Below are 71,402 nucleotides of genomic sequence, written 5' to 3'. Positions count from 1 at the left end.
CAGTCTACATTTGCAAACAGTCGAAAGCAATTAAATAAACATTCGCCCAACACTCTTTGTTGTCTGTAAAGAGCATCACACCTCCTAAAGGAATAAAAGGTATGTTGATAATTAAGGCATTTTTGGAGATAGGGACCATTGGCGCCTACATTAATACTACCCCACGCCATTCTCACCTTTTAATGATTCTATGTATATTGCATTCCGTACAAGATACCGTCAGTTTATCCCATGTGCCAGAACCTGTCGGCGACAAGTTTATGCGCATACACATTGGTCTATGCCAACAGATTTAAGTCACAGATTTGGGAGAGAGTAGCTTTGCCAGATCTCAAAATATTTCTGTCTGCATTCCAATCGGCAAGCTGTCAGTAATGTATGATTGGGTGCAGGACTAACTGCCAATAAGCAATCAACGCAAAACAGTCGAGTCAGAGTTCCTCTTTCTGTGGAATGGAGGCGATCTGAAACATTCCAATAGCCTGTTGCAGCTGAACCTAAACTCAATATATTATGCATAACCTTAATGAATTTGGAATTGTCTCTCCTCAGGTAGCATCACAAAGGGTTTCTGAGTCATCTTTCACCCTAGTCCTGATAGAAGCAGGACATAGGGTAATGGTGGACTGGGTTGGAGTGGGGGTTGGTTAAAACAAGCAGAGGGAACAATGGAAAGACACATCAAAGTCTTCTCACAAGTCAGCCTTGCTACAGGTGAAGATGGGGTTAAAAAGTCGATCCAGGAGAGTTTGTTCGCATCATCTCGCCTCCTGAATTCTGCCTTCCTGTAGCTCAGTGTGTGGGGCATTGGGCTAATCTCTGAGATCTGAAAGGAAGTCTTATACATTACCAGGAAAGTAACATTATCAGTCCTCCCGTCTATTTAAGAAAGGTGACTGTCATCTTTGAGAATGTTAAAGAAACAGACTTTTATATATAATTTGCTGGAGCCCTTTCATATTCATATGTATATGCAATGGAAAGAGAGGAGGACATGACTGCTCACACCACAGTAGTTGAAGGTGTCCAAAATGTGGCTGTATATGGTTCATCATATGGTATTATCAAAGTGCATTTAAATTACATGTGCAAGTGAGCGAAACATTTGCAATTTCAAATGGTTATAGCTACAGGTATTTCATATATATTGATGGTTTATTTGTATGAAATAGTACATGGAACTAGTGTAACTTAGTTCTGTATAGCTCTATAAGCAGTTTCCCCCTGTTCCCTCAGATGTTGCAGTTGTGTTTAGGTGGTCAGGCCGGTGAATGGTAGTCACACACACATGCGCACACACACGTATGCACACGCACATTCACACATGAGCAACATCCCCTGAGCACGTTCTCTGGCCATTGGGGAAATTTAGTGAGATAAAATGCAGAACAGTTATTTTTAGAAAATGAAAGGTGATGCTTCTACCATACTGTATGTTCATGTCACCCTCAGCTGATTGTCATGAGACCAAAATGAAAATCTTTGTGTTTGACAGAACATTCTGAATTAAATTGTGCGCATATTTGATAGCTGAATGTTTCCTCAAAGTAGTATTTCATAAGATATCACTGAGGGATTTTTACATATTTTATATGTATGAATATTATTAAATACAAGCATATTTAAGTCTGTAGTAATTTCAAGTATTGAATTTTTTTATTAGATATTTTTATCTGAGATATTTGCTACAAAACCTGTCACAACAAAATCAAATAAATTACAGGAGAATGATTTGATTGCATGGTTTTCTGCATGATCTAAATATAGAGAATTTCTATAGTGGTTAATCAAGTCTCAAAGCATATGGTGACTGACAGTTGGTTTAAAAAGCAGGGGCTAAAGAATAAAACCAATAAAACTTTCCACTAAACCTATAAACTATTTATTGTTGTTACAAATATAAGAATTAATGTCACACTGCAGTTTAGATACTTTGAGTATTGTAGGAAGTGGTTCAGTTTAAGTAAAATCAGTTCTCCCTTTGTGGTATTTCCCTGATTAATCTGAAATGCACACAACACCTCACTGATAATGCAGTGCAGTACAAATATATAACTGTGACATTATCATGAGTTAAAAATGTAAATGTATGACAGATGCAATGTAACTGACTGTAAAAACACAATTCCTATTTACAGTAAAAACTAAACCACCCAATGCCATGAAGCTAAACAACAACATCACTTACTAGTTCATATTGAGTGTAAGGTTGAGAGACAGAATATGCTTTCAGTACAAAGGTACAGATTCAATATGGGTGCAGGTATAGACTTATGAGGGTAGCAGACGGTGGTGAGAGGCTGTTTTGTTCTGTTCTTGATCAGTTGTTCATCCCACTCGTAAGTTGTTTATCTGCAAAATGTTTCATTCGAACAGAAGATACATTTTAAAGCTCATTTTTAAACTTCCCATTTCTGAATTGAAATCAAGTTTTTGAAAATTGTGTCAAAATATGTTTCCAAGATTACAGGCCCTTTGTTTACTTGTCTGTTTATTTATTTTCCATCAAGTAAAACCTAGACATGCAAAAAGACATATAACACACTCACACACACGTGCACACATGCACGCTGTCCTGTTTTTGTGGAAATGCAAAGGGCACACTCATTCTGTTGCTCATGACAAGTTCCTTTTAACATGACATTTTTCTCTGGGCCCCATGATCGCCCGATGAAAGACAGCCTCTGATAGGAAAAGAAAATAAGAGGTGAGAAGTCTCAAAGTGATTTAATCAGCACAGTCCAGGTGAAGAATGGTGTCAGCCATGCCCAGAAAGCCCAGTTTTGTGTGTTTTAATAAGATGCCATGGACAAAGTGACACAGCTGATTGCTACCATATCTGAGCTATTTAAATGCCGGCGCCCGTTATGATCATAGACTCAAAACAATCAAAATGAGTGGTTTGCCTCTTATCAGGCATAGCAGAAGCTAACCTGTGCGGTCTCTCTTTGCTTTGCCTGTCTTCAAACTGTTCCTGCCATCAAACATGAATGCCGTCAAACGCAATGTCAGGTCGACACGGCGTCTCCATCAGGTCAAAGAGGAATGACAGAAATATGAGTTCCAGTTCGGCAAACCGCCTTCGTCCAGTGGAGGGGGGCTGGTGGGGTGGGCCAAGAGGGGACTGTGGGGATGGTGCGGAGGAGGCACGAGCAGTACTTTTAGAAAAGGGTGGTGTTCCACCCCGCATCAGGACAGGATCTCTGCAATAACGCTGTCATCATCTATTTTACTGCTGATGACTTTAAATAGTTTTCCCCCTCATCTCGTGTGTGCATGTGTGCAGGCTCGCTGGGTGGGTGGGAGAGAGAAAAGCGTGCTTTTGAAGGAGAAGCCATAAAGTCTGGAGTTGCGGCCAGATTTCCTCTACAAGGTGAGGCGCAGTGTAGACTCATACGAGGGCGGGGGACACCCCCCCCTACACCCCCCAGCCTGGGGAGCCCACGGCTGGGTGGGAGCCAGGGAACCAGACGCCAGGCGTTGGGGCTCTCGGCGTAGGGAGAGGTCACTGGGCTTGCTTATACAATGGCATTATCTCAGTTCCAGCCACGGCTACTGCAACGCTGAGCACTTCCTGTCCTTGGCTTAGCAGCACAAACTGTCCGCCTTCCAAGTGAGTTCTGACACACTTGCGAGCAGTTGGTCGCCAGACTAGCTATATAAAAGTCTGCGGAGCTGCTTTCTTGGGAATTGCACAATGCAACCCCCGACTCCTTTGTGTTGAGTTCTGGGGCTGCTGTGTTAGTTTTAATTAGTCACGGGGAAGCCGTATATGTGTTAGCACTTCATTCAAATCCCGAGAGGCCCTGTACAGTTGAATGCCTGAACTTGGTTAAAAGCGTGGAAGGGCAAAGGTTTATCGTTAAAGGCTTTGAATTGGGAGACGATAGATACGTTTTTTGGGAGGTTGTCAGTTCCTCCATTTTTTTAAATTGTCGGATTATGTCATTGTACCACATTTTTGAAATGTGTTTTACAAATAAAGGTTGCTAAATGAAAAGGTTATATCCAATATTTACAGACGTTTCTAGGTGTCCCTAGTTTCAAAACTTAACTTATAAGTAACAGCAGTGACTTTTTCCTTTAATCCAAGAGCTATAAACCTAGGTTTACAATGGTGAATGACAATTTCTTAAGTTGCTTTGTTTGTCAAGATTTTTTATTGTGTCGATTGATGACTCTTTCTCACCTGTCAGAGGATGAGGAAAGTGAATGTTTAAACAGGTGGTTGGATATAAAAGCACAGACACCACATCCACACTTCAGTCACCTGTGCTGTAATTTCACACTTTAACTTGTAAAAAAAAAAAAAAAAAAAATCAGCCACCTGAGATATATTGTCACTTTCTAATTGAAAGAATAGAATTAATTAACAGACCAACCTGAAACATTATCAGTAAGACTGAAGAAATTTCCTGAAGGTGCATTTAAACCTTATGCTTTATCTAATGGATTTTTCTTCTTGATATCATATATATACTATATATATATGTGTGTGTGTGTGCGTGTGTGTGTGTGTGTGTTCAAAGAGAAAAATCCTTTGCAAGTAGGTTTAAAGGCCACTTTATTAGGTATACCTACTCATTTAACACAAACAGGCAGTTCCACTGCAGTAAATTATGAGGCTGTAATTCAATATATGATACATGCAGACATGGTGAAGAGGTTTAGTTGCTGTTCAACTAAACATTAGAATGGGTAAAAAAAAAAGTATGATTGTTGGGTCCAGACATGGTGGTTCCAGTATCTCAGAAGCAGCTGCCCTCCTGGGATTTCCATGCACTACCGTCTCTAGTGTTTACAGAAAATGGCGTGATGAACAACAACAACAACAACAAAACATTCAATGAGCAGCAGCTCTGTGGGCAAAATCATCTTGTTAATTTGAGATGTCAGAGGAGAATGGGCAGACAGAAAGGCCACAAATAATAGCTTTTTACAACAGTGGTGTGCACATTGTATTGAACCTTAAAACGGACAGACTACAGCAGCAAAAGACCAAGCTGGGTTCCACTACTGTCAGCTAAAAAACAAGAAGATGAGGCTGGATGAATGAAGACTGGAAAAATGTTGCCAGGTCGGATGAATGTCAATGTCTGCTGTGAAATGCAGATGCTGGGGTCAGAATTTGGCATAAACAGCTTCAATCCATGGATCCATCGTGCCTTGTCTCAGTGGTTCACCCTGCTGGGGGTGGTTTAAAAGCGTGGGGAATATTTTCTTTGCAAACATTACGTCCCTTAATACCAATTGACCATCATTGGAATGCCATAGCATAGCTAAGCATTGCCGCTAACCATGTGCATCCCTTTATGGCCGCAGTCTACTCTTTTTCAAATGGGTACAACCAGCAAGATAATATGCTTTGTCACAAAGCATGCATCATCTCATGCTGGTTTCACAAAAATGACAATGATTTTACTTTACTCCATTGGGCTGTACTGACCCCAGATAACAATCTAACAGAGCATCTTTTGGATGAGGTGGAGGTTTGCAGCCTGAATGCATTACTGAAAAAACTGCAGGAACTGGGTGATGCTATTGAGTCAGCTTGTACCAAATTCCCTAAGGAATATTTCCTGCAGCTTGTTGAACCCATCCCAGGAATTCTAGAAAGGTGTGCTTAATAAAGTGGCTAATGAGTATACGTGTGTGCGTGCGTGCGTGCGTGCGTGCGTGCGTGCGTGTGTGTGTGTACGTGTGTGCGTGTGTGTGTGCGTGTGTGTATGTATGCATGCATGTTTGCGGGGTCGACACTTTGTATCATGGCTTTAGATTGTGGTGTTTTCTGCTGTTGCTAGGCAGAGGAGATTATGGGAACAGAACTGATACAGCTACAGGCCCAAAGATTCAGTTAAACCACTTCTCTCCTCACTGCTTCTTTTTTCTTTAGCCCAACCCCGAATAGAATTGATAAAGGAGGATTATATACTTGAAGCATTTAATCGTCCCCATATTTGCGGTATTCTCACCGGTCAGTCACCAGTATCGCAGAATTTGTTTTTTATTTTGTTTTGTTTTGGTTTTTTTTTTTTGGGGGGGGGGATGTTGCAAAGTTCTGTGGATTTCTGTAAACAAGATTATGAACTGATGTTATCAATTGTTCAATGTGATACAATCTAGTCACCTTTATCCCATCATTTTGAAAATTGAAATATAGAATAATACCATACACTATGGTTTGTGATTCTAATTTCAAACGTATTCCCCACAACAATATGTGAAGTGAAAGGTTGTGTTTCTGTGGGGGTGTGGTTGCGCATTGTCCGTTGTTTCTGTCATGTTGGCTAGTGGGAGTCTGTGACCTCAGTCAGAGGAGTCTGACCTCAGTGTCATTCTGAAAGCTCCAGAGTGGGACCGAGAACATGAATCACAGCACACCACTGAAAGCTCTTCTCGTTTCTCACCCCAACCATGTCTCATCAACAGATGCGGTTCGGATTGTTTTAGGTTCTGCACTTTGCCTTTTCATCAAATAATCTTTCTCATGGCTGTTTGTATGGTACCTCTGCTGGTGGCTGTATGTATGCCCAGCCTATGCCCACTGAGGTTTGCCACTGGTCCTCCTGAATGGGATCTTAGTGTATAAATACGTTTGCGGCTTCTATGTTGGATGTTGAATGCAACTGAAAGGAAAATGCCTCAGTCCTGCCTTGCAGAGGAAGTTAAACCTGATTTTACTTCAGGCCACCTGTGCAGACTCAGTCCTTCACATAGTATAGTCAAATGTTGAAAAGTAAAAAAATGTTGTTAATAAATCACTGGCATCACTGAAACAGTGTGGAGGTACAGCCTCTTTTCCATGAGATTATACCGTAAAGCTACAGCGCCTTAAACAAAGCCTTTACGGGCTGAGTGTTTTAGTAGGGACTCCATTTCGAGGTGTGTGTGTGTGTGAACGGGCTGGGACTTCCCTGGACGGGGGCCAGTGAGAAAGCGCAAGCTGTGTGTGAGCAGGGGCAGTTAGCGGGCCGCACAGGGGCAGATGAGGGAAGCGCCACAGCGTCCTGTGAGCAGACACGGTCCCAGGAGCAGGTCTGGGAACGCTCCTCCTGCCAGGAGTACACACTCCAGCCCTGAGGAAGGGGTGCATGAGGATGTGCACCTCACACAAAGAAAACACGCTCTTCTCATTGTTCCAAGGGCAGGAATGCGCTCAGGCTAGTTGCTATTTTGTCCATTTTGTCCGCAGTTGCTAGCTGCCTTCACATACCCTGAGAGTCAAATGTCATAAAACCCACATGCTGACAGGTGGGAAGTATATTTTCTTGTGATTTGACTATTACATCCAGCTGTTTGATTAAACTGATGTCAGCAACTGAGACAAATGCTAAATATCCCTTTAGTCATGCTACCGCAAGGATTTTTGGAGACTTAGGCCGAAAGGTTGGATTTGTGAACTGCAAGAGGTCAACCAACAATAACACAGAAACACAAAGGAAAATAATCAAAATGTTTCACTTTCCTGACTGCATTCACGGTGTGGTTAGTTTAGATGCATATCTTTTTCTTATGACTATGAAATGACAACTTACTAATATGAATTTTAATGGCAAACGGTTTATGTTTCCCAACATTGGAAAAGAAAAGCTATGTATTCCTCGAGGTATCCAATAGTAGAATAAGCGAATGCTTGCAACATACATATTTTTAAGAATGGCATGGATTTTCAAATGATTCAAGAGCACCTTCACTTTTCACTTGTATCTAAAATACTTTTACACGTTGTTAGATTATCAGTAAGGGAATATGACATTTCTGTTCTATTTTAGATTACATTGAATGCTTCTGCTTTTTAACAATTACTCATAAACCAAAACATTCCAACACTCAATATCTTGACAGTGTTTATTTAACCCCGTCTTTAAAGTTTCACGGTCATTTATTTCTTTCTTTCTTTATTTATTTGCTTGCTTGCTTATTTGCTTACTTACTTACTTACTTACTTGCTTACTTAATTGTTTATGTATGTAATGATTCTAAAATGGACGTTCTAATCCTGTACTGTTGACCCAAAATAAACTTTTAGGTAAGTATGATCCACCAAGTCTGTTATTCGTTTTCACTGGAAATACAGGTGAAAAGAGTAGCATTTAAATTCAGAGGTCGCCTCATACTATTCAAAGGCATTTTGGAAAATTGCTGTTTTAATTAGTAAAGATGACGACTCCTTTAATACTGATTCCCGGGATAATGCCGAAAAAGGTCTCAGAAGCCAAACAGTGATGTAGAATTAAAGTAATGAGGGACTTTTTCATGAAGTATTTTTGTAATTAATGATCATTCTCTCATCAGTTTTCTTTTGAACAAGGCCAGCGGGAGACACCTTCCCTCATAAATCCGCTTCTATAAATAGTGCAAATCTGACCGAACGCAAAAATCTTCACAGTGAGCATATTTCACCCTTAGAAAGGAAGCCCACTGCTTCCTTATTAAAATGAACAGGGAGGTCAGGTACTGGGCAAAATCTTCCTTTTAATCTCTTCACTTTTACTGCCCTGACCTTAATACTGTTCTTAAATGACGATTGCTTTGTTTTCCTTCAAGCTAATTGTGTGACATGTTTATCATTTTTATGACTTTATCCGTGAAGACAGAGTCATGTTTGACTTCCTGTGACCCTGCAGTTGTTTTAAGACTTATCACATTATTGGGGTCAGTGCAGGGCTGTTGTCTCAAATTTGTATTGTTTTCAAAGATGCATTAAACTTTCTCCAACTGATAACATAGGGGCACCAGGCTTTGAGAGGATTTAACTTTAGCCGTTGAATGTGGGCATGCTTTTTTCCTTTTTTTAAGTGACTTTTTTTTGCATTATTATTCATTATTTTTTCCTTTTGATGGCAACGGAAGCCTTTTATCAGTTGTTTAGCCTTCATAAACCAACACTCAGATTTTAATCAACAGTGGAAATCCAACATTGACTATCTTTAATTTTGTCAAGTGACACAATCGGGTTGACTGTCAGTGGGAAAAGTGCAATAAATTGTGTTAAAACGCCAGTATTGTTCTTTTGTAGCAGCACAGAACACAGAAACAGTACCCTCTACAACTTGACCTATGTTTGACCCTGTTCTCAGGAATGGTTTCCATGCATCTACCTTGTCATATACTTGGCGGATGAATATTAGCATGGGAAATAGGAGAGAGAGAGAGAGAGAGAGGCCACTTCCAAGACTTGTTTATTCTTGCCTCAACCTTGCCAGCAAACAAATTCTAGAAAAAAAACTATTTTGGTCCTTGTCACAGTGACCCATAATTTAAAGCATGTGGAAAGTAAAAACTCAGGCAACGAAAATCAATATTCAGATTAATGTCATAATACAGGAACAGACATCACTTTAATGAACAATGTCTGAGTTATAACCACAGAGCATTAAATATTCTGTAATATTCTTAAATAAAGTATGTACTGAACTAAATCCACAAATGAGTTGGAACAGTTAGCTAATGTTTCAGTTTTCTTAAGATTGGTAGCATTAGTAGTCGTATGCTTTTCTCATGAAATGTTTCACGTGGAGATGTCAATCGTTCATGTTCAAGTTAAATGGTAAGCCGGCACACTTGTCTGTGCCCGTACATGGGTAGAGATGGATAATGAGCCTTTTGTGTGAGAGACAGTCTGGGTGGTGATTGATTTCCCGGGTGGTCAAAGAATCTGTGCTCTTTCATGTGTGGCCTTTGGCTCGGTGAGGTGCCGAAGTTGCACGGCAGAACAAAAAGCAGATACGCTGGGCGTGAACAGCACGCTACGCCGGTGGCAGCAGCCCCCGATCAATGTTGCATGACCGCTGGGCATTTCGGCCTCTTTCAGAGCAGTGGCCCAGCATCTTCAGATCAATATGGCGGGGCGTGGGGATGAAAATGAAAACTTATCTACCATAGATAAGAAATGCTTAACATTACTATGACAAACAATTATATCTTTGAGCACCAAAGGGCATTCGAAAAAAAGAAGATGGATAAAGTCAGAGTTTTAGTTATAATTTTCTGACTATAAACTATTTGGTTTTTGGTTCACTCTTTTAGTTTAATTCAATTCAACACAATTAAAGGAGGAAGCACATTGCTTCAAGGCTGAACAGTGGGCCACATCTTCACAGTGCTTTCAAATGCAATACAACAGGGGTGCTTTGAAATGGGAATATTCTTTTTTTAAGCATTCACGCCAGAAAATTCTGAAAGATATGTAATTGCAATCATGGTTCTCCCTTGATGCTGTTGCTAAAAGTTATGGACAATGTGGACTGCGATTGGTTCAAATAGTGACAGTATTTCATTTGTTTATTGAAGCATTTTATGTTTTTGGTTGTACTCCTTTGCAAAGAAAAAAAACATGCGTCAGTTCCATGTTTCATAAAGCATTACCTTTTCTCAGTTAAAATACAGACATAAATGACTTCCGCGTGAACAAAACAACTTCCCCTTTAATGGCTTCTTGCAATTATGCAGTACATTTACAGCACACTGCTCATTTCCTATCCCAGGTTCTAACAGTTCTACAGAGCAAATTATGGCCCAAATTAACTCACAGCACAATATACCTTAAGGCCCTCTGTACATCATGAATGTTACATGAATATGAATCTCTGCGCTTTCTTTTTGAAATCTATCAACCAAGTGTCTTTATTTTAATAATTTGTGCCTTATCTGTGTATTCTTGACACTGGATAAAGCAACCTGCCTTAAACTATTTATTTTATAAAATATTTACAGGTAGGCTTGCATATCTTATTAGTCTCACATAATATGTTGGGATTTCTTACTTTCGTGAATTTTAATTTCAAACCTTTCAAAAAGAGCTCCATAGAGGAGACAGGTTTCTCCTGTTTGTTAATCTGCTGTTGCTTGTTTCTCACAGCTGTAGTTTATTAGAGGAAATATGTGGTGTGTGTATGCTTCCTCCCCCTGCAGTTCCTTGTATTATACTGCCTTATAGAAACTGATATCACCTCTTACAGGAATGGCCTGCTCTGCATGGGATATTAAGTAAATGCTGGACCACACTCCTACGGTTTTATGAACTACAATGTGAGGAAATGCTGGCATACTGCTTTACGTATCATAATCGTAATAATTGTATCTGAACAAGTTTGCCACTTAAGTCAAACTTTCCTCCAGATGTTCAAGTGTGCACTTTCATTACGTATAGCACTGGGTGAAAATATATTGTATACTCAGTGACTTTGATCAAAGCTGTTGCAGTCTGGTACTGCGGTGATACAAACTCCAGAAGTGAACTCCAATGTCAAAAGCAGTTGTGTAATAAACTTCTTGCTATTCTTCAATGTACGATTGGGGCCTGCGGTTGCTTAACTAGCCCGGAGTGACTTATTCCACTTATACAACGGTTAGCAACAATGACTATATATTAGTTACTTTTAGCCTTATTGATTTTATTTTTATTGACTTAATCAGCTGTAATGGAAATATGCTTCTGGGGCCATTGAAATATTCTTCTGGGGCCATTTGGGCATATTATTTTATCATTGTTGAGTAAAACCTGTTGATAGTTCTATTAGCACCGTTGTTAGGCAAAACTCTTGTTGACAGTTTTATTTGCACTCTTGTTAAGCAAAAATCTGTGGTTGCTAATTCTATAAAAACAATTATTCTATCAGGAAAAAATAGTTCCTTCTTGTTTTTATACCATATAATTAGTACCATTTTTTTGTCATTACATTATTGAAGAAAATTGTATGAAACCCTAACTGAATCTAATTTATCTACCTAGCTCTTTCTTGATTTATTAAATGGTGTGGTCCCACAGTGTAGACATACTATCTTTCTAGGCCCTTTGAAACTGGATTACAATGCAAGCTAACTTCATGCTAGGTTCGCCCTTGCTCGTTACCAAGCCAATATTAAAATGCAGTTGGCTTTTAGATGAAAATGCTCTCACGGCATGCTTGTTATCCCGACTAGATAGCTAACTATTGAATTATATTCAAAACAGCAGTTAAACTATAAACACAATTGTTTACCAAGATATCGTTCATATTAAAATTCAGTTGGGGTTTAGGTCAAAGTGGTCTCTCAAATTATTGGCTAACATAGTATTGCAGTAATATGCAAGGCAATTAAGTTAACATACTCTCCGGAATAAATATTTGTATAAAATTTATTTGCGGTCTCTCTCTGACGTTGTTGGCGTAACACTAACTCTTTTCAGACTGTCAGTGTTCTCGGCATACATTGCCGCCCCGGAATCTGATTCAGTTTCACACCTCTTGTAACATTGTTAACACTAGGCCAGTTTTCATGTCACCATTGTTAATCTGACTGAATATACTGTATAGCTAGAATAAATTCATAATGATTAGATTTACTAGGCAACACAAGCATGTATGACAAAATATTTATTGATTTTCTTGAAGTGACAACTGTTAAATTTACAGCTGCTGCACTTCTAGCTTAAAGCAGTCCATTATCCATAGCAGCGGTCATTATACAGAAATATCTGACCACTGAATGCCTGAAGTGTCCAATCAGAAACAAGAATTCAACAAAGCTGTGTAATAATCACAGACCGTATAAAAATAATAAACGTCTTTGTTGAATGCTCGATTCTGATTGGTCACTTCACGTCGGGAGTCCTTCACTGGCAGTCAGAATTCCCCTATAGCTGGCCACCTTGACGGGGATTATCCCTTACATATATATATATATATATATATACATCCACTCTATTATAGGAACACCTTTTTTCTCTATGTGTATATATTCCAGAAATATTGTGAAAAAATAATGGTTGTGCATGGCATGGCTTCCTTCTCATTTGTCATCACTGTGATATGTTAAACTGTTAAACTACAGCATTATGTTTTTTTTTTTTTTTTACACACATTTATCAATCAGGGCCTGACAGGTAAACATGGGTCATAACTGTAGTGACCCCGGTCAGCAAAAGGGCTTCCTATTGCCTGCATAGCCAACATAATTATGAGGCAGAGACAGAAAAACATAGCCCCAGTCTTCAATATGCGGACAAAATTGCTGGTGAAAAATGTAACTTTTTTCTCTGCTGTGAGCCAAATGGCTTCATGAAATGCTGCTCATCAGGACCAAATCTGGACCTTGAACTTTGTTGTTATTGTTGACTTTGTTTGGCGAGTTCCATATTCTGGCTTTCCCCCATCCAAAACATTTCTTATCGCTTGATGCTACGGAGTGTGGAGTGTTATCAGATGGCCTTGTGCCCTTATAATAACATAGCCACTATCAGCCAGCGGCAGACCACAATCTGGCATTGCTGCCATGCAGCAACAATAAATATAACATGCAAGCAACAATCTCGAACCCAAGATGTCCCCAATCTTGGATGTCCATTATGAAACAGGGCACAGGACATGGCCATGTAATAAATCAGCCATCCAACCAGTGACAGAAATGTTACATTTACAAAGGATAGCATTGTAAGAGCTCTACCAAATGACATATAAATACATAGTCCCGTATTAAGTGAAGACTCTACGCCTAAGCATTGGTCCAATTGTATTTGCCTTCCAAAATGAATGAGCAACAGACTTCAGGCTGAGGATGCCATGTGTTATGCCATATTCCATTTCAATTAGAAGAACTGAATGGATAGTTTTTGAATATTTTTCAAAGCATTTACAGAAATGTCAATGTATAGTTTGTCATTATGGATTATGGAAACTGGATTATTCAGAAGACTATTTTGTCCTTAAGACACCTTTAATGGGACCTGAGAATGAGATTCACTCATACTGTAATATCATCATTGATGTAATAAATTATGTTAATAAAAGTAAACAGAACACAGCAACTATGTGATAAACACCTGACATTGGTGGGGTTTGTATGTGATTACTCATATTCAAGTAAAAACATTTTTTTATTTTTCACAATATACCGGCAAAATACCTTATAAGGAAGCATTCCAATGAGTAAAAACTCGCAGATGTGAAAGCAGGAAGGACGTTTCCTCAAGCAGGTATAACTGTCTCTACGCACGATTAAAAACATGTAGTACCGGTACTTTCCCTCTGAAAAGAGGGAGGAAGTGGGGTGGGGGATGTATTTCTTGTCAGTTACAGTGAACTGCAAGCATAGTAAAGCACAGATTTACCCTAATTTTATGTGCAGAAGAAAACAACTTCATTGAGCAAGTGCTGATGATGCCTTTGAGAGCTCTGAGTTTCCTTCTTTAAAATAGGTGCAAAAAAAGTGAAAAAAGTATATTTCCTGACTTTTGAAAATGTATTGTTCCCCCCGGGTTGAGAAATAGGAACCATATTGTTTATGATAAATAAGTCCATTAACTCTGCCACGCAGGTGACAGTTGCGTTTGAATATAGGTGCCTGTGTCCGAGCCAAACACTTCCATTTAAGGAGTTGGTGGCGAATTGGGAGTCGAGCTGAGACGCAGTCACGTTTTCTGCTGTGATAAGAGCAGGAGCAGGAAGCCATGAGAGGTCAGGAAGGAAGAGCTATCAGGCCTGAGAGGGGGCAGTGCAGCTGGAGGTGGAGGGAAGAGGCAAGAGAGGAAGGGGTGGCCAGGGGGGAACTGTGTTCTCGCTCACTTCTGCTTGCATCCCTTATTTTGCTTTGATTTGATTTTGTGATATTTCACATCAGCGGCCTGCCCTGGTTCTGATGGGAGACAGGTCGAGACGTTGTTTTATCCTCCAGGTAGACGTGCTTCCACATCCTGGCACTTCTCCCAAAAGTTAACAGGAGGAAGGAGGAGGAAGTGGCCCAATGTCTAAATAAGGTCTGAGAGGCCTACTTGTTTGTGATGGCAGTGGTCCAACTGACACCTGTTTCCCATAGTTAAACACAATCATACATTATTATTCCTTTCTTTAAATCAGGCAGCTCACATTACCCACATATCTTCAATGAACTCATAGCACAGTGCCAATCAGTGTATATAGTTGACAGTGATTTGGTTGTTATTCCACGGAGTTACAGAACACAGATTAAATAAAATTGAAATGCATATGATGAACCATTAAATTGAAAGCTTCTAAATCATTTTATTGCACAGATTACTTTTAAAGTCCCCCCAACCCCCCCAGCAACCCCCTCCCCCCACCACCACCACAATGGGGATAGGCCTTCTTTTGGGAAGGTGTGAATGTGTTATGAGTACTACAATGTGTCTCATTGTATTTCCTGAATTCTCTCTATTTAATCAGTCTGTCTAATCTAAAAGGATTTCTCTATTTTGAGAATTTAATCTGGGGTTTGTGTTAATCTCTGAAATTCAGCAGTGTTGTGTGGAGGAGGGGAGACACAAGCATGGAAGCCACTCATCTCCAGCCTGTTCTTTCAATTATAAACTAAATAAATAAATAAACACAACAAATGAATAAAGCTCACATAATGCCTTTCTGGAAATGAATTTTTCACTGCTCAGGGAAAATGATGCAGTCAGATGTAGGTCAAATAGAAAGGTTTAGTTTATTTTATATCTTTGTTTCTGTTAACAGAATCATCATCATATTTGCTGTGTGTTTACAAGCATGAATTTGTGGTACAGCATTATGTTGTACCCCTGGATGTAAGTCTGGTGGCTACAATCCTTCTTTGATTTTGATGTATGAATTCAGAGTAAACAAACTAACATGTATGTTGTTGTACATCATTTTTTCATAAAAACATGACCTTTTTAGCTTCACTATTTGATATTCACCATTCTGTGTGTTTCCTCGGCACTACAAGTTAGTGAACTACACAATTTACACTTTTTAAAATACTGTTTGGCAAACAATTGCATCACTGATCTTTATTTGACTTTAAGCGGTCAGTTTTTTGCCCAATTTGTCATTCTGTTTCTTCTGTAAATCATCTTTGTGGTTATTTCTCTGTACCAAGTGCCCTACAAATAAAATGGAATTGAACTGAATTGCATTTAATTTAATTGAATCATTAAATCATGAATGCTCGTCCAATTCCATGCTATTGTGAACCTTCCTACAACATTGTTCTCCTTCTGTGATGAACCAAGCACAGGTTAAATTTCTCCTTGTGAAAGAAATTGCTGAACAACCTTACATTAGATTGTTTGTAGTCATGAAATTCAGCTCCAATCTCCAATATGGATGAATGCACACTGCACTGAATTCATGAGGTTATGATGTCAGTGGAAAAAATTCCATCACACTTTGTGACCTCAGCAAATGCACAATGGAGGAAGGGAGGCATACAAATGCACTTCTCCATTAAAACTCCATGAGAGGATTATGTAGAGCAATGATGGCTGACCTGAATTGGCTGGTATTCATCCAGTCCAACATATGTCCTTAAAAAAGCAGTATTCTTTTCTATGGTGAAACTTTATTTATTTATTTATTTATTTTTGATTAATTGACAGTAATTGCTGCGCATAAAAAAACATTTCTGGGGAAAAAACCTGTATATTTAATTTTGAGCATAACACTAGTTTGAAACCAGATTGGCTTACAAGTCTTGGAGCTATACAGCTGTCATGCTCACAGTTTTCTGGGATTAATATGGTTTCACTTTGGGCATATGTCAACTATATGGAGCCTAACTGATTGTTTCATGTCATAGAAGTTTGTATACTGTAAAAAATAGCCTAATTCCTTTTCAAATGATTCTTTTTCTTGTTGTGACAAGGCAGAGCATAATCTTTTTGGGGAGCATATGTTAAAAAAAGGCACCTGTGGTAAGCATATGCTTCATGTTGGTGTCTATCTGTGCACTTGCCAGTGTATGGGCTTTCTGGCTGCCTCGTTGTCTTCTTATAATACACATTTTTAGTGAAGGCTTCCCTTCTGTACTGCGTCAATATTGGTGGATTTGTAAATTTCCTCAAAACCTTATGATTATGCTCTGAAATTGTGAGCCACATATCTGGCATCAATTTTTCCCCCTAACTCTTCATCTGAAACTCATCTAACAAACAAATCAGTAATCTGTCAATAAGACTGAATTTAATGCTGCTGCCAGGACAAGAACAAGGACTTGACATGCATTTGAACTCTAGTGCCAAAATATCTGAGAGTATCAAGAGCACCCCCAACTGTTAGCTCTTAGCGACTGCAGGATTTCTCATGAGCGGTGCGCTTGGCCCAGCAATCAGCCCAGATTACACTAACACAAATTTAGCGGCCATCAGTGTTACTGTGGCTTTTTCAGTCAGTCAGTGCTGTATTCTCACCGATTTAGATCTGAATTGTGGGATTTGAAACCAGTGGCTTTATTTCTTTATTTTGCTTTTCATGATAATGAATCAATCAAGCATTTAAGAGTTTAATTATTCCTCGGCAGAAATGGCCATCTCTGTGTTTCTTTGGTGACTAGTATGTTGTATGAGGCCAGATGGCAGCACGGGTTTGCTTATTTTATTTCTTTTCATTTTATTTTATTTTCCGAAAAGGTTTTGGATTTTGTTTTGTCCAAGTAATTCCATGGTTTAGTCTTCCTTGAGAGGTTATGAGAGTTTTAAACCACCATGGTTTTGCTGTTACCCATTTACATTTAAATATTGTTCAGATACTGTATTTGTTTTGTTTATGAATATCCTTATAATGTAAACTTTGTAAACTGAGTAAAAATATGGATAATATAATCATTGTACATTTTTAATACTATAAAATGTAACTATAGAAATATGTTGTCCTCCTCAGCAAGTGGAAAGAAATTAAGTTATGTATAAGTTTAGAAACATGTAGAGTCTCTGCATTTGAATATGAACTGAGGATTCAGCTGAGCAAAATAAAAAAATGAACGTTCTCTTTTGATGAAGCCAATGATTAAATAATAACATTTATTTCTATCAATTTGTAATTCCCATCCTGCATGCTAATTACAGTATAAACTAGAAACATTCTTCAAGGCATTGGACCATTAAACAACTAACACTAATAATTGATAATTTAAGATAATGTGATTCCCATAGAGATTTAATATTTTGCCTTATCCATTGAGTTTCCAGGGATTTTTTAATACACAGTGTATATACAAGAAGCATGAGAATATAATGAATTTATGAAAATGTTGCAATTGGTGTATTTAACTAACAAACACAAACTTTAATAAATTAAACAGAACAAAAAGAAATGGAACAGTTCTTCTGAACTAATGCTGCAGACCTACAGACATAAGCTTGCATATGCAATTCATTACAATTTGGCCTTACGTTGCCTGAAGTGAAGACAAGTGGATTGGGAGCAAAGCGGTAGTCATCCAAAGGATTTATGTCAGGTGGGTTTGTAGAGGGCAGGACCCCAATCCTCAGCTAAGCTGTGTGCTGCTATCAGGTGTAAGGAGCCCTCCCTGGTAGACACTAAGCAATAAATAAATATGAGCCCATTGTATTCCAGCAGAGAGACTTACAGTCCTTGCTGTCACGTGCTATGTAAACTTAAACATACAATGAGGGGCGGGCCATTATGTCATTCCTGATCCCCCGTGGACCTCACCTCAAGATTTTTTTTTTTCCATGGGAAAGGGGGTAAGACGGAAAGGAGAGGTCGAGAATAAACCAAGACATTGCTGATGTTCCTGATTTTTTATTTTTGCAGAGCCAGTGTAAGACTTGCTTGTGTTTATTTTATCTGATTTACACACGTCTTTCTGTCACATCCTGAGTGGTCAAAAAAGGTCACAAAGTTTTATGTGAGATGGTGGTTTTACTACTTTGTTTTATTTCATAGCATGTATCGGCAATGTCAAAGCTCATTTTGAAGGTTGCCATAGGAAACCTTTGGTGTGCGGGAAATAGAATGCTTTGTTATACAAGAGAGACTGACAACAGGAGAAATGCAATACTGTTCAAGTTATAGTCAGAAACACACATTGAACAAATCAGCTAATTGCATGAGATTGGGCAAACCTGAGTCGGTGCACGTTTTGGAATGTTTTCTGACAGGAAGACAGAAAAAAAAAAAAAGCGCAGATGAAATTGAAAGTCCCTCTGAGTGGACGCCACCTCAGGGCGGACACTTTCCTCACAACCTTTTATCCACAGGAAGAAGGTGGACAGAAAGCCGTGGAATCAGAAAAATTCCTCGCCTTATAGAATGGGCCCGAGACCTTGAGTGGAGCCCACTGAGTGATCCCCAGGGTGCAGCGTGCTATTCAGACTCACCCTGCCCAGAAGCCGCTGCCCCAGCATGCCAACCCCGGGCACGGCGGGCAAGTAATTACTGATGACATACAAGGAGTATTTTTCCAGATTGGCTTTCCTGTCTTTCTGCAAAAAATAATAAACCGCAGCTGCGACCTGACAAACACTACAGGAAAAATAACAGAGGTTGCTGGCCGCTGATAGAATGTGGAGTTTATAAACAGTGGACAAATAAAAGTTGAAAGGCGTGCTGTTCCTCCAGGCTCGTTTCAGATCATGGGAAGTGGGGGCCACGTCCTGTGAGCTGGGGGACATCTACAAGGAATCAGCGGCCTCCGAGAAACTCCCCCGGCAGGATTCGGGAGGTTGCGGAAAGCCTCGCGCTGTCCCTGCAGATTTCTGTGAAATCGGACGACGCGCTGTGAGAGACCGATGTGTGCTGCAATGTTCCGCAGCTGATAATAGTTGATGTTTGGCTGGTCATGAGCTGGGCCTGGCACAGTGCACACTGAGATGTAGAGCAAGCCCTTAAATCCCAATTAAGGCAACAGCTCATTTTAGAGCGAAATCCACCAAAGTGCCGTTTCCCTCCACCAGTATACTTTGAATGTATGAACTCTTTGTTCGGTGAGACGGCTGATGAGGAGAATTGTCATACAATGCTTCCCTCATAAGGACACTAAACTGCAGCTGATAACGGACTGCCAAGCACACAGATCTGACAGCAGGGAGGCTGAAATGGTATCAGTAGGGCTTACTTAGCTAAGTCTAGTCCCGCAGGTGTGAAAGTCCTCAGCTAAAGACAAACTAACAAGTGTCTACCGGTGAGCTGGAATGTGAGGGGACGGTGAGTCCGACGTCTCCCGGTGAGGACTTGTTTGTGGCTACTGGAAATCACATTGTATGGAAATGCAGATATCCACCTGCATTGTTCCTGTCCCAGGCTGTGACACTCTCCTGCACCTTTAGGAACACTGTTTCATGTGACTATACCTGTCAATGCAAGCATGAGATCAAAGGTTTTGATTAACATGTGAGGGGAACACTGTACTGCTACTTTGGAACCTTTATGGTTGTGAATGAAATAAAACTGACAATACACGCACACACACACGCACACACTCAGAGGGTGACTGCTGCATTCTCCAGGATGATAAATATATGATTTGACTGCTTTTCCTCTGCTGACTAGGGTAGAAAAAAAAAAATGAAAACAAAACTACCTGGAAATAATCCAGACAAGACAAGTCAAACAAGACCGTTGTTTAAAAAGAAAAAAAATTGACACGAGGCACAGTTCCCAGTTCATTCACAGAGCTTTTCATAACTGCAGAGGTTCGGTCTCGAGATTGCATCATAGATGCTTTTTTCATGGAGCAGGGAAATCCTTCTGTTAAAATCATTAAGTCAGTGTCCAAGATATAATCTCCACAAGTTGGGTGGTCAACATCGAGTCACTGCGCGTCCTGCTACAGACAGGATGAGGACTGACGTTATTTCCAAAGGACATTGCGTGGGGTTAAGGGGAAAAAAACGAGAACAACACTGCATGGATGGTGATCCCTTAACCTAATATGTGCAATGCACATTACTTGGCATGTGGTTGTTAATGGCTCTCTGCTGCAATATGATTAGTGAATCATTGTGTTTACAAGCCATTCATTTTAAGTGCATCAGCTCTGCCTGGCTAGAGCAACAGTCAAGTATGCTCACAATTTACAATCTTAAAAGTTACTTTAATGGATAATAGTTCAGCATTGCACAATGTGCTATGGTTTTTAGCCGTCAGCTACAGTTTGTGGTTCAAGTAGAGATAAAATGTTTGAATAAATTAATAAATTGAACCAAATGATATTTTGGCTCTTTTTTGAGTTGTAAACATCTTGGATTACACTCCAAATATCTATAGGAGCTCTGAAGGACTGTAGCCTGTATGAACAGACAGGTAAGGGTTTAAAATTGTGTTGAGCTTTCTTTTTTTTAACTAACATTCACAGTGTTGCTCTTTCTTGTTCCTTTGGTAAGTCCATATAATGTCATTGCATAATATTGCACATATCAAAAATAATGATAATGATCTAACAGTGCAAATTATGTAAATAATATATGCACAGACCAATGCAAGACCAATAAAACGAATAAAAATATGTGTAATTTTTCCTTTTCAAAATGTATTAACAATGCTTGTGTCTCCCTTCCAAAATGTATTATTATTTTATTATTTATTTATTATTAAAGATGTGAGCTTATTTCAGTGCTTTTTCCCCCCATAAACCTAGTCAAACTGTGACTAGATGTATGCAATCAACCATGTGTGAGATTTGGAGCTCTTTTGGCTGATGAAGTATTGTATTGGCACAGCAGGCTGTGGCACCACACCCAGCCCTCTTCCATTCTATTCCGAGTCAGTGCCAGCCCCGATTCATCAGGTACCTGATCTGAGACCAGTGTGTGAGACCACAGACTGTACAAAAAATGGATCACGTCACTGTGACATCACCCATTGACTCTCTATGAGCTTGGTGAAAAGCATTGTGATGCCCGGGAAGTGCAATTTGTGAGCACCACCGTGTTGTACAAATTTTGTATGAGGTCCGGTTGTCCACTACATGCATGAGATACACTAACACAGCAGTGACACTTACAGTCACTGATTTGTCCACAAAATTATAACAATCTTGTCCAAGTAACAATAACTTAATAAAGTGGCTTATGGGAGACATTAGACAAAGAAAAAACACCTACTGACTACATTTTCTTGTGGGAAAAAATTATTGACTCTATTTTGACCATATTGTTACCATTGACATATATTGAAACGAGTGACTGAAATACCTATACAGGAGCCAACTGCACTGGTACTAGTGACCAGGAATTGAGCTTTAAAAGAGCAGCCTGGTTTTGGCCACTAGTGTGAGGCACCTAGGACCCAGCCTGAGCGCAGAACTACAACTCCCAGTGAGGGCTGCACTGAGGCCTGCCTTGGGCTAGTTTCCGTCCCACAGGGTATTGACAACAGCTCTACAGTCTTTAAACCTGCGAGACTCATTGATAAGACACAATGAGGCTTCCACCTCCCTGGACTGGGATCCCAAGTGATGAGGTCATGATAATCTGATCTGGTCAATTAGACCTTGATTTGAGACATCTAAGCTGAACCACTAATTAAATGCTGAAGTCTGATTTTATCAGACACAGACATTGAGTGATTCTGGAACGATGTCAGTGATTAGCAGCTTCCATTTTGCAAACCGATTGCTGGCTTCGATGTTCCTTCTCTTTCACACTTGTGCTTTGGGTTTGCTTTTTTGCTTGTGTATATCGTTTTATACTCTTCAAAGACATGACATGGATCATGATTGGTCATCACATGGGTTGAACTGAACAACATTTGACTTTTATATTTCAAGAATAATTTTAAAAAATTAAATTCCTTCATGGAAATTATTTGTACGGAGATCACAGGATGCATAACTCATGCTGAACAGTTTAAATTATAAATCCGATGCTTGCAAGACAGCTTTATAAAACACAAGTAATTATTCTAAGTATCCAATTTGTTATTGTGAGCACATTTTGTAATATGCTCACTTGCAAATAAACTTGTATTTTATGAACATCATAACCACGTTTGCTGTTAGTGGAAATTATTTGGAAAATATTGAGGTCTGGAATTCCACAGAGGCTTTCTCTGTATTCTTTTACTTTGTAAGATTCAATAATAAAACAATGATATTATTTTAAACTTTTAATAAATAAGCTATATGTCTTGATTTGCTGTATCCTGTAATTCTTAACATAGGACAATTGTGTTTCATAGTGTTTGGTTAATTAAATAAATATAAACATAAACAGCTTCTACAGAAACAGAAACAGTCTAAAATAGAATGCCCACAATATTAACAAATAAGCCAATAATTATTATCATACATCACTCTCACATTCTCTCTCTCTTTCCCACTCACTCACTCTCTCCCCTAGAATGTATTAACATGCACTCATTAGCATATAAGACATCGCTTGAGCCAACTGCCACTGTGGCATGTCTCAACGTGTCTACAAGAAAGTGACAGAAAAAAATAACACCAGTACGTAATTTTGCTATGTTACTTCCCTCAGAGGGAAACCAAGAATAATAAAACATTTGATTGAAAGAGCTATCAACAATGAATCAAATCTACTTCATTTAACTTTAGTGAGTAACTGCTTTAATTCTGAAATGAGTAGACCTTGCCCTTTTTGAGTTTCCTATTGTCCTCTGAAAGTAAAGATGCACACAGGTGAATCAGACGTGGCTGAACATAACTGGGAGACAAAGGTTGCGTATCACCTAATAAAAGGCACAGCCTATTTTATAGAAACAGGAAATAATCCATGGTCTAGATGCTTAAATTGAATGAAAAGGCTATGAATAGATGAAGAAATTTGAGGAATGTAAAACGTAAGCAATCAGTGACCTGTTTTTAGATTTAAGCAAACTCTAGATATTGACAGATCAATATGTCACATACCATAATTAATTGATCAAAATGATAAGAGATTAAATCTCTAACCAGGAATCTGTGGCATATTTTGCAAAGCCAATCATCAAATACCAACTATTAAGCGTCAGATAAAAATGTGACCCTTTTGCCATGTAATGATGAATGGAATTTCTAGAAATTCCAAGAATGTGTCAAATATTGGCTGGGCATTTGGGAATTTATTTGGGAATACTAGTTTGTAATCGCATGTTCCCACGCTGCAAACAGTTTTGGAGTTTGGTGTTTTTCACGCTGTTTTTCAGAGTCAGCCATTGCATGTCTTTACAGTCAGGCCTCTGGCACAGATGCACAATGATCACAGTGGAGCCCAACTGGTGAATGATGAAGAGGAGTTGCTCTTAGACGATGAGCTGGGCATAACCCATGCTGACCCAAGCCCTTCCTCCTGGGGCAATGCTACAGTTAAGTTTATGCTACTGTGCAGGTTTACTGGACGCAGACAGAATATGCCTCACACAGCCTGGGAAAAGGCATGCGTAGGAAAGATTCTAGAAGAGTGTGTGTCTCAATCCCAGGGGGTTTGCGTCTTGGTTGAATTGTGCCATGGTAATGGATTGTTTGTTAATGAAGTTAACATTTCAGTATACACAGAATGTATCACCAATTTGTAAAGTGAATTTTAGAAAATAAATAAACTTAAGTTATCATATGAGTATAAACAAGTTTGTGAAAAACTATATGTATTGAATTCTGAATATGCCAGTGCTGACTATGGGCAGTAACCCTGCAGGGTGGCTCAAACTTGGCTGCAGAAGCATGTAATAATTACAACAGGAGGAAACACTCACTGAAGTCATTGTGGCTCTTCCTTCACAATCAGGTACTTTCCCCCTTGTTTGCTCAATAGTGCTGTTTGATGTCTAGTGCTGTTTGTGTTGATCATTTTAGCATCATTTAACTGCCATCAGTGACCTTGCAAGCCTGTAGCTGTCAGGAAATTCTTTCAATAGAATAATGTGAAAATGTTGCTAGGAGACCATCTACTGTGGATAACATTGCAGAATACATTACAGCAAAGAGGCAAGAACGAAGAGAAAAAATAAAGAGAATGAGAGGCTGTTTACATGTATCCAATCAACTAAAGACTATTGGAGAAATAAGACATTCCTACAATAAAAGAATTATGAAAATCAAGACAGATAGCAAAAACTGAATACTGTATACACTTCTGTGAATGGAGAGGTCACCAACTCATCCTCTACTGAGTGAGTTCCCAGCAAACATCCATATTCCTTTCCAGGCAAGGGCTGATCACCAAGACTCTGCTCTTGGCTCGCATCCAGCCTTCATCCCCACCATTAATGAGTGCTGGCATTCTTCATTTGATGTTTCATTACACAACTTCAAATTAACGCTCCGCCTTTTAAAAATAAACACGGTGATTTAAGGAGCGATTAGCCATTCTGAATTGTGAGGGCTGCCGACTGTTAAATGCGTGTTTAATTTACCTAATTTGAGCATTCATCGGTTTTTGTGGAGCAATGGCCCTGGCTGTGTGGGCTTGATGAAATGCGACTACCGAGATGACAAGCTCCAGAGCCAGTAATGCAGGAACATAAGGCTTCATTAAAGGAGGGACAGTTTACTGCCAGAAGAAGGCAAGCAATGTAGATGTTTCGATATTTGGCATATTTTTAGAATGTTTTGTGAGATGTTTTAAAATGAAACAGGAAGCATGGGAACTTCATGCTCAGTGCCCACCCTATTTCCCTCTCACTCAGCCAAGAGAGACAGACGGCACTGGGATTAAACAATATCTCTAAAGACACTTCTGCCAATAGGTGGGTAATTATTTCAACAACCTTTTCAAGGAGAGCATAACTGTTGAAAGCACTGATAAACATTGGAAATCATTTTAAAACTATGTTGAGTGATTCTGAACATCCCTTAATTCTTGGCACTGTCATTCATGATTAATTTGCAACCTGACAGTGGAAAAAAAACTAACCTATGTTTCTTAAAAATATAATTTATGAATTATTATTGCCTAAATGAAGATCAGAAATAGGTGTGCACGAAAATGACAGTTTATGTTCAGTAGTAAAAACAACTTTCTTCTGAATGAATTCAGTTTTATTTAGATCATCCCCAGAATGGAAAACATTATTAAAGAAAAACAACAACAACAAAATATAAATAAAGTCATCTTGGTAATTTTGTTTTGTTTCTGGCAGTAACATATCCAAATAGTACTATATACGCTTAGAAAATGTTGTATAAATTAAATAAATACAAAGTGATATGTTTTTAAAAAATGAGACACTGAATGTTAAAACATAATTATAACTGTTAAAACCACTGTAGGGCACTTTGTTGAGAAGCAATAGAGTCCACTGCCTCAGGCCTACATGCAGCTGGTCCGAGATACTGTTCAAATTCGCTGCGGTCCAAGTCGCTGAGCAGGTCCACTTTAAACTGTTCCAAGTAGAAATCGAGACAAGATACATTTGTGCAGAGCTGACAGCTGCAGGTCTTCCAGTCGCACTGCTCACCGCGTGGAGGAACGTAGGCACTTCTGGCCTGAGGGTACTGCTGGCCAGACATCTGGGGACTCTGCAAGTGGTACATTTGTGAGTCCCAAAAATAGGCTGGCATGGTTTGAACCGCATGCTGCTGGTACTGACTCTGAATCAGGTAACTCAGATTGTAGTCCCCCATGCCAAAATCTTGAGTAGCGGTGCTGGGGCAGTGCGGGGCCTCTGCTGGCAGGGCTTTGGGAACCTTCTTCAGCTGCTTCCTCCTCCGGGGCCTGTACTTGTAGTTGGGGTGGTCGATGGTGTGCTGCACTCTCAGCCTCTCTGCCTCCTGCATGTACGGCCGCTTCTCTGCCAGGGACATGGCCTTCCAGGTCTTACCTGCAGAATCACCAAGAGGACAGATACAGTATTTACAATGCTGTTACAGATTGTGCAAGACCACATAAGGCAGAACATACACAAATGCCAGATTAGGCCAATGCGTAAATATTTTTGTGACACATAATACAACTTAATTGTAAAAGGAAGTCTTCTATTAGCCTACTACAGGCATACCCTTAGATTACAGTCCAGTAGCATCTTAAATATAGAGCCAACCAACAATATATATATATATATTTTAAATCATCACTATTTTCATAATTATTTATTTTATTTACTTGGATACTGTATTGAAAAGGTGGGAGGAGCGTTTATCAGGATACTTACCGAGAATTTTGCTCAAATCTGTGTTTTCTAAATCTGGGTTGAGCTGTGCCAAGCGCCTGCGTTCCTCTTTGGTCCAAATGATGAATGCATTCAAAGGCCTACGCACTCGTGGCTCAGGATCTGGTTTCGAGTCTGGGCTCGAGCAGCTGGATTCAGAGTCCATTGAGATAGGGCTGGACGGACCAGTGCAGGGTGACTTTGCGCCTGTCATAACCGCAGAACTGGATGGCGCACTTTGCCCTTCCTCACTAACAAACAACGTTTTATCGGCATTAATTTCAAAGCTTGGAAGGACCCGATCAAAGTACATGGTTCCGTGACGCAGACGACGTTTATTTCCTTCGAGATCAGTTGTACTTCGCAACCGAAGAACACTGATTTTATGCGCTACAGCGACCAATAGGAAACAAGTAGGAGTGGATTAAAGGTGTGAAAATTAAAAGTGTTTCCCCACTGGTGTGATAATTTTAATACCTCTGCTATTATCTCACATAATAATAATAATAATTTTAAAGAAAACACTCATTTAGTTATAATGTTCTTAAAATTTAGAAATCGTGTTTCCTCTTTGCTTTTAGTCTTTGAACGACAATAGCATTAAATTATGAAATCATGTAGCCAATTTGTCAAATCTGTCGCCTATCACTGGTGTACACTGAAGCGGTACAACGGATACAAAATGCGCTGTAAATGGTCAGTTATTTAATTCGTTCATACTTACGTAGGCCTATTGTCGTTGTCTCCAATACATACTGTATATACAGGCCTATAAACTCGCTCCATCTTATCACTTTCCCATTCCAAAATAATAAAATTTAAAAAATCAATAAACAAGAAGGTTCTGGCGTCTCCAGACATCAAAGATTCTCGCGGAACAGGTTATTCATTATTACAATCTCGGGCTCACACATCGGGTGATCTTTTACTCAATCAGATACCCTGCATCCTAAAAGTACATTTTACAGGAGGTCTCACAAACATGATCAAGGGACAAGTGACTGCGGAGGACGTGCAAATATTTGCTTAATAAAAAATAGGTATCTGGCCTAACCTTTAGATAAGGTTCCGTGATGAACTTACTTTTAAGAGGTGAAAGGGTGTGTGTTTGAAAACATTTTGCAGAGCCGCTCTAAAATAAAATGTCCACGATACTAAGGAGTATGGCAATCGTTTTTATCACCTCTCTCTCTTTCTCTCTCTCTCTCTCTCTCTCTCTCTCTCTCTCTCTCTCTCATTTTTAACAAAACAAGCCTTTACATAGTCATGTTTCCAGTGCAGCGTAAGGTTTTTTGGAGTGATAAGATTCAAGCAGGAAGCTCGGAAAGGTCAGGAAGGAAATACTATTGGACTTAAGAGGTACCAGAGAGAATAAACTGAGCTGTACAACTTTGACAAGTGTGTATTCCCATAAACATGTTTTCGTTTAGCAATCGTATTTATAAATAAACCATATTTGCTCACTTGTATGGGTCTATCTAGGCATGCGAAGATAACCACTACGAGACAACACTTTCTTTTTTATTTAAACATATTGTTAATGGGGGCGCAGGCCCAATTATTTTCACCACATGAAAAGAATCAGATGAAAAAAAACCACTTCGCATTTCCTAAATTTCCCTGTGGGCTTAGTCTTGCAAGTTATAATATAGTCTAAAATAACTAAAATGCAACGATGTTATCGGATAATGTTAAACGTGTTTACATAATTAACTACTTTCAACTCGATTGCTGCATAATTCAATTGCAATAGACCTCTTTCTTAACATCTCAAATTTTGCATTAGAATTTGGCCAACACATGGACATAGCCTATTGAAATTAGGTTTCACTAAGGTAAAAAATATTTATTGAACTGTTATTATCTCTGCGCAGACAAGGCCAATGACATGATATCGACCCATTAGATTTCTACTCCATTAACAAATAGGTTAGCCTGTCAGTTCACCCCGCATTTTTGTTTTACGAAAGAACAAACCCCGATGTTAAGATACAGCCTAATCAAATCGTTAGTGCTGTGATTGCATTAGCCTATAATCTGATAGGCTATTTTTTTTTTCCAGTGAACGTAGATGTGTAAACCGGTCCTACCAGAATCCACAACTTAAGTGAAGCTGGTGCATATTGGCCTGCACCTGCTCTGTGCTTTGCCAGACGACTGCTGTCAGGCATGTCCCCTGACCGTCATTATTCAGAAAAAGCATTCTGTGGACCTTGTTGACACCTTCATCAAACAGAGAGATCCACTCTTACTTTAATTTAATAGCTCGGTGTATGTATCATTCATCAAAGCGGACATTCCGTCTTAATGTCTACGAAACGAAATTGGTGACTTTAAACATAAAAAACACGTCCCTATCAATTTTATTTTATGTAAATGTTTAGAATGAATCGATACTATTTAAATGTGTTTATTTTGGTCAGCTTGTGATGCAGGAATGAGATACTCGATCTGAAATATCTTATGGCATCAAACATCGCATAAAAAAATGACTAAAGGTTTCTTTGATGGTCAATTTGGCCAATTAACTAAACACAACTAGGTCAATTTAGTTCCGTAAACCGATAGTCTAAATAGCGCGTGCCTCTTCAGGCCAATTGTTTTAGATGTGTTTTGAGAATACACATAAAATCATTTGTGTGTGAATAGGCCCACGTTTTAAATTCTCAAAAGAAATGTAAAATCTTCATAGGCCTAGCAGCCTTCAATCAAATGTAAATGTGATCTTAAAAAAATCAAAGGCGGCTTTGAGTACTACATACAGCGTACATTTTGGTTTATTTCAATATAAATACGTTAGATAAACACTTTAAAATAATATTTTTAAATAACACACTCAAAATGTAAATACATAACTAGACGTTATAACGTTTCGTTTATTTATGAATATACTTATAGCCAAAGCAATAGGTATAATCCAATATATACACATCTAAAAATGTTAGATTTCTACAGATAATGAAAAAAAATTTAAATAATTGTATAATGGGAAGGTGTTGGGACATGAAGTCAACAATAATTTGAGAAATTGAAAGATACAAACAATAACGCAAGCATAAATTAAAGATAAGTATAAATAAAATAAAGTAGGCTACGTTGAAAAATATTGCTCTGGATGTTCACGGCTTGTCAGAATTAAGGGTGGAATCCACATCCTTCCATTAAACAACACACAGCGCTAGCAGTCATGTTAAAGGCGTTAATGGGGTTAATCAATTAGCTTGAACGACCCAGCATGAATACAATAATGTTAGTTTCGGTTGGCATGTTAATGCAAAGAGGTTTTGGATACCCGATTAAAACTATGCAGAGCATTCGTAAACATTTGTTGAAGGTCAGTATACAAAAAAAGTGAAAATTCGTAATATATATATATATATATATATATATATATATATATATATATATATATATATGCTTGCACAGCCTACTTGAAACTCGATAACGAAAATGTGCAAGTAGTCTACATGTTCGTCGATAGTGAATTCTGTAGTCTGAGCATCATTTAATATGTACCTATAAAATATCTGAAGAATTGATAATATTTGAACGACTAATGCATTTATTCGATTACTGTATGTATTTTCTTATTTACAAACACTCAAAAGGCACATTTACTCGCCTCGCTCCTTGGAGCCGGCGCAGTCGCCGTTCCAAGGCGCGAGTGCATATCGATGAAAGAGTCGAAGTCCAAACAAGGATTATGCACCTTTTTGAATGGCCACTATGTCTTCTAAATAGGGATTGTTCTCAGAAGCATTCAGCTGACAATGTACCATTGTACTGGACAGAACATATATTGGACGATCTTCTCCCTCTGCACTTTCATTGCTCATCAGTCTGCTTCAACTGCTGTCACAGAAGAGCTTCTCAGAGCAGACTTACTTTTGTTAGCCTCAAGAAGGATACCATACAGGGATGGTCACACTGGATTATTTCTTTCTGGATTGATTTTTTGGAAGTACCCTTCTGTTTATCATTTGAAAAAATACTGTCAACCATTCCCTGGATTACTAGTGGAGCTGTGCCTGAAGACCAGTCACCTGTTTTTTGTTTAGGCCGAGGTGTAAAACGTCTCTACAAGGAATCAGCTGGGAGGATTTCCCTCGAAAAACTGTCATTTACACTTCTGTATATCCAGTTTGAAACATAAGATGGGCACATGTTTATGGCAGCCAACAACCATCATTTCTTCTGGTGAATTTTCCTGTCTGACATAAACACATCCAAAACAGGCGTTCAAAATGAAGAGATGCAACTCATTACAACTCTTTTTCTTCTGCTTGTTTGATGCTGTAATGTGGGATTGGAACAGTGAAAAGATAAGGGGTGATTGATCAAGATGATCAAATGTAAGAAGCCTTTATATTCAAACTTCCAACATTCCTTTTTTATATTTAAAGAGTGAGTGGCTTGTTTTAACACAGTGGTTCGTCAATTTAAGTACCACCTGCAATCTAAAGTGCTGTATTGTTCTCCTTAAATGTGACAACCGGAGGATGTGTCCTCCTCAAGGTATTTCAGAGGGAATTGTGTGTGCTCAGCGTAAGGTTGGGGTCTGGGTTCTCATTCGGTATTGTATTGCCACAGCAGGTTCTGGTACCCTTAAATCTCCATTCTATTCGCTTGGCTCTCCCCACCTTGCTTAATCAGGTGACTGACCAAATTATGGACTCAGCTCAAGCCTCACCCCTGGCCCACAGGACCCTGTGAATGGGACTACACTTCCCTGTACCTACTCTGCATGTGGGCTCCCCAGGTTTGGGTGGCAGCTAAGCAGATTACAAGCCCCCAGCCTGGTGTGGCTCTTGTTAATGTGAACTCATTAGTGGGACACAATGAGGTCCCCTCCTCCTTGCGCAGATAACGCACAGGCTTAACTCAAACACATTCTGAATGCACTCACCACGGGCAGAAAGAGTACGGAGGACTATTTGTGATGCTCATTTTCTTTCTCGTTTAAACCAATTACATTTTATTGTACAATTCAATTGTGAGAGATTTCAAAGTGAATGAATGAATGAATAAAGCCTGAACCTCAGCTCTTTGATGATATTTTCTGAACCTCTAAAAATCATTAATTAGCCTTACTTTTCAGTTTACTCTTTGTATCAAGCACATGAATTGCTCAAAAAATGAAGTGTGTTAAACCATTGATTTCAAAGGGAAGGCATAAATACTTTAGTAAGCAATTGCATTCTTTGCAAATGAAGGATTGTATTCTGGTCCACTTTTGTGATAAGGCTACACTCTGTTGCACTTTTGAGGTTTTTTGGCTCTCTGTGTTTGGAAGGTTGGGTCTCAGGGCCTGATGAAGTATTGTATTGGCACAGCAGGCTGTGGCACCACACCCAGCCCTCTTCCATTCTATTCCAAGTCAGTGCCAGCCCTGATTCATCAGGTATCTGATCTGAGACCAGTGTGTGAGACACCCAGGACCCAGGATCCCAGAACTACAGCTCCCAGTGAGAGCTGGACTGAGCCAAGCTTCTGGCTCCAGCCTCTTCCAGACAAAAGTCTGCTCTGCTGTAATTAACTAATGATTAACTGGAATCAGTCTGTAGCTTTCAAACCCGTGAGACACAATGATATCTTCCTACATCTGTCTAAGATGAGCCTCAATAATCTGATCTGGTCTAGTTCAATGCTGACAAGTGAATATTAAATTAGTTAGTGTGAACTGATTAGACACAGACATAACAGTTTAGAAATCAGTCAATGATAAAATATTCTTCACAACTTGATATCCTTTAAATGTGACAGAGTCAATCAGACTCAAACTTTACAACAAAATATATATATATTTAAGCATTTCAGTATGTTTCTGTTTTCATGCTGGCTAATTAACCCCAAGTGAGGGGTTTCATTTATCCATAAGAAATATTAATTCTTTGTTCTCAGTGATTCTCCTGAAAACATTTAAATGGTGGTCCTTTCTCATCTTTGTGCCAATAGTTCAAGACCTTATCCAGATACAAAAGAGTTTCTGCTTCTTTGAAGATAAGGACACCCACCCTCCCATAAACAATAATTGTGTAGTTTCTTTCCTGTGGCTTGATTTATTTAAAGCATTATGCTGAAAGGTTTCAAACTAGTTATCCTGCCAAGTCCTGCCATGTATATATCTACTACTAGTTTTCAGTTTATTATTGTCTACTTGAAATGCAGGAAAATAGGAACACACTCAACCTTAAGAGGTAGCTTCCCAAACAAAAAGTCCCCACAGATAAGGACAATCATATATGGTTAAAAAAAAAAAAAAAAGTATTTCTCATGCATTCAAACAGTATGTACATTAAACTAACCATTTTTTAAATTCAAAATGAATGGCAATCTATTATTAATGTAATAACCAAGTATCTATTCTTTCAACATTATGAGTTGTTCAAATATGAAAATGTTGAACTGGTATTTTATGAAATCATACAATAATGAATTTAGTGTTTGTGTGTGTGTGTGTGTGTGTGTGTGTGTGTGTGTGTGTGAGTGAGAGTGAGAGAGAGAGAGACACATGATTATTTGAAACTTTAAAATAATGTATTTATTGTAAAAAGACAAAGGGAACTACAGTTCAATTAAAATGCAAAAAAATAATAAATAAATAAATAAAAATAATTAGCTATTTTGGCCAAATTACTAAATCCAAGAGAATCTATAGTTGATTAGGTATGGTTCCATAATAAGTAATGTATGCCAACAATAAGCAACATTGTATTGTCATTGGCTTACTAGTTAAGTTAAAAAAATAAAAAGTTTTCCGTTTAGTGGCATTGTGCTTGCCAGCATGTGCAAGGTTTTTTTTTTTTTTTTTTTTTTTTTTTTAAATCACTGCATCACATCACATTCAGGAAGAGTGTGGCAGTGGGAACTACGTGTAAAACTCAGTTTACACAATGCTCATAGCCAAGCACACTCACAAACATATGCTTCCTTTGATAAAGGCCTTTATACCAGCTGAAATTCTATGGTCACGTCTCTTGAGACAATATCAGCATTAAATACCACTCTATTTATAGACAGCATGCTAAGTTTAAGTGTACTTGACAAAACAAATATGAAAGTGGATGATGAAAAAATTAACTCGGGACTTAATTCATGGCAGAACTTTAACAGAAAATTGTAGCATGGACAAGACCTCAGTATTGTACATACATTGTCATGAAAAAGTATTTGCCCCTTTTGCAATTTCCTCAATAATTGCATTTTTGTCACTATGAATGGTTTCAGACCTTTAATCAGAAGGTAATATTACACAAAGGGAACCTGAGTAAACAAAACACATTTTAAATGATTTCTTTTATTTAATTAAAAAGTTATCAAACACCCATATCACCCATGTGAAAAATTGATTGTCTCCTTAAACTTAACTGGTTGCACCACCTTTAGCACCATTAGCTTCCGCAAAAACTTTATAATAATTTGATCAGTCTTTCAATTTGCTGTGGAGAAATTTCAGCCCACTCTTCTTTGTAGAACTGTTTTAACGCAGACAAACTGGTAGGTTTTCAAGCATGAAGTGCTCGTTTCAGGTCCTCATCATCTCAATTGGCTCTGGTCAGGACTTTGACTAGGCCACTCCAAAACTTAAATTTTGTTTATTTTTAGCCATTCACAATGGGACTTCTTTTGTGTTATGGATCATTGTCTTAGTGCATAACCCAATTACGCTTCAGAGCACAGATGACTGGAGATTCTCCTTAAGAATTTTCTGGTACAGAGCAGAATTCATGGTTCAGAAATGTAGAGTTGTCCATCTCTCGAGGCAGCAAAGCCAATCCAAAAAGTTCCCCTTTTGACTCATCTGTTCATGGACCATTATCCCATAATGCTTGGGATCATCCAAATATGAAAAGGCATTGATGTTTATCTTGGTTAGCGGAGGTTTCCACCCTGCTACTCTCCCATGAATAACATTTTTTCCCAGTCTCTTTCTTATTGTGGAATCATGAACACTTACCTTACCTGAGGCCAAAGAGGCCAGTAGTTCTTTGGATGTCATTCTGTGATATTTTGTGACTTCCTGGATCAGTTCTTGCTGCGCCCATGGAGAAATGTTGGCAGGCTGGCTACACCAGGGAAGATTTGCCACTATTCAAAGTGTTTTCCATTTGGAGATAATGGCCCTCACTGTGGTCTGGTGGAGTCCCAGAGGCTTAGACATGGCCTTGTAACCCATTCCAGACTAATATATTTCAATTGTTTTTCCCCATCAGTTCTGGAACTTCTTGCGATCATGGCATAGTGTGCTTGTAGAAACTGTGAAACCTCTTCACTCCGATGGTAAGGTTCAATACGAGTGAAGTTTAGATTCAAAACAGCTGGCCGCAATCAAGCCTGGCTGTGTTCAATCAAGTGAATCTCATTATCAATTAAATTTAGTTCATTGTTGGACGAACTGAAACTATTACTTTTTCACATGGGTGTTTGATAACTTTTTTCATTAATAAATTGAATAATTTTTTAAAATGTGTTTTGTGTTTACTCAGTTTTCCTATGTCTAATACTATATTTTGTCTAACAACCTGAAACCAGTGTGACATATGCGATAATAGAGGAAATCAGGAAGGGGGCAAACACTTTTTCACAGCACTATAATAAAGTAAAAGAGGTTTAATGTGATCAGTGTAATTTAAATATTTCTTGCACTAATTCGATACGTTACATGGTTGGCACAATGAGCCAGTGTGGATCAAAACAAGTTTTCACACACTTTACAGTTAAACAGAAAGAACTGATCAATTGAACCAGGTAGGTAAGGTCTAGTTTTAAAACACAGAACCAACATTTAGCACATTATAAATCATGCGGGACTTACATTGACATGCATTAGTAACTGTTTAATGTTTAATTTAGGATGAATAAACCATCCATGATTCCTCAGTTGAAGACAAAACATTCATAATGGCCTGGTCACTAATGGTAAGTGCTAATTGGACTGGGCACAAATATGCTATATTCAGTGTTAAATGTTTGGAATGTAGGCCTGGAGCAGTGATGTCCAATATGCAGTCAGTGACCATTTTTTCCCCCCTGAAGACAACACGATCCATGCCTTTGAGAGGGGCCAGGAAGAGATTTCCACACTCGAGTACCATCCCTGCATTCTTTTTTAAATACATTTTAAAAATTTTGCTCCATGGAAAGCACCTGGAATTGTATCTGAGCTCAACAGCATCGAGGGGCATGCCATTGAGCGCGTGTCTACGCGATTGTGTTCTGGGGGGCTCTGCGATAGCTAAGAGCCCTAACCAGGATACAGCTGCCTATGACTAATTTCATATTCCCCCTTTCAGCCAAGGAACTCCATTTAACATGTAATACACATCACTGGGCATCTGTTTCCTGTTTTGATTCATAGAGTTATCTTATTTTCCTTGTTTCCCTTTCACCTGGATAGCTCAACGTTCCTTCTATCAAACGGTCCACTTCTCGCTTTAAGTGACTAGCCTGGGCTCCCTTGCTAATTTGCTGAAGTACTTTCATCTGCAACTGAGGGGTAAAATGTGGCAAAGAGAAACCATCATATTAAAATCATTAATGAAGCTCATGTTGCTCCAGTTCCTTAATCAGCACGGTACTTCAGAGTGTACTATTTAGCTCCTTTTGCCACTTCCTGTGACTAACATCTGTCTGTAAGTGTGCAGCAAATGAAGCGGCAAAAAACACGTCCCAACATATGGAGTATTTTACTGCAACATTTTTTTTTTTTACATTTGCCTTACAAATGATAGTAACAAAAAAAAAATTGCAATCACAATCAGGACAATATTTTATGCATTACGTGACTTTTTTCAGTTCATTTATTTTCAAGAATTATAATATCTGAGCAGTTTTTCATCTGTTGGTTTTAAAATCTTTTTCTCCGCCATGTTGACCACCCAGCCAGGAGCAAGGCCAAAGAAAATCTGCCGTGGGTCCTTCCTCATCGCCAACATTTGGTACATCTCGTCTTTGGAAATGTCTGGTAAAACATAACCATACTTCTGGGCTAGTTCTTGCCTGGCTTGCTGCACCTGGTCTGGGTCTGCCAGGTAACCTCGGTTTTTAGCATCAGTGTAGAACAGAATCATGTCTTCCCCGGGAAGCATTCGCTTTGGGATGGGCTGACCCCTCTGGAAGAATGGGACAGGCTTGCAGAGGATCCCTGCAGTGGTGTTGGTGGAGGGGGATATAACACACCATGTAACTCATTACTACTAGACACCTCACCTTAACAGTGCTTAACTTACAACTTAACCTGTGACGATTTCTAATATTTTAAAAAATGCATACTCTTAAAGTGCACACAGGCACATGCGACTTGCAAAGGGTAAAATTTTCATTATGCCAGTATAAAAACCAAATAAGAGACTCACCGAGAGTTATTGGATCATAGAAACTAGTTGTAATGACACCACCGTTTCTCTCTACGGCAGCTATTACACCCTCAGAGGCCATCTGAACCTCAATGTTGACCTTTGCAGAAAAGATATCAGCGCCCTGAAACAAAAGATCAGTTGAGAAATGTTGGTGTATACGTTTACAAAGCCAAAATATTTGCCCCAATACCAGACAATCAATTTCCAGCACAAGACAACATTACAGGCAGTCCCACAGAATTAAAAAACCTGTCTGAAAATCTATGAAATACTGCCATCTACTGGACAAAATAACTCCATTACAAATCCATTCTGAAAGACAAGGAGGCATTAATTGGCCACTGCTCTTCTTACCTCTTCCACTAGTTGTACTCCATAGTCTCTCTTCAGAGGCTGCACCGTCACCCCTCTGCCATTCACCAACTGGGTAAGATCAATTGGCTGAGTGGGGTCCACTCTGCCAAGATCTATTAAATACTGAAGTCTTTTGAGACTTAAAGGCTGATACTGCAACCGTCGACTTGGGGGAACAAAGCAAAAAGCATGGAAAAAGGTCAGTTAATTTTCTGCAGAATCTTTGAATCGTTTCCCCCCTGTTTGAGCCTTGCCCCCACACAGACTTACCTGTGACCTTCATTATATCCATATTTTGGAATCACCAAGTAAAAAGGGGTCTGTCCTCCCTCAAACCCCAACCGAGGACGATTACCTCGCTGCCTCTCTCCTTTATGACCTCGTCCACTTTTACATCCTCCATGGAGACCTCTACCTCGCCTCCTCTCCTAAAAGAAATGTCATATGCATTAACATTATTAATCGCCTGCACAGTGAACACAAAGGATGGCCTACGTTCGCAGAACTTGACACAAAGTTAAATACAGAGAGGAGACAGACTTCAATAGAGGTGGCAGTTACCTACAGTAAACGGCAGATTTTTATTCAAAATGCGTAGCTAATTTAATGTAAAACGAATTTAGAGTTACAGTAGGCCATCATTGACTTAGCAGGGGAGGTAAGACATGCAATCTATCAATCAAAAGAGCGTTATAACATAGCGTAAATCCAGATTCTATATCGCTTGGACATAAGTGATCCACATTGCGCTAGCCTGTTACCATATAACTGGCTGCAGGCACAGCTCAACATGATGCGCCGCAAACGATTTCAAGTCTTCATAGGTAATTAGCGACCATGGTTGTTCTACCCTGTTGGTATCAGCAAAAATGTTGGTAGCTGTCTCTAGCTAGCTAGCTAACAACAGGTACACAATTTCCGCACGTTGGCTAACGGCTGTCAAGCTAAATCCCCTTGTTAAACAAGCGTAGCAAGACGACTGTTACACTTACAGCTTTCTTGGCTCCAGGGTTTGGTCTGAGGTTTGCTAGTGTTATCTTTGGCAAGGTTTTTAAAATGTCCAATGCTTTCCCCCCAGGAATCTTCGATACAGGCATAGTTAAATTGGTAGCAAGCTGTCTTTACTACTCGAGAACCCAAGGACATCAATTTAGTTAGTTTACGACAATCACATGGTACACATTTCTTTACGGCTAAAATGGAGATCCTCCTAATGAACTGTGGATCATCCATCCAAAAAGACTTTTCCTGCTTAGGATATAGAGTTCCGGTTGAGTTTGAAACACTCCAGGATAATAGTTTTTGAATAACAGATATTCCATTAGCCTGACAATGGAGTTCCGGTTAGTGAATGTCTGATAATCAGGGAACACGTCTTACCGCATGTGTTGTGTTGTGTAGCGTCAAAAATTAAAAGTGCTTATTTCAATATAAGTAATGCGTTGGCTAAAAACTTTCTGTTACCAATTGCCAATTTACTGTGACAATAATTACTACAGCGCCATGTGGGAAAGCTCGTGGTTTTTTTTTATGTTACTAACGTAATTTTAAGAAAATGTCAAGCAACTTAGCAAGCACTCTAGCTATTTAATACTGTGCAGACAACAGTGCATTATGTAGACCTACTGTAGCTTAAACGTCACTACGAAGCACTGATCATCTGTGGGCTTCCGTTTCAGATCAGGCTTGTGCTTGTGCTTGTGCTTTAACATAATAACGTTAAAAAATGACAATACTGGTAAGTGTGTCTGCTCTCTTCTGCTGCACTGCCGCAGGGTCCCACGTGATTGCACTGCCGCGGTGTGACTGATGTCATTCAACACCAAATCATAAAATGTAGGTTAACAGTTACAGGACTCCCATTGGGGCATTGACATTACGAATGTGTGCAATGATGCCCTCCAGGTATCATTCAAGGTCTAATACGGGCTGCTTACCTAATTAAGGATGACAGGTAGCCTCCCAACTAGCTACAACTAGACAACTACAGCGCCCGAGAATGTTAGTTTGACAGGCACATGTACCAATTAAACTCCGGCATTTCTGCGGAGGGAAAGCTGAAAGCCAATTGAAATAATGTTGGGTGGGATTTCCTAAACGGTGCCTGCGAAATTCCCGCTATCCATTTAGCCAGTTTACTCATTTTCTTGTAACTTGTTAGTGCTTTAAGAGTGGGCTGTGCATATATCAGCTTACTAACGATACCAAGAAATTCTGGCCATAACCTTGACGCAGCTAGAAGCAGTAGTAGTAGCTGTCTATATGCATTATTTTAATGTTGTAATCAATATAACATTATTAACATTGCTTTCCGATATATAGCCAGAACATAAGTCTGAAAGTGACCGTTCTGAAAGAATCGGTGGTTAGCTAACTAGATAGCTAATATTTCCAATTCTCTTGTTGGATGTCAGCTGCCTATCCGTTGTATGTGCGGTAATAATATGTCAGCGCCGCTTCCTGCCATTGTACCAGCCGCACGGAAAGCAACTGCAGCGGTAAGTTGAATGTGATGAGCCCGTTTGTGGAGGTTAGCTCTGCAGTAGCTAGCTAGCCATCTGTAGCTTACACCATGTCGCGATGAAGACACGGCACAATGCAAGCTTTACTCATTGTTTCCTTGTGTTTAAAATCATTTCTAGATTATATGAATCGTTTGGCTGGCCCGCTTTGCAAATCCGTCGAATAATAATGTTGACGCTACCGTATTTTACCAAACACGTGACGATTATGTCAGGGATGGATAATGTTAGCGAATAAGCTAAAGACAGTAGCTTGCTACAATTTACAAGATTAGCTAGTATTCATCGAGCTGCAACATTCATACAGCAGTTGCGTGTTATTAGCCAACGTTATTGCAGACATACTACGGGAAGCGCTTTCGGATACCACGATATATTACAAAAGAAAAGATACATTTTGTTGTAACATTGTAGCCAGTGTACTGAAATAATATTGTAGCTAGCCAATATACTAAATGAAGCTTGGTTTTTTCTGGATTTCTGTATTACAGTATCAATGATGTATCAATGATGTGCAGTATCAGTTGTCGACAGCGGATAACCAGATGTGATAACCATTGTTGACACTGACTGTATCGGCTTCGTAATGTTCAGTTTGTTAGCAACTTATAATTTATATTCAGATAATCGTAGATTTCCGCGTTTATCACAGCATGATAACCCCAGTCTGACAAGACGGATTGAAATAAACCTTTACTGACTTGTTTTTCAACCGTTGGACAGGTCATATTTCTTCATGGACTGGGAGATACTGGGTAGGTACTGTATAGTGCTAGCATCACTGGCTTTTATCCCTTTTCTATTTGCATTTGTTTTTATTTAAATGTACATACGCGCAAACACATACACACAACACGCAGAGAACAATAACATAACTACCATATAACAATTTAAAAAATATATATCGCGTATGGATTTATAAGTTAGCCAAAATTATTCTGAATATAAGCAATAAACACCTTCAATTAAATGCATAATGTAGCCATATAAGACGCTTTTTAAGTTATGTTTTATTTGAACTTTTCCCACCTAGACACAGCTGGGCAGAGGCCCTGGCTGGGATCAGAACCCCTCATGTCAAGTACATCTGTCCTCATGCGTAAGTATACCTGACCTCACCACACTTATTTTGTTCCTTTTTGAGTAGAAACCCCGACTTCTTAAGTCTGAATAATTTTCATTTTCAGTACCACTCATGTAAATCTGGTGAATACACTTACGTTCCCATACATGGAAGCCCCTCAGGATAAGAGTGTCTGCTAAATAAATCTTATTTAATGGTTTTTCTACGTGACTGACCATTGGACATGCAGAATAGTTGATTTTAATTTAACCAATTGCCGTAGTATACAAGCAGTTTACTTGGTGTTCTGATTCTTGTTTGTGAACATTTATGCAATTTATCCTTCTAGGCCAATTATGCCGGTTACCCTCAACATGAACATGGCAATGCCATCTTGGTAAGGCGATAAACACCATTTCAGCTCCTATTGGAATGTTTGCATTATCTTACTTTCCTCTTATAAAATGTATTTTTGTAGTGTTACATGCAAAATACATTTTAATATTGCATACTATGCTTTTAAGATTATGTTGTAAATGAATTGAGGAATATTGATTTTGTTGGACCATTGCTAATGCAAAAAAATATTATTGATCTACCCCATCCTGACCAAGTCAAGAAAGGAGAAATATTACCTAATGACAGTGACTTTAAAAAAATACAATACATAAATAAATGAATCTCCAGTAACATGAACTTCCCATTGGCGATTGCGTTGACTTATGCATATTGATCTCAGCTCAAGAAATATGTAAGCGATATGGAGCCAGCTCATATCCCCACAGTCTTATGTTTTAGAGGACGAAAAACAAGGTTGAAATGGAAAGGAGAGTTGCTTAAAAAATCCAAATAGCCACATGCCTCCTTGCATAAGTAAATGTCTCATTTCCCCTATTTTATGTTCAAGGTTTGATATAATTGGCCTAAGTCCAGATGCAGAAGAAGATGAATCTGGTATAAAACAGGCTGCTGAAAACAGTGAGTTTACGCGACAGCTGAGAAATACCTACTGCAGTTAACTAAATGTAAACTGTACCGCACACAGCGTTTCAGTATTTCAGTTACGCATGCACAGATATTGTACCGAGTAAAAATCCTTATTTAAAAGTGCATTTCATTTTTATTTATCATCATATTAGCATGTAATGTTTGATATAATTTAATATAAACTTGTTTCTTTTCTCAGTCCAAGCACTGATAGACCAAGAAGTAAAGAATGGAATACCTTCTCACAGAATTGTTCTGGGTGGATTTTCACAGGTATCAGGGCTTGCTTACTGAATGTGACATGCATTGCCTTCCAGGAAGAAAGGACTGAAAATAGTCCTGATGTCAGCTAGATGTCGTGACTTACAGTCTTGCATAAAACTAGTGCTTTGATCACAAATGTATTGCAACCTTAGGGTTTTATTTATTATTATTATATGTTTTTTGCAAAGAACCTATATTTTGGTTTTACTTATTTGTGTATATTTGTAAATATATACACACACACACACACACACACACAAATTTGATGGTCACATTCTGAAGCTTCACTTGAGGGAATTGAGAAGTAATAAGCATATCTGAAACACAAAGGAACAGAATTTTGTTATGTCTGGTGTGAGTCAGTTTGTCTGTTAGAGCTTAGATGTAATAGACTGATTATTTCTAGTGAGTAGACAACAAGACCAGGTTAAAACCTAGCATATGGCTGGACCTAACACCCGTGATCCGGCCGACCAATGGTGTAACTTCATCACTCACTCAGTCAGTCACAGGCATTCACGCTTGTAGGGCTGGCCTCGCTGTTGCTGTCCCTCCAAAAATAACCAGGAGTCCTACTGCTGAGAATGAAGCACATTTTTTCATAACATTAATAGGCTTGTTTGCAAGCTGACAGACAATGGGTCATTGACACATTTAGAAGAGATGCAGACAAAACAGATACTGAAAATATTTTTTTCTCTCTCTCTTCCAAACACTTTTATTTTTTCATTGATTATGTATCAGCCCGATTGGAATTAAAGGTGTGATTGGCTGTTGATACGACAGCCAATCAGAAGCACAGCCATGCAGCTTCCATGTGATGGTTAGATGCTTCACATGAGCATATGGAAGCTACTTGGCCTAGTTGCTGATTGGCTGTCATATCAATACCAAATAGAGAGGAGCAGTGATGTTTTTTTCTGGAACCATTTCACATGGCCTCTGAAGTGAGGAAAAACGACAAAAAGAAAGCCAATAAGCTGCCTGGCAGCCAGCAATTAATATTATTGTCCTTAAAATCTAATTACGTTGTCACAGTTTATTGCTCAGCCCTAGTATTTATGGCGTGGCTAATTTGTTTTCAGTTGCTGTCCCTCTAATTAATTGATAAAACCAAGAAGAGTGATTGGTTTAACTGACAAAATTATTTTCTACTATTCATAATTGCATGGTTGCAGGGAGGGGCGTTGTCTCTGTACACTGCCCTAACAACTCAGCAGAAGCTGGCAGGTGTGGTGGCACTCAGCTGCTGGCTTCCACTCCGGAGTTCATTCCCTCAGGTACAACACCTGCCAATCACAATCCCCTAAATTTGCATGCATGACTAATGAGTTGTAACTTTCCTGAAGCAGTATGAAATCAGAGCAGTTTCTTTAGTCATATTTTTGGTGAAAGGGGTTGTCAGTATTCTTGCCATTTGTACAGCAGCCTGAATATGCACCCTGATTTTTGTCAACGTGTCTTGCTTGGAGCCTTTCGATAGCAGTTGAGATCAATATGTCAAGCAGGAAGTTTACCTTTTTAATGATGGTTTCATTTATCTCCATTGGCTTTCAAAATGTTCTGCTTAAAGAGAAATATGTTTAATTTAAACTATTGTTATAGATTTACTAAACGCTATCTACTTTTGTGATTTTTCCCACTTGCAGGCTGCTGCCAACACCTCTAATAAAGACATACAGATCCTGCAATGCCATGGAGAAGCTGACCCTCTGGTACCCTTGGTGTTTGGCTGCCTAACTGTGGAAAAGTTGAAAAGCATTGTAAATCCAGCAAATGTCAACTTCAAGACCTATCCCAGAATGCCACACAGTTCCTGCCCTCAGGTCAGTATGGAAGATTGGAGCACCCTCAAAACAGTAAAAAGTGATGACTCAAATTCTTGGCATAAGAGGTTTCACACATTGCTGACTTAAAAAAAATATTTTAATATTAGCTTTGTGGCAGAGTTAATTTATTTCTCCCTGGAAATTGAGGGATAAATCTCACTCCAGTTGTTGGAAAAAAAAGCTTGTCAGCTGCTGATCCCAACTAAGCAGCATGCAGTCACAGAAAACAAAGTTGAAGTATTCTGTTTTGTTTTTGCAGCTAGTCTTGTTTCTACATATAATTATTGTGCTGTAATCTTTCCCACAGGAAATGATGGATATCAAACAATTTATTGAAAAGCAGCTACCTCCAATCAATTAACTTCACAACAGTGGCCTTTTGACCCTTCACCAGCACCAGCTCTAACTGAACCAGATCCTTCAGAAGCTCTTAGATTCTCTAGATTGCCAATTGCATTGGTCAACACCTGCTGTATTGTATGTACTATATTTTGCCTGTCATACAGACACAAAATACAGAACTGGGGCTTAGGAAAGGCTGCAAGAGGAGATACCATTCCATGGTCTTTTAAGCTACGGGAGAGCTGCAAGGAATCTTCAGTATTTCAATGGCTAGTGTTGTGTTGCAACTGTTGTGGATGTAACTATTAGTTATTTAAAAAGCCATTTCTTCCAGGTAATAAATGCATTTGATTATCTAATACTTTTTAAAATATTATGCTTAATTTATGTGGATTTACAGTAAACTACCAAAATGAATTGTCTGGAGATCGTAATGTTATTGTAAATGGTTGATGAAAAATGCAAATTAAACAGATTGCAGCATATTGTCAATTTGTTCATGTACATTTAGTAAAGCGTTTATGAATGTTATTGCATGTGGGTGATTACAGGTCACATGTGTCTTGACACAACAACGAACCACACAAGTGTGATGTTTTTTGTGTACCTGAATCAGTCGGCCTGCCTTTGTTGATCTCCAGGTCATGTGTGAAGGGTGATATTTGTCATGATGCACTGGTACAATTAAGCTGTCTAACGTAAACAAGCAAGACTGTGCATGAGGAAAAGGCATAAGAAAAGCATGCAATCCCCATTGCGTTTACCAATGTGTTCATTTACTTATAAGTAAACGATCGAGTTAAATGAATTATCGCGATAAAACATTGAATAGACAATACAATCATATGAATACAGACGATGCCGTGCGCATCTGACAGCGTAAACAATACAATTAAAAAGGCTATTTAAAACACTTAGCAATTAAAACAATAATATAAGTTACAGTATGAATTATATGGGGCATGCATCATGAAATATGCGTACAAAATTACATTTGTTCACAAAACGACATACCAATTCATTATTTTACGATTACCACGACAAGCAATTCGCGCCGGCCAAGCGGAGACTGCACATCGATTATATTTCCCTCCCACTGATCGCGCTGATGTACTTACAGGACGGAATGATGGCGTCAAACTTTGAGGCAATAAGTGACCATATTTTGGCGTATAAAACACCACAAACTTGTTGCATGCTTTGGTAGTTCGTTCGCTAATCGGAAATTGTTTTTTTGTTTTGCATATTATTTACGTATTATATAATATTTTGTGTTATTAATTTGAGCAAAATCAAATGGGTGGTGTATAGTTCAAAGAAAGCAATAGTGCGCATGTGCAGACGGCCTCACAGTAACATCACAGTTCTTGAGAAACTAGGACGCTCGTACCTGATTGTGGTAAGGTGGATCGGGTATTCCCTCCTCTTGGTGATTAGTCTGGTCTGCTTTGTTTGTGGTTGCGCTTGCTCAGCCAGCCGATGTGTTGTGCGTTTATACAGAGGTGGTTTTAAAACAAACTGATATTTATATTTTATAATTAGAGTGAAATATTGGTTAAAAAATTGAAATGGGCAAGAAAGAGGAAGAAGAAATTATTCGGATCGCGAAGAAAATGGATAAGATGGCGCAGAAAAAAAATGGGGTGAGATGTAGTTTGACATGGCTAAGCAAGCTGTGTTTGCATGATTTGGGCTCCGCTTTTGGGTCCCATTCATCGAATGAGATGCCTTTCCACCATATGGAGGAGACATAACAGGACATGACCTGTCCAGTTGTTATCTAGTTAACTTCTCAGAATTCCCACTGCTGTATTTGTTTCCGAGCGTGACTGAAACCCGTTTGTAGTAACGCTTGTTGGCTACACCACAACGGCACTCACTACAGGGCACCTATGTGATGGTCGTGTGTTGTTGGGCACTGTTGCTAACCTTCGCTAGCTAGCTAGCCATCTAGCAAAGAAAGTAAACATAGCTCCCTTGTTTGACAAGGCACGTTTGTGATGTTGTGTGAATCGTTGATTCCTTTATACATTTTTAACGTAAGGTTGTAGCTTTGCATTGTTTATCATTGGTCTGTTGACCAGTTAGTAATACTTGGTTAAAATCAATAGAATGAGGGCCTTTCCGATCCCCGTGTTTTTTAGCGCAGATGAAGCCGACATCACTAGCCGTGTGACGTTGTAGCTAACTTGCTAGGCTGCCTACTTTGGCGACGTGCACTTTCTGTGATCTGGAGCATTACTTTGCTAACGTGGCGATGGCATTAGAATGGGCTTTTGAGTAAACGAAAGCGTTGAACGTTCCTAGGTTGCGAATGACTTACAAAGTAAGAGTTCACAACGTAGCAACTAGTTTTTGCTCTCTGCATTAGTATTATTATGGACGACAATAATAATAATTCGAATATCTCATCGTACAGTGTTATAGTGTTGTATTGGTTAGTGAACACATGCCCTCATATTGTTTTAGGTAACCTTATGTTGACAATCTTTCTTAACTCCTGTCACTGTGTTTGTAGTCGGGCGCACTGGACCTGTTGAAAGAGCTGAAGAACATTCCCATGACGCTGGAATTGCTACAGGTGAGCAGTCCTCTACCTTTTCACCTGCCTTTCAGTGTTATTGAGAAAAGGCATTCAAAATGATATGTATATATATATGTGTGTGTGTGTGTATGCATACACACACATATATATATATATATATATATATAATTCATATTTGTTTTCAGTCTACCAGAATTGGGATGTCAGTGAATGCCATTCGCAAGCAGAGTACGGACGAGGAGGTGACATCCCTAGCAAAGTCTCTCATAAAATCGTGGAAAAAGCTCCTGGGTAAGCAAAATTAGTACTCAGAATCAGCTGTTTATCTTTACCGACTAGACTGAGATACAAACTGATGTTCCAGAAACACTAAGGAGATTTGGCTAATGGATTTTAAAAAAATAAAAACTTTTTTTTTAGATTTGCTGCCAACACAGTAGATTGAAAGAGAAAAGAATAAGACTACTATTTTATTTGACTTGCTGTCTCTAGCCTGACAGAACTTCCCCCACTACGTCACTGAACTGGACTTAATTGACATAATTATATTTTCAATAAGAATAAAGTGTAATTTAGTTGAAGGGCTTTTCTTTTTTTATGATATTTCATTTGTTTATTACAGGGTTCTACACTAACATTGTTTCCAAGGAGCACATGTGCTTCTAAGTAGAAAAATTTCTGTATTACATGATTTTCTAAATATAGCGATCGCATTTTATCACACTTGATTCAGCTTTTATGTTCCGTCTTACTGCATTTCTTTTTTCATACAGAAGTTGTCTTTGCGTTGAAGAATCCCCTTTGAGCTAAAGTATACTATTGGTACAGAACACATCCCCTGCAAATGGTGAGGTAGTGAGTCTCCTGGAAAAATAAGAGGTCTTCCTCTTTGTGATTTCTGAGCTGACCAGTGCTCTTTCTTCTTTATGATGTTCCAAACTGTTGATATTGGTTAGCCTAAGGTTTGGCTTACGTCTCTGACTGTTATTTTCTTATTTCTTAGCCTCATAATGGCTTCCTTGACTTTGATTGGCACAACTCTGGTCCTCATGTTGACAAGTGCCAATAACCAACTCCAAAGGCAATCAGACGGCTAAAATCAAAAGGGTAGATGTTAAATCCTCTCTTATACCTGCACTAAGGAAACAAATGAACACACCTGACTAATCAAAAAGCATGTACCGCCATTTGTCCCAAACATTTTGATGTCCTGGGACATTTTATAAATAGTCCTGTAATTTCTACATGATAAAATCAAATGTATTTAAAAAATACCCTTAAATAAAAGCCGAGAATGTACATTTTAACCACACGTGAATTGTTTATGATTCAAAAATTGTGGAGTACAAAGCCAAATCAAGAAAAAAATGTTTTTGTCCCAAACACGGAGCTCATTGTGTGTATGTGTGTATGTGTGTGTGTGTGTGTGTGTGTGTGTGTGTGTATGGTAATGAGTCTCAAGGGCTTAGTCAGGGGCATATGAATTAAATGCATATGGTCTAGTCTGTTGTACATCATTGCACTGACAATGCTTCTTGGCCTCAGCTCAAATTTTTTAGCTGGTAGGTAGCTATTGACCCATCATTCCAGCAGAGGGCACCTTTGTCATGATATGCTGGAGGATAACTACTACACTCAATGTGACACTGGGTCTTTGTAAATGTGTCAGACTTTAAATTACCTCTTGCTGCTATAGATGCATGTGGGTTATTGTATATATTTGTGCATACATGGTTAAGTATATGTAATTTAAGTCAAAAGAGATGTCAGTGTTTTGTAAATATATCATTGTTGTTTTTGATATTGTTTCTGGTCATATGCTAATGTGTCTGGTGTGTTGTTCTTTCTCTGTTTCACTACGGTGACAGATGAGCCTGGAGGTGGAGACAAAGCCTTAGAGGAGAAGAAAAAAGAACCCACAACTCCAACCGTCTCCTCTTCACAAAACAGCCCTGAGCCACGCGAGGAGAGGTGGGCCAATCAGCACTAACCATTATTACTACTGTTGGATCCCACTCAGTCCCACCTCACTTCCTGGATTGGACAGACTCGCTGTTGAGGCTCATTACGTGAACTGTGTCTTTGCACTGAAAATTCATTCACAACGGTGAGCCTTAAAAGGCACAAAGAAAGCTGGGTTTTCCCTGTTGTAATGTTTGAAATAGAACCTCCAGCTGTCATATAATGTGCAATTCTAATTGTGGCATGAAAGTGCCTTTTTAGTTTTCAACAAACAGTACATTTTTTAAAATTAACTTGAGAAACCCCATATAAAAAAGTGTCTTGCTTGTGTATGTAGATATATGTGGAACAGTCAATGGTAAGGTCAATTACACTTAGAAGGCTGTTGTGAATAAATGTCAGTGAAGTCCAACCAGACACCCTCCCATGGTTTTTGGGTTCTTAAAAAGCTAGCCGAGGTGCTTTGCTATCCCAGAGATTTGACTCTAATCCTTTGCCCCTTAGCAGCTCCAGTAGCAACTCAAGCAGCAAGAGTGAAAGCAGTGACATCACGGCCAACACGCTGATCACCACCTTCCCACGAGCGCCCAACACATCAGACTCTGTCAGGAACAAATGCAGGGAGATGCTCTCCAGTGCCTTGCAAGCAGGGAGTAAGTTGTTGGAGGCAAGCGTATCTGAAATATTTACTGTAGCCGGTGTTTCATTTTGATGATTTTGTTCTTATTTATGGTGAGTGTAGTTTATAAATGTTTTTGTCTGTCTTCCTTTCAGATGACTACATTGCTATTGGTGCTGACTGTGATGAACTTGGGGCTCAAATTGAGGAATATATCCTTTTAGATTTTAAGTCATGTTTGAAAGAGGAATTGCACAGCAATAACTGATGTAACTGAAATGCCATGTCAGGTGAAATCTATTTGTAAATGCAGAACCTAGCAATACAGGTACACACTGTATTCCACTCTTGGTGAGGTTATCACAGATCATATGAAGAAGCCCAACACTGGATATGTAAGTATAACATGTGGAAAGCTCCCATGCTTACCTTCGAGCAGTGTATTCTTGTCTGATCCTTGATCAGTTTGATTGGTATATTTGTTTTATGCTATGGTGGTGAGGTGAAGTGATTCATTGATGTTAGAGGTTTTTAACTAGAGGTAGTGTAGCATTTGGGTCTTGTGTAGGTGATGAGTTCTTTTTGTTTGCACTACTACATGCTTTAAGAGTTTTAACTATATTTCTGTAGTTACTGGTTGATTATTAACCTATTGAATGCACTTACTTTGTATTTTAAAACATTCTGGATAAGTGTATTTGTTAAGTAGATGTACTGTGTTGTAATTGTCAAGTTTGTGTTAAGATGCCACATATCAACTGGCTCAGTGTTGTGCTGTCCACTTGGCCCGAAAATACTCCCTTAACCAGTCAGCACGCGTCTTCCAGGAGTTCAAAAACACTGACATGAAGTACAAAAACAGAGTCCGCAGCCGGATTGCCAACTTGAAAGACCTAAAGAACCCCAGCCTCAGGAGGAACGTGCTGTGTGGCAACGTGCCCCCTGACAGAATGGCCAGGATGACGGCAGAGGTCAGAGTGCATTCGGTTCATCAGAAGGATGGATGCTGTCGCAGCCCTGTCACCTAATCTCTTTCCCTTCTCTTTTCCTCCGCACAGGAAATGGCCAGCGACGAGCTCAAGGAGATGCGCAAAAACCTGACCAAAGAGGCCATTCGCGAGCACCAGATGGCCCGAACAGGGGGCACAGAGACTGACCTGTTCACATGTGGGAAATGCAAAAAGAAGAACTGTACATACACCCAGGTATGGGAGAATATAACGAAGAAGGAGAAACAGCAAAAACTTCTAGCAGAAGAGTTCTCAAATCACCATTTATTGCAGAAAGCGGAAATGTGTGTAGTAAATAGGAAAATAAATTAAGAATTTCCTTTTTTAAAGTGGTCATAAATGACAAATGAGAACACTTTTTACTCATCTAATTCACTAATTATTTTAGTGAATTAATTTTTTCCTCGTGTCACAAGCAGTTCATATATGTATGCTGTTGTAATTTTGCTAAGGGTTAGAATGAACCAGGATTTCTGATCACTTTCCACAGGTTCAGACTCGAAGCGCTGATGAACCAATGACCACATTTGTCCTCTGTAATGAATGCGGAAACCGATGGAAGGTAGGCCTCTAACCTGCATGACTTTGGGTATCGTTGTTATGAACTTTGGTCCGTTCAGTTAAGCTGAACAGAAACAACAAGCTGATGTAAATCTGCTGTTCAGTGTTTGCATTCTTGATCTGTCCTTGCATAATATGTAAAAAGACCGCATTGTATAAAATGGTTGTTTGCATACTTAGGTGTTGAACATTATTGCTGGTTCTTTGTTTTCATAGTTTTGCTAGTTGGAGGAAGAATCATTGATGCGGAATGCAGCAAGGAAGACTGCTGGACCAGGATTTCATTTTGTACCTGTATTTGAAAAGGAAACTGTTTGGACCTTCACATGTAGTGAAACCTGCCACACAGATAGCCACAAATGAAAACACCACTGTTTTTATTGGATCCATATTACTCGATGAATAAATTCCTGTATTTTAACTATTCATTAGGTACAGCTGTCAAACTACGATTGATGTTAATGTGTTTTATTTTGTCATTTTTTTATATGTAGTTTGACATTAAACTTTGATCAGTAAGTACTGTTTTGCTCTGATTAATCCTTTTAAATATTATCTTCAGTTTTTTTAGATTTGGTTAACTCGCAGTTAAAAGTTCCAAATGGAGGCACATCATGTTCTTTTCTAAAAATCCTTCCTGTTTATAGCGTACTTTTGTGGTCTGCAGAAGTTGGAAGTCCTTGTCTAATGTGTGACATTCTCAGTAGTAAATTGTTTATCTCATTAGCAGGAATTGCTCATAGCACTACATGTCACAGCATTCTGTGTTGCTTACAGATAGGGCAGCTTTAGTGAGAACTGAGAGCTCATCTTCAGTCAGTGTTTTTCTAGTTGTTGATGGGCACACCATAAGCATCTCTTCTCCAAGTATGTCACCAGGGTGTCACCAAAATAGATGGGGAAAATGCTTCCTTCAGTTCTTCAAAGTCTCATTGTAGCTGACATAACCAAATTAGCTTGTGTGATTTAATCACAGAAATAAAATGTTAATTACAGCACATGAATTGTAGTCATTCAATAACCATCACTTTATTGGGTAAAATTCTGGAGGCCAATGTTTTTACCATTTAATCAGATATGCTCTTGCTTTTGAATTCTAGGAATGGGAAATGGATTTGAATGCTAATGAGTGCAGCATTTTATATCTAGGGCAGTGTATATGGAGGGCACTGAAGCATTGTAAAATGAAGAAAATGCAGACATGGGTATTATTCCACATTAGGTGTTTTGAGTGTAAACTTTAAAACAGTGAGCTGGGTCCACTTCTGATGGTGCTCTGCACTTTTTGGTGACTTGAACCATTTGCTTCATGTTCCATTTGTGGTACCAATATGATTTTCTGGCATTGTATGAGAGGAAATCGGTTATTTTTTTAATGGCAGAGGCTTTATGCACAGTAGCAAAAAGCTAATGGTGCGATGTTCCGTCCAGCTATAAACCACAGGGCAGCCAGTCTAAATGAGATGGTCAGAGGGTTGTGAATTTTAATCTTATGCATTATTAATGTAGCCTTGAAGCTAACAATGGAATGGTGAATGCAGCATCTCTCCTTTGTAATGTTTCCAGGTGCAACCACTTCAGTGTTGAATAAGAGGCCCTTCCCATTACCTTTGGTCACAAACATTGCAGACAGGCACCAATTGGCACTAAGTTCTGCTCTTACTTATCTCAGATTTCTCCCATGAAACAGTATCGATTTGTTATACAGTATCTTGACATTTATGTCCAGAATTCAAGGTAAAATATGATTCTGCCTGGCTTTTTACATTGTCTTCTGTCCTTCATCACTTATTTTATTTAGATCCTAAGATTCTAAAGTTAATCATTCAAAACAAATTAAACTTGCTTACATGAAAATACATACAAGCAAAGCCACCATTTCCTACTTTGTATAGAGGAACCCAGATGGAAAACAAATGTGTTCTGTTTCTGCACTACACTTGGCCACATATGTACAGAGATGAATGCCATGCACAGGTGTTAACCTAAAGGCTCAGCAGTCCTCAAGAGTTCAACTGTCTTTCTGTATGATGTGTGGCTCTGTAATGCCAGGGTCTATTTCTAATCCCACTGATCTCAATTAATTTCAATTTGATAAACATGGGACAAAAGAACGTTCGATAAAATTGTGCTTTATTATATTTTAAAAGAATTGGAATGCCCCCATTTTGTCAATTCAGTGGTAAAATCTAAACATAAACACATACAAGTCATCAAAAATGTCTCTCTTTGTAAACTCTGGTTTCAAAAGAAAATTACAATAACAGAAGCAAAAAAACATTTATAGGCAGTATAACTCCCAAACCACAGGTTTAGGTTACTAGGTTATTTGAGGTTGATCCACTTGATTTTTTCCATCTGCTCAAATTGCACATATCAAGTACATATAGACAAGTGACAGCACCACCCTTTTTACTTCCAAAATTGGCAAAAAAAATAGTTATTTTTCATGTGGCAAAAGGTTCAAAAGTTAGGATAGAACTTGGTCAACATAGATGTCACATACTGAATGTCAAGGCACTTCCCCAATTGTAGCTCTTGTCTTTGAGAACATGGCATGAACTGCAGGCAACAACAAAAACTATTGCAAAAGCTTTAAATAAAGCTTTATGGAAACAGAGCAGGGTCTTTGATGTCACTAGCAGGAAGTGATCTGAGATTATGTCTATTTTACATGAAGAAATGTATGGCCTATTCTTTATTTTAATTTTTATGAAATGTCTATATTCTTAGAAATGATCATGACTCACCTTCATAAGGAATCCTCATTTTTGTTTAACTGCATTAAAGTTTTTCCAGTGCCATAAAAACATAAATATGGACCTGAAAGTACAGAGGTCACAGTGATTTATAACTGAACCCTTATTATTTGACTAACACATATTTCTCAACTAAGCAAGCAGTATATTACAAAAATGTGAACAGAGCTAATGGAAAAAAAATGTAATTTTGTTCATTTAAAATACATAATAAATAATGTGTAATTTTACAAAGTCTTGCTATTTTAATACATGTAATTGTATGCATATATAGTACAATTTACAAATAATCCTATTCCATTTGAGGCACACAATTACAAATAGTAAAACCACAATATGTACACCTAGAATTACTGTTAGGAACAAAAAAGGGAGCACAAACTCCAAAAGACAGTCTTCAATCCATTATGACAGTGAGGTTAAATGTTTACAGTAGTCTTATGTTACCATACCATAATGAACTCCCTTTTTAAAATATTTGAAAAAATGTATGGTTGCCAGGTAATTTTGGTGGGTACCTTCAGCCTATGAAACATGCTGAAGAGGGTGCAAACATTAGAAAGCAAAATGAGTAAAACCCTTAACGATGACTTAAAACACATCTTTCCCTCTTAGTAGAAGAGATATGTCACCTTGGCAAGCTTTGATTCTCATACGCAGTTCACAGAAACAGGCAGGCAGGTATATGCCAAAAATTCCCTTTTCTATATTTTATAAGACAAAAACTATATATATATTTATATATATTTAAGTTGAGGAAATAACTTACCAGAAATATACTATGACTTCAACTTTCACAAATATAGTCCATAACATGCTTTTCCTTAAAGACAATAATATAAAATGGTAATAGGACAAAAAATAATAATTATAAAAAATAGAAATAAAATGTCAAAACGCATTTCATATCCTTTGGACTGTCTTGCTTTGTTGATGTGGTAGCGAGCTCACGGCACTGAGCCCTAAGCTGATTTGAGATGATAAAGTCCAGAGTAAAGGAAGCCAGGCTCAGGCCCATTGTAGATCACTACAGCTGTAAAATCCCTGCAAGGCGCACAAAAGCCCTCTTCCAATAGTCTACTCTAAATAATTTACAAACAAAAATAAAATAGTAACGACAATGAAAAACGACAGAGCCTATGATTCCACAGACTGCTCCGATAAGAGCTGAAGCAGACTCGTGTAGGCTGAAGAGTTCATGTAGCGAGGATATGAGTCTCTTTGCATTAGCGTGTAGATCTGGAGCTGTGCATCATCAAAGGTATGGGAGGTTGGCTCCAGCATGTTTCTGTTGATCACTTCTCGAACCCGGGAGTCCAAACTCACCTGGACAGAAAATAAAAGACAGAATTACACACATGGAGAAGAGAAATAGGTCACACTACTGCAGTGGTAGTACTACTGTAGGTTAACAATGCTCCATAAAATTGAATTGACCCATTGGGCCCTCATTAGACTCAACGCAAATGTTCACTGCCAGTAGACTCAATATTTTATGACGCAATTAAAATCAAACACTTATATTAATATAAAAACACTATATAAATTTCTTCATATGAAAAAAGTTTAACTTTTGTCTCTCAACAAGGTCAAGGTCTTAAATCCAAAAACGTGCAAAGTGGTGATTAACATCTTTTTCTGTTCAGTCTCTTGCAACTGCAAAATAATTTTACCTGACAATGGGGGAAATTATGCAGTGTAAAATGTAAGTACACATACCTCTTTAGGTGAAAGGATTGACACGTAGTCTTCATATATTAGTCGCACTTTTTCCTCTACAACACCTTTGTTTGTCTCCTTTTTGAGGTCTTCGCAGGCTAACCAAAACAGCATGTTTTCTTCGCTGAACTCTGTCCGTAGAAACTCCCGGAAGGCGTTCCTCCCAGCTGGGCTGTTCATAAGTTTGTCAAAAGATTGTCCCCAGGCACGAACCTCTTCCACAGTGGGCTTCAGGCTTCAGGAGGCAAGAACAAAAAAGGTAATGTTTGGAAACAGCAGGGACCCATTCCCAAAACTTTTTGAAAGTTAGATACTGTGTTAGATTTTGAGGCACTCTAAGACTCTTTTGACTCTGAGAGAATGAAGAAAATTGAAAGCAAATGACATCTCTGTGTAATAGAAAAAGTAAATAATTTACTAATCATATGCATATGCCTGTAGACAACCAATGACAAGGGAAGGATTGAGCACTTCCTGTCATTCAAGCCTCTACCCTACACACTTGGTGCAATGCAGTTTGGTCAACTGCCCTTGAAGCCCCCTCTCATCATTTGCATGAGCTCTGGCATGAATGGCCTATTGCTTTGATTACAGCGAGGATCAGAGGCTGCTGTGACTGACCTTTCCTCACAGTTTGTGGTCCCCTCTATCTTGGCGTCGCAGGAGGTCCGCCGGGCACTCTCAGCCCCCTCGTCATTCCTAACAGTGAGACTGTAAGGTTAAAAAAAAGATGATCATCCGATCCAAGAAGAGACAGAGCAGGACAGGGATATCCAGCAAAGAATAGCTCCTTTCAAGCCCTCAGAGTATCTGATACCTCCAGAGCTTGCAGTCAGAATCTGACTGAGCGTGATGATTTTTTTCTCATCCATCAGAAGAGTGCTCTAGCACATGTGCACCGCGTTTGTGCAGCAAAAATACATGCATCACTCCCACGCAGCAGCACACCGCATACATATTTCATTAGAGAACAGGGAAAACCTGTAAAGCTCCTGCTGGTATGTCCCCAAAATAGGAAAATACACGCTTACACACTTCGGTTAGCTAGCTCTTTTATGTCAAACTGAAAATTTTCATCCTCTGTAGCATCAAAATTGCAGTCTATCTGTACACAGAATGTTAAGGCATAGTACAGCTTAGTGCCAGCTTTATCGACATGTCACCAGTGTATTTCATCCAAGCTTTCACAAACAACTCTTTTAAGAAAAGAGAATCTAGGGTATATTTATGTAAACCCCATTGGAGGAGCTGGACGTAAGCACTAGCATCCTCCAGTCCTCTAGGGTCTGCTGTGCCATAATTAAGCACCACAGTGTTCCGCCAGGTATAGAAGTCACTTGGCTGTAATGTAATTAAAACCCGGTGAGACTTCAAACCTATCTGTAGTCATGTTTTTAGCCGTGAAATATTTGCAGGATTCAACTGAGTAAAAAACAAGATTCTATACCTAATTGGAGCTGCGCTACCAAATTGTACCTGATCTACTGTGTTTATTTCTGCCAGCTAGACCAAGACATTTAGCTCCAGAATCTTCCATTGAAAGCAGTTGTCATCACTGACCAAAGGCTAATGTTCCAAACACTAATGGACTCTAAGGAAGATATTCTGTATGGAGGAAAATGCAAGTAGCAATGTTCAGAGAAGCACTGAAAAAACTAGAACAAGAAATGTCAGACCACATCCTAATGATCCCATGAAAGGTTTTGGTAACAACTGTACATGTTGACATGGACGCTTTGAGTAGCACTTTGAGCTGCTTAGTCCCACACTGCAGTATCAGCTATTTTGAGCGTCCTGCTGGCATTGATATTACAATGCTTCTGTGTAAAAGAAGCCTGGACCAGCATAGCCTAACAATCACTATTTCACAATTTCAATAAAAAATGTAAATAATATGAAATAATAGAGTAAAATTCAGTATTGCGAATTTACAAGGTCACAATACACCTACAAATATATACAAATACCCTGAATTTCACCCCAGCCTCATTTTCAATACATAAATCCAGTAAGGCATACAAGCACATCATTGCATAAAGTAGATGATAGGTGTCCCAGTAGAGCCGACTCTGGGATGTTCTGCTTGAGCTTCGCCAAACATTTGATTACAGACCCGTCAGAGGTTTCTTTTTTTTTACCCATCACAGGGTTTTCTGTGCGGGCCTGGGGCAAGGTGTGGGCTCACAGTAATGACTGTCTGCAGAACCCCCGCCCCCTCCCCATTTACATACATACCAGGAGCAGCTGCAGCAGCAGCACCAGCAGAAGCAGCAGGCGTTGGAGCCCCTGTTCCCCGCGCCGTGCGGCGCCTGGACGGCGCTCGCCGTTTCCTGCTGCACCGACATCTGTCGCTTGCGCATCTCCATCCGCTCTGATCCCATGAGCTGCGGGAGGGAACACGCCAATGGCCTGAGCGCGAGAGACACTCTCATATATATACAGCACATAAGTCACATGCATCAACTGCGCTGCACGCACACCGCTTGAGATCAACACACGTGCTTTTTACAGGGGATACAGTCTGCGCCAGTGTCTCACAAACAAGTGTAAGCGTCGCTATTTGTTATAACAGTGTTATTCCCCTATCACTGTAAAAAAAGTGGAGTACAAATAAAGATTCATTTTTTAATGATAAGGCAAAAGAAAAAGGCCATCTGGGTCACAGATACATAAGACAAAGAAGCATGTAAAAGAAAAGTAGTAATAAAATTTTTAGTGACCATGTACATGGCAGTTTTGGTGCATTATTTAACAACCATTAATTAAATCTGAATGAGCCGGACAGGAATTTCATTTTGAGCATGTGTAAGCCTGTGGGGAAATGGGCATAATCGAATAAACTGACATACTACTTAATAAACCACTTGATAAACGTTTATATAGATAATCATAACTGATAATAGTAGTACTAGTACTGTTATTTGCTCTTTTCATTGTGAATACATATTTCTTATCTCATTTGTAAAAAAGAACAGGTGCCTAGTTTACAACACAAATTAGGTTAATTGTTTCTGTATTCGAACACCGCTGGAAGCAGAGAAGCTCACCAACTCACAAACACCAGCAGGTGCCACGATAATCAGGGACACACAATCCCATCGAGCCATCTACCTGATCTGTAAACTGCAATTCCTCAAATATACTTTATAATTTCTGAACCACAATTATAATACTATAAATTATTTTTGAACCTATAGGCAAGTGGCTCCTTCCCCATTTTTAATTATTTTTTTCAATACATATGGTCAAAAGAGGGAAAAGCAGTACATAGCATATTAATGATGGGAATTTAATTTGAATGGATTGATTATATGCTCAATGAGGTGCAAATGGTTTGCTGTTTTTATGTGAAGAAAAAAAAACATTTATTACACACGTGTTCTGCTCCAAACAGCTTCCACTGGTGATTCAAAACAGATGCAGCCATTTTAAGTTATCAATGCCTTCCTTCTGGCACATGATACCTACAGTAAATGTACTGGTGCTTTTATGTCTGGCAACTGCGTTATGAATCATACATACTATACTACCCACTCATGTTATAAATGAACATGATTCAGTGCACTCATTTGCTTAAAGTCTTATATCTCATTTCATTTTTTAATGTTGGTATATGGCACATTCTCACTTCGATTAAGCTGCTACTAGAATACAAAAAGTTGCAGTACTAAAGTTTTCCTCTAAATTTATCCTACAAGCCAAGTTCTCCATTTTAACCTTCATGATAACAATATCAAACTTCTTTTTACCTTCATGGGCTTTTCAGCCAACCCCATAACGTCACTGCGTGTTCTGCTAGGACTCTTGAATTGCATCAAACCCTCACACCAAATGAGTTTATATGATTGACACACCTGCAAAGAGTCAACTTCTCTGCACTCACTCAGCTTGTTGAGCAAGCATTCTTTGAACTTTGTTTTTACTTTGTCTGAACTGGATTTATTGTAACTTGCTGCTCCTCATTACTCACTTAAAAGTCTAAGTCTATGTTTATGTCTAACCCCATCATTAATAGCCATTGTTACACAGATGTACTTTATTCTTCATGATCATGTTTGAAACCTTCTTCTTGACCCTTAAAGCTTTGCCTAGTCAAACCTCTTCCATAATCCTCTATGCTCTGACATATCTTGCTCACAAGATAGGGGCCTTTTATCTTTTCCGAAAGCATAGCCAAAGAAAACAACCCAACGATGGATCATTCAGGTATTAGGCAGTCCAGTTATGGAATACTTTAACAATAACCATCTGAGAGCGAAAGTCTATGATCTATAAATTATGGTGCTATGTGAAACCATTCAGAAGTTATATGCCTTTTTGTGAGAAGCCACACCCACTGCAACACTCACCCAGGGCAATCAGTGTAAAAAGTTAATAAGGTCTTCCCAGCCTCATGATCAGTCTTTCCCCAACGTTTTGTGGTATTATGTGAATCCACTGGGACGTTACTTGCTTTTTTTTTTTTTGAGAAGCCACACCCACTGCCATACCCTTCAACTAACTGACATGAAAAGTTAGTCCTTCCTTGTCCCGATCAACCTTCCACAAAGTGATATGGCATTACGTGAATCTGTAAGTTATATGCCTTTTTATGAAAAGCCACACCGATTGCCATGTCTCGTTCTGGTCAATTGGTGTGAAATGTCAATCAGTTCTTCCTGGCCCCATTACCAAGCTTTCCACAAAGTTTCATGCAAATCCATTCATAACTTTTGCAGATATCCTGATAAAAGTCAAGACAGATGGATGGAATGGGGGTGAAAACCATGTCAACTTAATTGGCAGAGGTAATTAAATCAGTTTAGCCATGCCTGCCTCCTTACTGCTCGCTGAAAGAGTGGTGGAAACCATACCAGAACGCAGAAACTCCAAAACAAATGTTTTTTAATGCTTTTGCATCTTGTGTAATTCACGTGCTGTATATGATATAAGATGTGCTTTAAAATATGTTGGATAAACTAACATTTGTACATTGTACATCCCCTACCAATAAAGGTGTGTTATACTCAAACAAACACAACTATAACAATAGAAATGTTGACGGAATGAACAATATTAAGGATCACGCAATACAATTTCTTCAGCAAATTTTTACATCCATTATTTTTAATTAAATAAATTTCCATTCCCCAGCGAATGTATAATTTCCATTCCCCAGTGAATGAAAATGAGAGAAAATTAGAGACAGGAAAAAAAGAAATAAAATTGTGGCCATGGTGGAATCCTCTGAGATTAATTAGCTGTACAAACCTCCACCTGCTTACTCACATGTAGCACAACTCAAGGGGTAAACAAAGGCTAGGGGCCATCCTGGGGGAAAGACACAGTACTCACTAGTAACACTGCATAGGCGTGAAACTAATTATTAGAGGGAACTATTTTGGTGAAGTAGAGATCTCCCACATTACATTACATTCCACTTGCTAGTGCGGTACTGCATATCCATTTCAGCAGGGGTTACATATTATTGTGCCATACCATAACTCTGTTGCAGTCCTGTTACGTGAATTCATTTTTTTGTGTTACCAGCTTTCTTGCAATTATGTACTAAGACCAAAATTACTTACTTTCCTTCATCACTGCTCTGTGTCTCTTTGAAGAACGTGCCTGAAGCTATTTATCGATACAAATGTCTTAATGTTCATTTGTGATGTTTCTAAAAGCCACTCTATGTTGTAATAAATCTCCCAGAATAACTAAATTAGATTCCACTTCTCCTTTCACACTATGCCTATGTAGGTCATATCGTAGATTTCCCTTTTTTTTCCGACATAAAACCTATTCCTCCTGTTCTCATGAAGAAACTGTTAATGTCTCTCTTAATCCGAAGATGTGTTCCAATTTCAAAAAGAGGTTATATATAATGTGGAACTACCGGTATCTGGAACTGCAGGGTTTTTTGTACATTCACTGTATTACTAAACATACACCTTTAAATTATTACTAGTATAATGTAGCTTTCAAAATACATTCAGAGTCCACTTTATTAGGGACACCTATCAAGTACCAGATAGGACCCCATTTTGCCTCCAGAACAGCGTGAATTATTTGCTGCATGGATTCAACGAGATGCTGGAAACATTCCACAAGGAATTTTGGTCCATGCTGAATTAATAGCATTATGCAGTTCCCGTAGATTTTTTGGCTACACATTCATGTTACCCCTCCTTCTATCTCATCCAAAATGTGCTCTGTTGGATCAAGATCTGGGGACGATGCAGGCCATTGGAATAAACTCAAGTCACTTTCATGTTTGTAGAACATGCCTAAAACGTGTGCTTTGTGATACAGCACATTATTCTGCTGGAAGTAGTTTGAAAAAAGGACAGACTGTACCATAAAGAGATGCACATCGTCGGCAATAATGTTAAGGTACAGTATGCTGTGACATTGAAATGATGCTCAATTGATGTTAAGGATCCGAATGCATGCCAGGAAAACACTCCCCACACCATCACACCACCACCAGTCTGCACTGTTGACACAAGGCAGGACGGATCCATGCATTCATGCAGTTTATGCCAAATTCTGACCCTACCATCTGCATGTCACAGCTGAAATCAAGATTCATCAGACCAGGCAATGTTTTTTTCAATCTTCAATCATTTAGTGATTGTGTGTCCACTGATTTTCCTATTCTTAGCTGACAGGAGTGGAACCCTCCATGCTTTTCTGCAGCTGTAGCCCATCGGGTTTAAGGTTTGATGTGTTGTGCGTTCTCAGATGCCCTTCTGCACAGCACTGTTGTAAACTGCTGTTATTTGAGCATTTGTGGCCTTCTTGTTACTGTAGCTTGAAAGAGTCTGCCCATTCTCCTCTGACCTCTCTCATTAACAAGGCGTTTTTGCCCACAGAACTGCCACTCACTGGATGTTTTTTGTTTCTTCTTTTTTCTGGATGTTTAGCACACCATTCTCTGTAAACTCTAGAGACTGCAGTGTGTTTCTGTTTCTGAGATGCTGGAACCACCACGTCTGGCACCAACAGTCATACTATGGTCAAAGTCACTTAGCTTACACGTTTTACCCATGCTAATGTTCGGTCGAGCAACAACAAAACATCTTCACCGTGTCTGCATCGTTTATATATTGAGTTGCAGCCGCAAGATTACTGTTTGGGAGAGCAGACTACTTGTGTTAAAAAGCTAATTTTGTGTAACTACTGAAGTGGCCACTGTATATATTCACAATAATATTTCTAATTTGTCTTATTTTTCTGTGTGGCAGATTAATTTTATGTGATTATCCCATGTGTAATTGTGTAAAAACGATGTAAGATATAGGCTAGGCCTTGGTCACAAGGTCAATAAGCTTTGTATGTCTGTGCGTTCTGACATTTTCTGATATGCTACAGTTGGTTGATATGGCTAATTCTATCAGGGATTTGACCATTACAGCAAGACAGATTATTTCACATAAAGCACATTGAGTGTTTGATTTATAAAAGGCCATCAACTACCTCCTGGAAGGCACTTATTTGGCCTTTGATCTGCAGACTTGTCTGTAAAACAGTTCTTGTGGCTCTGTGCACCAGGGTATTATCCAGCATAGTCAATGATCGTACATCCTGCCAGGCAGGAGGGGCCTGACAATTGCACTGCTAAAGAAGAGATTAATGAACTGGTGGAGAGAGGTCAGTGAATCCTAAAACAGCAGTTGGAATTGCTAACACAAGTTATCTCTTGAGGGCTTTAATACTCATGTGAATGTCAAAATAAAACAGGTGTTTTTTTATGCAAGCATTTCAAATCATTCAGCTTTTATATATGATCTCAGAAAATAAAGCTGAACTGGCTAGACTGACGTTCGTGCTGACTAGCTTGCAGTGTCTACATTTTAATCCCTCTTACAGTTAGCTAGCTATTAGATAATGTTAGCGATCTAGCTTGTTGTCTTTAAAATGTCGATCAGATTTGTTTGTAATTAAGTGCTTTGTGAGCTTGTTTCACTTGGGATTCAAGTAATATTTCCACTGTGTGTATGAGATACTGAGAGAAAAAGAGGGAGAGAGGGAGATAGCGAGAGATGCTCTCTAAAGCAAAAAAATAATCATAGGTCCCATCATGGCTTATCAGTTTGCCTTTGTGGAATGTACTAGTGAAAGGAAAGCCTCAGACATTGCAAACTGTGGGAAAAGGTAGCCTAATGTAGTAATGCAATAAAACTTACACTTTATAAAGTGGTGTTCAAAGAAATATTTGGACAGCGACTGAATATTTGTTGTTATAGCTTTGTACTCCAGCACATTCGATTTGAAATGAAATAATGAATAATATGAGATTAAAGTTTAGACTGTGAGCTTTAATTTAGGGTATGTACATCCATATGAGGTGATCCGTGGTGGAACAGCCCTTTTTAAACACTTCCCCCCCAATGAATGGGAAGAAAAAGTAATTGAACAAATGAACACAATCTGAATAAAGTAATCGTATTTAGTACTTGGTTGCAAATCCTTTGCATTTGATTACGACCTGAAGTCTGTGAACCACAGACTTCACCAGACACTCTGTTTTCCCTGCCAGGCCTGAACTGCAGCCATCTTCAGTTACTGTAGGTTTCTGGGGTGTTTTGCCTTCAGTCTTGTCTTCAGAAAGTGAAACGCATGTTCAGTTTAATTCAGGGTGGGTGATTGACTTAGCCAGTTAAACGCAATCCACTTTTTGGCCCTGAAAAACTCCTTGTTTGCTTTAGCAGTATGTTTGGGGTTATTGTCCTGCTGCAAGAAGAAATTCCATCCAGTGAATTTTGAGGCATTTGGTTGGATCTGAGCAGATACATGCCCAAGCCATAACACTACCTCCACCATGTTTCACAGATGAGGGGAGTGCTTTGGATCATGAGCAGTTCCCTTCTTTCACCAAACTTTCCTCCTTCCATCACTTTAGTACCGGTTAAGACTGTTCTCATCTGTTCATATGAATTTGTTCCCAACTATGAAGTTTTCTATGCACTTAAAAAAAAAACTCTAACCTGGGTGCTCTGTTTCTCAGGCCTACCAGCAGTTTGTATCTTGCGGTGATCCCTCTGAAGTTATGCTGGTGTTGTCTTCTCTTTATGGTAGTGTTTGACACATCTATAGTATGCCTACAACCTGGAGAGTGCTCTTGATCTATTAGACAGTTAAAAAATGGATTTGCTTCACAAATTCTTCGGTCATCTACAACAGTGGTCTACCCGATAATTTGCTATTGCTAAGCTCACCATTGTTCCTATCAATTTATCAAACTGTTGAATTTGACATATCCAATGTTTTGGCTATGTATTTTATTGATTTATTCTGATTTTGCAATCTCATGATGGATGACCTGCTTTACTGGCAATGACCCTTATTTAGTTCTCACATTGAGAGATAATAGCAACAGCCTCCAAATGAAAATTCCACACTGCGAATCAACTCTAGATCTTTTGTTAGCTTTCTTTGTGATGCAAAGACAAACAGCTGGCCAAAAACATCTGAGCAACCATTTGTCCAATTGCTTTTGTTCTGGTAAAACAGGGGACTGTGCATAAAAACGGCTGTATTTCCTACAAGGATCACCTGACATAGATGTAAATACTCTCAAATTAAATCTGACAGTTCACATGTTATCTTCATATGTATTGTTTTATTTCAAATCCAATGGGCTGAGCCACAGACAGTGTCACTATCCGAAATACTTGCACACACACGCATATATATATATATATATATATATATAATTTTTTCACAGCCTAAGCCTACAGGAGATGTCAAATATTATGATATTCAAAAATAATACTTGGTATATCCACATATCTCTACAACGATAATGGTCTGTGCAGTATTAAAATGAACACAGCCAACATGTTCTATACAAAACCCGTATTCTTTGTCATCAGTTTCACTACACATGACATCAAACTTGCCCATACCGGTTGGCAACAGAAGCAAAAAGACAGTTACAGTAGCTCCTGATTTCACTGTGGGGGACGACAGTGGAAGTAAAGGCGTTGCTCATGAATCAAAACGCGAGCATCAATGTATCGCATCAAATTGTGGTATACATTAGTCAGTGCCTGAATAAAAGCTTATCCTAGAAATATCTGAAAACTAAATGAGCAGTCGTCGAACACAATGCTTAAACGCCAAAACATATTCCAGAAAAGGCTGCCTATCTATTTATATCTAGCAAAGCAGATGTGTCACAAAATGATTCGGTTCATTCATGTCGCTACAATCTTAGAATTTTAGCTACACTAGCCAAACATTTTGCAAAACAATCCAATAAAAGCAGCCGAATATTGGACATGCAACATTTTCAATGCCCTCCACTTAGCACGAAACCGAGCCATTAAACGAATAGCACTGCCATCAAATCATTAGAAAGTAATCCATGAAGAGGTGCTAGCTAGCAACAATACAGATCCATCGTCCAGGGCAACCCACTGAAAATATATTATTTGCCTTGTGCTCGATCACATTTACAATAAACACTTATGCTTAATAATATTGTCATTATTTCATGCCACTTCACGTTAGCATATCCTTCTAAGATGCATCCCGGGATACTCACAATTTCACCATGTATGCCAGTTCGACGTAAATCTTTGCCTTGATTACATCCGTTGGCACTAGGGTTTTCAGAGACCGGCTGCTAAGTATCCATGCGCATGCGTCTCGGGCTCCCCCATTAAGGACAGCACTAGTACCACTACTACTACTAGGAGTATTACCAGTAGTATAGATATTTTAGTGCTTAATTAGTTGTAATCAGTACCATGTTGAGACCTTTTGGGGGTTAGGCGATCAAAGTGAGACAAGCACACACAAATCTATAAAAACATCAAGTTATTGTGCAGAATATATTTCACCAAAATGACTTGAATGGAAATTAACGACAGCCACACTAATAATGCAAATATTAATTTTTGATCAAATCAAAGGGGTACATCAAGCAGGTCCCTCTTCTGCTCGTGCCTGCTTGTAATGATGTTACACTAGTAGTCATCAGGACTCACAGACAGATATACAGTGCAGTGCATAAGTATTTGGACAATGGCACAATATTTGGTCATGTTCCCCAGCATATTGAATTTGAAATGAAACAATGAACATGATGTTACAGTGCAGACCGCCAGCTTTAAATTACATGTAGGAATTACAGCCGTTTTTATATATAGTCACTCAATTTTCGGGGATCAAAAGTAATTAGACAAATTAACATAATAATGAAATAAAGTCCAACTATTTAGTCCTTGGTTACAAATCCTTTGCCTGCCTGATGACTGCCTGAAGCCTGTGACCCATTCACATCACCAAATGCTCAGTATCTTCCCTGTCAATGCTCTGCCAGCCCTGTACTGCTGCAGCCACACTTTCTATTCTTCTATTACTTGTCATCCGCTACAGTGATCTTCTGTGGTCTACCAGGTCGCTTGCTATAGCTGGGCTCACCAGTGTGATTTTGTTTTCAAAAAATGTATCAGGTGGTTGAATTTGACATACCCAATGTTTTGGGGGTGTCTCTAATCAATTTATCCAGATTTTTCAACCGCAGGATAGCCGACGGACAATGACACTTATTTGGTCCTCATGTTGAGAGACAACTGCAACAGACTCCAAAAGCAAATTCCACACCTAGAGCAAACTCTAGACCTTTTTTTTTTTTTGCTTCATTATACTGGACTGACAATACAAAGGCACACAGCTAGTAAAGAAATGTCTGAGCAGTGATTTTGTTAATCTGTCCAATTACTTTTGCACCCCTAAAATGGTGGAATTACACAGTAAAATGTTCAGTGTTAATTTGACTCTAACAGACTGCATTTTGTCCCACTCTAGTTCAAATGTACTCTGAGTTGAATTAACACTCGATATTTTACTGTGTATGTATAAGAAGGACTGTAATTCCAACACGGATCATCCCATATGGATGATAAATAGTAGTAGGCTCTAGGTCATTGAATCTTATATTTTGGGCAGTCAGGCAGAATGTATCAATTTATTCAATTTATTATTAATGATCAAATCGACGTTCGACTAATGGACACAAAGGTCATTATTATTATTATTATTATTATTATTATTGTCTAATGATCATGATTTCAGGCATCAATTGAAGTGCGCATATAAAAAAGGAATCGAACACACACTATAACACACAGTGTGTATTGTCAGTTATGAGCTGACTGAGCATTTTTCCCATGCACCAATAACCCTGTTATACCACTCAATTCATTAGTTTTTATGGATATGCATGGACATGAGTAATATGAATTTTAAATTGAGTACTTTATGTAGTAAATTAAATGCATCCAAAGAGTAAAATCTGTCAGCATAAAGCTTAATTATGTTTGCCTGACAACAGCCAGAGTGAAAATAGTGGATGAGAAGAAAGGACACTAAAACATTTTTACTATTTCCTGCAAGGGTAATGGATAGCCTGTCAGAATGTGAATAAAGGGCCACTGAAAAACCAGACCCCACTAGATGGCAGTAAATAACTACATATTTCAGGATGCCTTTTTAATGTTCCGGTTTATTTATTGTCATGATTCGTTTAAGTTCTGTGGGTACTTTCCATTTATGATATTGAATTCAAACTGAGTTTTCTATTATTCAGTGTCTGAAGTTACATCCAGACATCCTCTCAGAATGCCAGACAAAAGATATATTCATTCTGCCGTCTTTGGCCTTGCATTTACCAATTGTGAGGCTCTTTTTTAACTCCATTGACCTCTGGACTCATTTCCAGATGGGTTTGAGTGAAATAGAATCCTTGTGTGTGAGTCCTTACTGAAATCCCAGACAGCCACATCATACAAAAATCAACACTGCACCAATGAGACTGGAGGAAACTTTTGTGGAGGTCTGCAAAGGAGTGGGCAAAGAATCACAAAGTTGTTCCGGGATGGAAAATGATTTTGCCATCACAAACTGATATTGATTGAAGGTTGCAAAAAAGAGGAATTTATTTTATTGCATTTTAAAAAACAATTTCACATGGGAAGAATTAAGCTGTTCAGCTATTTCAGAATGTACTGACAGAGAGGAATTTTTTTTTTTAACTAAACAGATAACCCATAAAGAGCCATGCAGGACTATTGAATCTATCCACCGTGTGGTTAATCCTTAACTTTCACAAATGTATTCAACCAAGTACATTATCTTTATGAATACACTTGTCAGAGTCTCAAATCAGAACTGATTCTCAAAGTAAACACACACACACACACACACACACGCACACACACACACACACACACACACATCCAGTTTTGATTGAATACTGAAATTCATCTCATAAGATTCCCAGTTAAAGTGACATCTACGTTAGCATAAACACAAATAATTCTCCCCACAGTCTTACTGAGATTCAAGTGCAATGTTTTCTTAATGCAAAAAACGACGACAAATGCATTAAAACAAAAAGGTCAAATAATGGTGAATACTGTAATACGCACCAGTTGTTGGAGAGACATAACTAAAACAGTCATTCAGCATTTAGGAGTTCTGAGGAAGCCAATCAAGGTAAGTGAGACAGCTCCATATTGCCTGAAAAGGTTACAAGCTACTCCACATTGATTGTAATTTTGCATTCAGCGTCTCTTCCATAATTACATGTGAAGACGCTTTTTAGCACTCTGGAGTGCAATGATTTTTTTATCAGCTGTACACCAGAGACCAGACTAAAATCGCTGCTTCAAACAATAGATTTCCTATTCAGTGCTGTCCTTGGTTGATGAGATTTAAATGGAGGCCGTAACACAATTTTCTCAGTAATAACAATGGCTAGTACAGCGGCTTTTCAGTGAGTCGAATGATATGGTTCTAACAGACCTTAAAGTCAATGCAGAAGTGTCATTCTAAGGACATGATGACTCACTGTAGATTCAACATTAAAATTTCAGGTTTTAATCTCAAACACTGAAACACTTTCTGTCCATATATTTTAATGATCGTTGATCTGAACACAAAACTGCGTTTGTAAATTTTGCTGGGTTAGAAATTGCACTAATTTGGCATGTCAAGAGTTGAGCTTAGCAAGAGTTGAAAATGAGCTTTTGGTTGGTGCTTTGCTGCATCATATATCTATATTATACATTTTGTCAAGCTTTTCTGTTTATATCATGGGTTCATTTCATGCATTCAAACGTGTCATGAAACCTCTAATTCCATTATGAAGTCTTTGTTTTTTTCTACTGTTTTCTTCATTGACTTACAGCAGTGCTCTACTGAGCTTGGTGTAGAAAAGAAGGATTCAGACTGTTTTGGCATTGCATTCCCTTCAGTCTGTTATTACTCATTTCTATTTGATAAATTTGATTAATCAATTTGATACGATTTGAGTAATTTGATTAATTTCACTGGGAGGCTTGCGTATTTGAAAAAAGTTTTAAAAAAATGAAAATATTTAAGTAGATTATTAGTTTACAGATTGACACCTTCCAAGACCAGAGTATAATGTTTTGAACAGAATTGCAATGGACTGCATAATTACTATGTTTTTTTTTTTTTTAAATCTGAGACACTAGTAACCAAAATAGGAATATGAAGATATGTTTTTCTCTAGCTATCTCACATTTGATCTGAATACACATGGAGATATAGCGTTGAAAGGAAATTGTGTGTTTGACAGTGAATAAACTCAAGAAAGTGTCTTGAATCAAGAAAGGCCAAGCATGTTTAGTAGCCAGCTCTTTTTATTATTAGGTAACCTCTAATATATGATGACCTTTCAAAAAAATCCATGACATTTGTCCATTCCACTTTTGACATAATTTATTTAAATTCAAATTCTCCCACTTGGTTTAAGATATGTTCGCTCTACATATAAAGAATTTCTGTATTGCACTCCGAACCTCCTGTAGGGAATGGAAAACATTACACCAACAGCCTAAATATTACATTATAAATACTTGTTTTTATTTAGATTAAATTTATGTACATTTTGGGAGCATGTTCTCTATTACGCAACATTTGAAAGTAAATATTTAATCCCAAACTCTACAAAAACTGCCACTCCATGTGTGTGATTTGACCAAAGACAAGATGAACAAGTGAGCTGAATGACATCAATGAAGACCCTGAGGCATCCTCTTAAAATCTTCTACTTCAACTGCACAATGCAAACATTCTTGTGTTTCCTGGCAACAGTTTCATGCACTTGCAAAAAATAATGTTTCAATTATAGAAATACGAGGAAAGGAGGGAGAGAGACCTTCTGCAAATAAGGCCATTTCGTGAAAGTAAAAACATTAAGCGCTACATTTGCAGGGTAAAATAAAACCTGGCCAATCTGCCAAATACATCTGTAACAGGATTTGTGAGAGTCAGATGTTTATAACCAAATATATATTGACCTTCATATCACATGTAAAATGCATTCCTTTTGTGAGGTTTCAATTACACCTGGAATCATTTCCATTTTATTCAATCATCTCATGTATTGGTTTATTTTATAGGAACAAATGTAATTTAACTTTGATGCATTGTTCAATGCAACTATCACATGCATTGCATCAAAACACTACAAAGGGTAGTTATGACAAAGTGCCAAGATAGATAGATGAAAGGAAGAGAGAAATAAGACACATAGTATTAAAGGCTAGTCTATATCAATAATCTAAATTTGCACATTCATGTCAGTGTTAAAGCATGTGTACCTCATGAAGGAATCTCCATAGGTTGATGACATTATGAGCTACTCATTTGAAGTACCCTGAGCAAGGGCATCTAGGACGTTGAATCCAAGAGAAGTA

General features: G+C 38.6%; 5 protein-coding genes and 1 long non-coding RNA gene across 9 annotated transcripts; 2 read left to right on the top strand and 4 right to left on the bottom strand.

Moving 5' to 3' along the window:
- Nucleotides 1–25,856: 25,856 nt before the first annotated feature.
- Nucleotides 25,857–27,118, bottom strand: sox32 (SRY-box transcription factor 32). The gene is made up of 2 exons (XM_035416108.1): nt 26,793–27,118; nt 25,857–26,462 (listed from the first exon to the last, which is right to left on the bottom strand). Exons 1-2 carry the CDS (start codon nt 27,100–27,102, stop codon nt 25,897–25,899), a joined length of 876 nt encoding a protein of 291 aa, XP_035271999.1. The 5' UTR covers nt 27,103–27,118; the 3' UTR covers nt 25,857–25,896.
- Nucleotides 27,119–35,384: 8,266 nt separating this feature from the next.
- mrpl15 (mitochondrial ribosomal protein L15) lies at nt 35,385–38,691 on the bottom strand. Its single transcript, XM_035413866.1, has 5 exons — nt 38,494–38,691; nt 37,772–37,929; nt 37,502–37,667; nt 37,145–37,268; nt 35,385–36,933 (listed from the first exon to the last, which is right to left on the bottom strand). Exons 1-5 carry the CDS (start codon nt 38,596–38,598, stop codon nt 36,596–36,598), a joined length of 891 nt encoding a protein of 296 aa, XP_035269757.1. The 5' UTR covers nt 38,599–38,691; the 3' UTR covers nt 35,385–36,595.
- Nucleotides 38,692–39,579: 888 nt separating this feature from the next.
- Nucleotides 39,580–44,996, top strand: lypla1 (lysophospholipase 1). The gene is made up of 9 exons (XM_035413867.1): nt 39,580–39,999; nt 40,747–40,778; nt 41,057–41,122; nt 41,436–41,483; nt 41,994–42,064; nt 42,273–42,346; nt 43,516–43,617; nt 43,987–44,163; nt 44,474–44,996. The coding sequence occupies exons 1-9, from the start codon at nt 39,931–39,933 to the stop codon at nt 44,525–44,527; spliced, it is 693 nt and encodes a 230-aa protein (XP_035269758.1). The 5' UTR covers nt 39,580–39,930; the 3' UTR covers nt 44,528–44,996.
- LOC118225453 lies at nt 44,558–45,588 on the bottom strand. The gene is made up of 2 exons (XR_004764829.1): nt 45,523–45,588; nt 44,558–45,201 (listed from the first exon to the last, which is right to left on the bottom strand). It is a non-coding gene; the product is annotated as an uncharacterized LOC118225453 (long non-coding RNA).
- A 238-nt stretch (nt 45,589–45,826) lies between these two features.
- LOC118225449 (transcription elongation factor A protein 1-like) lies at nt 45,827–52,205 on the top strand. Of its 3 annotated transcripts, none has more exons than XM_035413865.1 (10): nt 45,827–45,907; nt 47,027–47,089; nt 47,239–47,344; nt 48,922–49,024; nt 49,520–49,668; nt 49,790–49,846; nt 50,451–50,605; nt 50,693–50,839; nt 51,135–51,206; nt 51,422–52,205. In XM_035413865.1, the coding sequence occupies exons 1-10, from the start codon at nt 45,842–45,844 to the stop codon at nt 51,428–51,430; spliced, it is 927 nt and encodes a 308-aa protein (XP_035269756.1). In that variant the 5' UTR covers nt 45,827–45,841; the 3' UTR covers nt 51,431–52,205. The 3 variants fall into 3 exon arrangements, with proteins under 3 accessions (XP_035269756.1, XP_035269754.1, XP_035269755.1); XM_035413863.1 differs by lacking the exon at nt 45,827–45,907 and adding an exon at nt 45,924–46,151; XM_035413864.1 differs by lacking the exon at nt 45,827–45,907 and adding an exon at nt 46,077–46,151 and having other exon boundaries at nt 49,523–49,668.
- A 1,116-nt stretch (nt 52,206–53,321) lies between these two features.
- On the bottom strand, nt 53,322–66,310 carry LOC118225452 (regulator of G-protein signaling 20). 2 transcript variants are annotated; one of them, XM_035413869.1, is made up of 5 exons: nt 66,215–66,310; nt 57,919–58,067; nt 56,305–56,394; nt 55,684–55,918; nt 53,322–55,290 (listed from the first exon to the last, which is right to left on the bottom strand). In XM_035413869.1, exons 2-5 carry the CDS (start codon nt 58,062–58,064, stop codon nt 55,102–55,104), a joined length of 660 nt encoding a protein of 219 aa, XP_035269760.1. In that variant the 5' UTR covers nt 58,065–58,067; nt 66,215–66,310; the 3' UTR covers nt 53,322–55,101. The 2 variants fall into 2 exon arrangements, with proteins under 2 accessions (XP_035269760.1, XP_035269761.1); XM_035413870.1 differs by having other exon boundaries at nt 56,305–56,382.
- Nucleotides 66,311–71,402: the final 5,092 nt, after the last annotated feature.

This window comes from Anguilla anguilla, chromosome 4 (assembly GCF_013347855.1).
Source record: "Anguilla anguilla isolate fAngAng1 chromosome 4, fAngAng1.pri, whole genome shotgun sequence".
Classification (NCBI taxonomy): Eukaryota; Metazoa; Chordata; class Actinopteri; order Anguilliformes; family Anguillidae; genus Anguilla; species Anguilla anguilla.
Note: the sequence above shows the minus strand (reverse complement) of the source record. Positions and strands in the feature narration are given on the sequence as shown.

Bases quoted from the DNA above. Each gene is read 5' to 3' on its own strand.
- lypla1 (XM_035413867.1), top strand. From the start codon at position 39,931: ATGTGCGGTAATAATATGTCAGCGCCGCTTCCTGCCATTGTACCAGCC. The intron at 42,065-42,272 runs GTGAGTTTACGC...TTCTTTTCTCAG, and splicing joins AAAACAGGCTGCTGAAAACA to TCCAAGCACTGATAGACCAA. The intron at 44,164-44,473 runs GTCAGTATGGAA...TCTTTCCCACAG, and splicing joins CACACAGTTCCTGCCCTCAG to GAAATGATGGATATCAAACA.
- sox32 (XM_035416108.1), bottom strand. From the start codon at position 27,102: ATGTACTTTGATCGGGTCCTTCCAAGCTTTGAAATTAATGCCGATAAA. The intron at 26,463-26,792 runs GTAAGTATCCTG...GTGATTCTGCAG, and splicing joins AGATTTGAGCAAAATTCTCG to GTAAGACCTGGAAGGCCATG.
- mrpl15 (XM_035413866.1), bottom strand. From the start codon at position 38,598: ATGCCTGTATCGAAGATTCCTGGGGGGAAAGCATTGGACATTTTAAAA. The intron at 37,930-38,493 runs GTAAGTGTAACA...CATTTCTTTTAG, and splicing joins ACCCTGGAGCCAAGAAAGCT to GAGAGGAGGCGAGGTAGAGG. The intron at 36,934-37,144 runs GTGAGTCTCTTA...ACACCACTGCAG, and splicing joins CTATGATCCAATAACTCTCG to GGATCCTCTGCAAGCCTGTC.
- LOC118225449 (XM_035413863.1), top strand. From the start codon at position 46,077: ATGGGCAAGAAAGAGGAAGAAGAAATTATTCGGATCGCGAAGAAAATG. The intron at 46,152-47,026 runs GTGAGATGTAGT...CTGTGTTTGTAG, and splicing joins TGGCGCAGAAAAAAAATGGG to TCGGGCGCACTGGACCTGTT. The intron at 50,840-51,134 runs GTATGGGAGAAT...CACTTTCCACAG, and splicing joins AGAACTGTACATACACCCAG to GTTCAGACTCGAAGCGCTGA.
- LOC118225452 (XM_035413869.1), bottom strand. From the start codon at position 58,064: ATGGGATCAGAGCGGATGGAGATGCGCAAGCGACAGATGTCGGTGCAG. The intron at 55,919-56,304 runs GTCAGTCACAGC...TGCCTCCTGAAG, and splicing joins ACCACAAACTGTGAGGAAAG to CCTGAAGCCCACTGTGGAAG. The intron at 55,291-55,683 runs GTATGTGTACTT...TTTTCTGTCCAG, and splicing joins CAATCCTTTCACCTAAAGAG to GTGAGTTTGGACTCCCGGGT.